This window comes from Dasypus novemcinctus, chromosome X, assembly GCF_030445035.2.
Source record: "Dasypus novemcinctus isolate mDasNov1 chromosome X, mDasNov1.1.hap2, whole genome shotgun sequence".
Classification (NCBI taxonomy): Eukaryota; Metazoa; Chordata; class Mammalia; order Cingulata; family Dasypodidae; genus Dasypus; species Dasypus novemcinctus.
Window position 1 is genome coordinate 119378503 of NC_080704.1, and position 72089 is coordinate 119450591.

At 39.8% G+C, this 72089-nt stretch overlaps 1 pseudogene; it reads right to left on the minus strand.

Moving 5' to 3' along the window:
* Positions 1-48117: 48117 nt before the first annotated feature.
* Positions 48118-48468, minus strand: LOC101411455 (protein yippee-like 1 pseudogene; annotated as a pseudogene).
* Between the last annotated feature and the right edge of the window lie 23621 nt (positions 48469-72089).

Here is a 72089-nt window from a genome sequence, read left to right on the forward strand (position 1 = left end):
TCTTGCTTAGAAATTCTCTCAGTTTCTGTTTATCAGTGAATATTCTAATCTCACCCTCATTTTTGAAAGACAGTCTTGCTGGATATAAGATTCTTGGCTGGAAGTTTTTCCCTTGTAGTATCTTAAATATATCAGACCACCGTCTTCTTGCCTCCATGGTTTCTGGTGAGAAATGAGTACTTAATTTTATTGGACATCCCTTATATTTTATGCATTGATTTTCTCTTGCTGCTTTCAGAATTCTCTCTTTGTCTTTGGCCTTTGGCATTCTGATGAGTATGTGTCTTGGAGTTGTTTGGATTTTTTCAGATGGGAGTATGTTGTGCTTCTTGGACAGGGATATCTATATCCTTCAGTAGGGTTGGGAAATTTTCTACCATTATTTCTTTAAATATTCCTTCCACCTCTTTTACCTTCTCTTCTCCTTCTGGGACTCCCTTGAAATGTGTGTTTGCATGTCTTCTACTGTCATTTAGTTCCCTGAGACCTTGTTCAATGTTTTCCATTCTTTTCTTCCTCTGTTCTTTTGTATGTTCACTTTCAAAGGTCATTTCTACAAGCTCACCAATCCTTTCTTCTGCCTCCTCAAATCTGCTATTATATGATTCCAATGGTTTGTAAATTTCATTGATTGCACCTTTCATTCCCATAAGGTCTTCTATTTTTCTATGTATGCTTTCAAATTCTTTGTGCTCATCAAATGTCTTCTTAATATACTTAATCTCTTTAGCCATCTCTTTGAATTTATTAAGGCAATTTGTTTGAACATCTATAATTAGTTGTCTCAACTCCTTTATGTCATCTGGAGGCTTATCTTGTTCCTTTAACTGGGCCATAGTTTCCTGTTTCTTGGTGTGGACTGTAATTTTTTTTGGTGTCTTTGCAACTGGCTTCATAGAGTATTTATTTATATTTTTCTTCTTTATTTTCTTTTATATGTTACATTAAAAAAATATAAGGTCCCCATATACCCCCCACCCCACCCATGCCACCCCTCCCACATCAACAAACTCTTCCATCATTGTGGCACATCCACTGCACCCAACCAATACATTCTGGAGAACTGCTGCTGCACATGGACAGGGGTCCACATTGTAGTCCACAGTCTCCCCCAGTCCACTCAGTGGGCCACTACAGGACACACAATGTCCAGCATCTGTCCCTGCAGCACCACCTAGGACAACTGCAAATCCCCACACCATATCTCTTCTTCCCTCTCTCGACCATCAGCAGCCACCGTGGCCACCATCTCAACATCACTACTACAATTTCTTCCCTTACTAATCACAATATTTCCCCAGCAGAACACCAGTAAGTCCACTCTAATCCATACTCTACTCCTCCATATTGTGGAACTGGGATGGCTATGTCCAGTCCCCCTCTACATCAAGAGGGGGCTTAGATTCCACATGGATGATGGATGCAATTCTCCTGCTTGCAATTCTAGGCACTCTTGGCTCTCTGGTGTGGTGCTTGACCTTCTTCACCTCCCTGTCAGCTGGCCAGGGTAAGTCCAAGAAACCAGACGGTACGAGTTGCAAGTTTACTGAGGCCCATGGCCTGGTCATCACATGAACTGTTCAGAGATTCAGGTCTCCTGAGTATACACCAACCCAAATGCCAACCACAGGTCTGATAAAAGTAACAGAAGAGACATGTGTGGAAAGGTCATATGAGTCCAACTCCATCACACTCAGGAACACAAACTCGAAAGTAGGGCCAAATGACATGGCCCTGAACTCCAGAGCCATCTGCCTTGACCATAGAACCTGTGGGTCTCTGCAGCCCTCAGGAGAACCAGCACCTGGGTTTCCATCTACCTTGGCTGTCTCTGGTATTCTGCTGAGGCATGCGTAAGCATCACCCCCTGATGACTTCCTGACTCTTTTTTGGAGACTCATGGCCATATAAACTCATTTGTCCTTTCCATTTCCCCCTTTTATCGAAGGCCAAAGTGCAGTTTTTAACACCTGATATTACATGTAGGCTGAGATATTCTGCTGGTCTGAGTTGACCTCTTTGTTCATGGTCTTTCTGTAGTTTCTGTAGTTTCTGTTGCTTGGTAATAATCCCTCAGAGTCAGGGAGACTCATCCCCAGGAGTCATGTCCCTAAAGTATTTATTCTGGGTGCAGTTTTTCTCTTTAGTTTAGGGCTTCCTATTGCTTCTCCCCTGCCAAGCATGTAGTTGGTGCTGTAAGCTGTGGAGGCTCAAGCTGTCCTCATTGCACCAGGGACCAATGAAGCTTCTTCCACATTTCTCCTTGGGTAAGGACAGAGTCACAGCTGTGTGGAATAATCCAAGTGCAATCCTAGACTGTAGTTGCCCAGAAAGACTGATGAAGCTTCAGGCCTCTTTCTCCCCTTCTTGGGTCAGAAATGGAGCTGCAGATGTGGGCAACAATCTATGCGATGTGGGTCCAAGATGACCACAGTTGCCCTGGTAGACTTCTGATTTTCAGTCTATGTGGGCCAAAGTTACCTGCAGTTACCTTTATAGGCTGGTGCAGGGCTCCTCAGCTTCCTCCCTGCTAGAGGTGCCTGAAGACTAGTCTAGGGCTGCAGGCTGATCTGTGTGAAAGAAACTGGTTCCTGCTGACACTGAGAGTTTCAGTCAGCCTGGCTTCCCCTTAAGCTTGGGGCAGAGTCAGAATGGTGGCTACTGGCCTCTTTCTGACTTGGGCTGGTTCACACCCCCCTGTTCGCAGGGTTATCTCTTAGCCAGCCAAGTCTCCCAATCAGTAGCCAAAATTGGCAGCCAACCATCTCCTCCTCCCCTGGTTCTGGGAAATGGACTTTCCAATTCCCATCACAGAACAGCTCCTGGGGCGGCTCATACCCCCAGAGTAGGAGGATAACTGGCCTCCGGGGCTTGGCTGGTAATTCCCAGAGAGGCTGGAGGTGGCACTGGGGCCTAGGCTAGACATGCAATATGATCTGTGTGGGAAGAAGCTGGTCTCCTCCAGCATGGGGGATTTTCAGTCCACCCCGCTTCCCCTTATGCCAGGCGTGGAGTTATGATGGCAGTTCCTGGCCTCTTTCTGACTTGGACATGCTCAAGCTTCAGCTGATTTCAAGATAATACTGTATCCCACTGAATTTCCTCATCAATAGCTGAAATTGGTGCCCAACCGTCTCTTCCTCCCCCATTTTGGCGAAGTGGAGCTTTCAATTCCAGCCATGAAACAGCTCCCGAGGCTGCTTGTGTCTCCAGTGGAGGATGGGCACTGGCCTCTGGGCCATGGAGCACTCTACTTACGAGTCTTCTCTGCAGATGGCAGTCTCCTCCTTCCACTCCTTCAAAGACATGGCATGATGCTCTTCTGCTCTCCTGGAGCCCCCAAACAGGTCCTTCAGTTAGCTCCAGAGAGCTCTGGGTGTTTGCTAACTGCCCTGTAGCAGGAGCTGACTCTAGGACCTCCTTACTCTGCTGCCATCTTGCTGTTTGTCCTTGTGAGGTTTTTGAGGACTAATTCAACCCTGCTATTTGTGATTGATCTGTTGGGTTCATCAGTTTCTTCTTTAATCAGTGTAGGTTGCTTGTGTGTTTCTAGGAATTTGTCCATTTCATCTAAGTTATCCATCTTTTGTCACACACTTTCTCAAATTTTCCCTTATGGTACATTTTTATTTCTGTGGGGTCGGTGGTGCTATCCCCTTCCTTGTTTCTTATTTTATGTATTTACGTCTTCTCTCTCTTTTTTTATGTTAGTCTATCTAAGGTTTGTCAGTTATATTAATCTTCACAAAGAACCTTGGTTTTGTTAATATTTTCTAGTGCTTTCTTATTTTCAATTTCATTGAGCTCTGTTCTAATATTTGTTATGTCCTTCTTTCTACTTGCTTTGGCATCAGTTTGTTCTAATTCCTTCAGTATGCAGTTAGGTCTTTGGGTTTAGCTCTTTCTTCTTTTTTCATGTAGGCTTTTATGGCTGTGGATTTCCCTCTCAGCACTGCTTTTCCTTCATCTATTGGTTTTGATACATTGTATGGTCATTTTCATTTGGTTCAAGGTAGTTACTGATTTTTTTTGCAATTTCTCTCTTGACCTACTGATTATATAAGAGTGTGCTGTTTAACTTCCATATGTTTGTGTCTAATCTGGTTCTCTGTCCTTTAATGATTTCCAGCTTTATTTCATTGTAGTCAGAGAAATTCCTTTGTATAATATCAGTCTTTCTGAATTTGTTATGTGTTGTTTTGTGTCCTAGTATATGGTTTATCCTGGGAATGATCCATATGTGGTCAAGTAGAATGTATATCCCACTGTATTTGGGTGCAATGTTCTGTGTATTTCTATTAGGTACAGATCCTGTAATGTATTATTCAAGTTCTCTGTTTCTGTATTGATCCTCTGTTGAGATGTTCTGTATAATGGTGATAATGGTGTATTAAATTTCCCCATTATAATTGTAGAGATATCTATTTCTCAACTTAATTTTTATAATGGTTGCCTCATATATTTTGAGGCAACCTTATGATTGTTTCCTCTCCTTGATAGATTACCACTTTTAGTAATATTTAGTGTCCTTTTTTTGTCTCTTACAGTAGTTTTGGATTTAGAGTTTATTTTATCTGATATTATAGCTACTCCTACTCTTTATTGATTACTGTTTGCATGTAAAATTATTTTCCAGGCATTCACTTTCAGCCTCCTTGTGTCCCTGGGCCCAAAGTGAGTTTCTTGTAGTCAACCTATAGATGGGTCATATTTCCTTATCCATTCTGCCAATCTGAGTCTCTTGATTTGAGAGTTTAATCCATTAACATTTATTGTTATTACTGCTAAGGAATTATTTACATTAGCCATATTTTCTTTATTCTTATGAATGCCATATGTTGTTTTACTTTCTCTTTTTATCTATTTAATCATTCTTAACAATTATTTTCTTTCCTATTCTCTCCTCCAACCCTCTCTTTCCTGTTTTTTCCTTTCACCCTGCAGAACTCCATTTAGTATTTCTTGAAGGGCACGTTTCTTGTTTACATACTCTCTTAATTTCTGTTTCTCTGTGAATATTTTCAACTCTGCCTCATTTTTGAATGCCAACTTTGCTGCATACAGAAATCTTGGCTGACAGGTTTTTTTTTTCCTTTTAGCACTTTATTGACGTCATACTGCTGCCTTCTTGCCTACATGTTTTTAGATGAGATATCAGCACTTAATCATATCAAGCTTCCCTTTTAATGGATCTATTTTCTCTTGCTGCTTTTAGTATTCTCTCTTTGTCTTGAGTATTGGATAATTTGGCAAGTAAATATCTTGGGGTTAGCCTGTTAGGAGTTATACTATTTGGGCTATGCTGTGCTTCCTGGACATATACCTCTGTGTCCCTCAAAAGAGTTGGGAAATTTTCAGCTGCTATTTCTTCCAACACACTTTCTGCCCCCTTTTTCATTTCTTCTCCCTCTGGGATGCCTATAGTGAGTATGTTTGTGCATTTCATGCTGTCATTTAAATCTCTAATTCCTTGCTGGATTTTTTCTATCTTTTTTTCTATCTGCTCTACTGTCTGATTTCAGATGTACTGTGTTCCACATCACTGATTCTTTCCTCTACCTGTTCAAATCTGCTGTTATGTGCTTTGAGTGTATTTTTGATTTCTTGCATTGTGCTATTCATCACCATCATATCTGTTATCTTTTAAAGTATGTTTGCAATTTTTTCAGTATGTTCTCCCAATGTCTTCTTAATATCCTTAATCTTTTCCTTCACTTCATTCAGTTTATTCATGATATTAATTTGAGCATCTCTGATTAGTTGTTCCATATTCTGCATCTCTTCCTGATCTTAGTTTGTTCATTACACTGGGCCATTTCTTCCTGTTTCTTAGTATGGCTCATAAATTTTTGTTGGTGCTTAGGGATCTGTTTATCTTGATGGGCTTACTTTAGTTGATTAGCTTCTCTTTCTATCCTAGGATTTCATTTTGTTGTTCTTTGTGTGTAGTAAGGTTTTACTTTGACAATTCATTCCTCTTTTTCTATTTCCTCATGGCTGTCTGTGTTCCCTTGAAAAAATATTAGGACCAGAGAAAAGGAAAGAGATAAGAAGAGAAAAAAATAATAATAGTAGTAAAAATAAAAAAGGTAGAAGAGGAATCATAAAAGACCTAGGAAAATAAATAATTAACATGAGTAAAAATTCATGAGTTCAAAGGAATAAAAATTAAAAAGTGGAAAAGAAAAAATGAAATAAGAAACCAAATAGCTAAAAATTAGAATAAAATAAAAGTCCTGAATGATGATCAGAGTGGAAAAGAAAAAAGAAAACTAAAGTTAAATAAAGAAAGAGAGAAATAAAGGCAACAAAAAATTGAGGACCAAACAAAAAAGAGTTGAAATGGAAGAAAAACAACAGAAAACAGAGAGTAGAAAAATGAAGGAAAGAAAAGATGTAAGTCAGTAGAGAAAATTGGTAAAAGAAAAAAAAAGGTTAAAAGGAAAGGGAAACACAACAAACAAGACACTAAATAGCAACAATTAAAAAGAAACAACCAAGGAAAAGCAAACTTCCCTTTTAGTCCCCTAAGGAGCTTCTCAGACTGCTGGCGTTCATCAATCTGTTACCCTGCTGCCTGCCATCTGCAGGTGATGTACTGTGTTTTAGCTGGTAAAATAAGGGGGGTGGGGGAAAGAACCTCAAATAAATAAAATATAATAGATCCAAGAAGACCTAAAACAAAAACATGTCTATATGTTCCCTCTCATATTGTATCATCTGGGTACCTGATAACTCAGTGGATCACTCTCTAGATCACTTCTTTAAGGAGGCCTGGGAATCAAATCAGGGAACTTGCATATAGAAGGTGGGAATTCCTCCATGAGTTAAACTGACTCCACAGGTTAATTAGGCTTCAGAAAGCATATCTTGCTTTATTCACTCCATTTGCCTCAGGCAGGTTAGACTTCTAACGATTTGTCACAGCCCTGCACTGTGTCTCTAATCTAGTTCCTCTTTCTCCCAGGGAGGCTGGGTGTGAAAGCCTGCCTGAGCAGATCCCTCCTCCCTTCTGACTCTCAGGTAGGTGTACTATTTGAGAGCCAAAGGGGTTTCAGCTGGCCAAACTCACGGAAAAGAAAGCACTCACCACCTTCTTTCAGACCCTTCTTCCTCACAGGGAATGCTCCCTCCCACTCTCTTGGTAGCAGCAAGGCAGGGTTTCCACTGAGGCTACTTGCTTTGAGGGCAGGTTACATATGCCATTTCTAGCCACAAGGGTGAGCAACTCATGGTTTTCTTTTGGCTTCTTTATCTTTCCAGTTCCCTCCTGGATGACATGGAGCACTTTCCTGTTCTATTCACATCTAGAAAAGCTCCCTTGGATAGGTCCTTGCCCTTTCTCCATTCTTTTTTGTGAGAGAGTTGGTCTCTGCCTATCTACTTTGACTCCATTTTCCCAGAAGTCCTCAGAATTCTCTTTTAGTCTTTGGCATGTGTCATTCTGATTAATAAGTGTCTCAAGTTGGTCTATTTGCATTTATTCAGATGGGAGTACATTGTGCTTCTTGGATATAGATATCTACATTCTTCAATAGGGTTGGGAAATTTTCTACCATTTTTTTCTTAAAATACTCTTTCTTTCCCTTTTCCCTTCTCTTCCCCTTCTTAGGCACCCATAATATGTACATTTGCACATCTCACTGTCATTTCCCTGAGACCCTGTTCCATTCTTTTTTTTCTCTATATATTTATTTTTTAATGTTACATTAAAGAAATATCAGAGGTTCCCATATACCCCAACCCACCTCACCTCACTCCTCTCACATCAACAACCTCTTTCATTATTGTGGCACATTCATTGCGTTTGGTGAATACATTTTGGAACACTGCTGCACCACATGGATAATGGTTTACATTGTAGTTTACACTCTCCCTCAGTCCACCCAGTGGGCCATGGCAGGAAATACAATGTCCAGCATCTGTCCCTGCAGTACCACCCAGGATGACTCCAAGTCCTGAAATTGCCCCCACATCATCTCTTCTTTCCTGTTCTTTTGTATGTCACTTTCAGAAGCTATACCTTCAAGTTCACAGATCCTTTCTTCTGCCTCTTCAAGTCTTCTGTTACATGCCTCAGTGTAATTTTTTTAAGATCATTTTTAAGATTTATTTATTTATTTTTAAATTTTTATTTCTCCTCCCCACCCCAGTTGCCTGTTCTCTGTGTCTATTTGCTGTGTGTTCTTTGTCCTCTTCTGTTGTTGTCAGCAGCACAGGAATCAGTGTTTTCTTTTTATTGCGTCATCTTGTTGTGTCAACTCTCCACGTGTGCAGCACCATTCTTGGATAGGCTGAACTTTCTTTCACACTTGGAAGCTCTCCTTACAGGATGCACTCCTTGCTCATGGGGCTCCCCTATGCGGCGACATCCCTGAGTGGACCAGCACTCCTTGCACGCATCAGCACTGCACATGGGCCAGCTCCACATGGGTCAAGGAGGCCCAGGGTTTGAGCCGCGTACCTCCCATGTGGTAGATGAATGCCCCAACCACTAGGCCAAGTCCGCTTCCCCATTATTGGGTTCTTCATTCCCATAAGATCTGCTATTTTTCTATTTATGATTTCACGTTCTTTTTTTTTTCTCACCCTGTTCTTAATATCTTTAATCTCTTTAGCCATCTCATTGAAATTATTAAGGAGAATATTTTGACCATCTACGATTAGTTGTCTAAACTTCTTTATGCCATCGGGAGGCTTATTTTGTTCCTTTGACTGGGCCATGACTTCTTCTTTCTTGGTATGGAGAGTAGTATTTTGTTGGTATCTTGGCTTCTGGCTTACTGGATGTATTTATTCTGGGCACAGTTTCTCTCTTTAGTTTAGGAATTTCTTGCCATTTCTCCCTTGCAGGTTGTTTAATAGGAGCCAAGGATGTAGTTGGTATTGTACACTTTGGAGGCTGAAATTGCTCACATTGCCCCAGGGACTGATCATGCTTCTCCCTCCATTCTCTTCTGCCAGGGGTATGGACAGAGCTGCATGCTTGTGTAATAATTCAAGTCATGCAGGCCAAGACTCTCTGTAGTTGCCTAGAGAGACTGATGAATCTTCATGCCCCTTTCTTCCCTGCCTGAGGCAGGGTTGGAGCTGCAAGTGTCAGTAAAAGTATATGCCATGTGTGTCCAAAATCACCACAGCTGCCCAAGTAGACTGATGTAAAACTGGCTCTTCTCATCCCCTGCCAGGCTAGGGGATGGGCTCTCTGGAGTGCCCAACAATCCAATATGTGTGGAGTGAATGCACCTGCAGTTACCCTGAGAGGCTAAGGGAGTACTGTCACTTCTGATTTTTAGGGGGTGGATATGGAACCACCAGTGCCCAACTGTTTAGTCTATATAGGCTGTAAGTATCTTCTGTTGCCTGGAGAGGCTGAGGAATCACCAGAGCCCTCCTATCCTATTTTTGGTGGGGGTGAATGCACTGGTGCCTAACAGTTCTGTCCCTGTAGGCTGAAAGTACCTGCCATTGACAAGATAGACTGAGGAAACACCAGTCCCCTCCTATCCTATGAAAGGGAGGGCAGGGATGGAAATGGAATTGAAGGCATGCAACAAACCCATTTGTGCAGGCCAAAAATGACTGCTGTTGTCCTGAGAGTCTGAGGAAACATTGTTTCTCTCCTCTCCTATTGGAATATGGGAATGGAGCTACAGGTGTCCATGCATCCAGTCTGAATAGGCAGAAAATACCTGCATTTTCCCAGAGAGACTGAAGAAACATCAGCCCCTACTTATCCTATGGGGGTGGAGGAGTGGAGATAAACAAAGGCACTCAACAAACCAGTTTGGGCAGACTGAAAGTGCCTACAGTTGCCCAGAGAGGCTGAGAAAACACAGCTCCTCTCCTATCCTATTGTGGTGCAGTGATGGAGCCCTAGATGTCTGACTATTCAGTCTGTGCTGGCCTAAGTGCCTGCAGTTACCCAAAGAGTACGATTACTGAAGAGGCTGGTGCAGGTTCTGCCAGGTTCCTCCCTGCTGGAAGTGGTACTGGGGCCTAGGCTAGGGCTGTCATTTGATCTGGGTGGAAAGAAGCTGCTCCATACTGTTACTGTGATTTTCATTCAGGCCCACTTCTCCCATGCTGGGGTTGGTGTTAAAATGGCAGCTACGGGCCTCTTTCTGACTTAGAGTGGCTCAGATTTAAGCTGTTCCTAGAATTATATGTCATCCAGCAAAATGCCCCAATCATTAGATGAAGTCAGTGGCCAACAGTCTTTTTTCCCCCATTTTTGTGAACTGGGCTTACTAACTCCAGCCATGGAATAGCTCTCTAGGCAGCTTGCGCTGCCAGTGGAGGATGGGCATTAGCCTCCATAGCACAGAATGCTCTATTCATGCAACTTCACTGCAAATGGGTAGTCTTCTCCTTCCATTCTTTCAGAGGTGTTTCAGGACAATATTCTGGTGTCCTAAGCCCCTCGAATATGTGCTTTAGATAGCTCTGGGAGATTATTAACTGCCCTGTAGGAGGAGCTGACTCTTGGGGATCCTTACTCAGCCATCATCTTACCCTACCCCAGCCCTTTTATTTCATTATCTAGCCTAATTGTTCTAGCTAGAATTTCTAGCACAATATTGAATAACATTCATGACAGTGAGCATCCTTGTGTTGTTCCTGATCTCATTGGGAAAGCTTTCACTCTTTCAGGTTGGCGAACTGTAAGTTTTTCATGTTTGAACTTTACCATATAGAGGAAGTTTTCTTCTGTTCCTATATTTTAGGATTTTTTTTTTTGTCAAGAAAGGGTGATGTATTTTGTCAAATGTCTTTCTGCATCAATTGAAAGGATCATGTGATTTTTCTTCAATTTATTAATGTGGTAAATTACACTAATTGATTTTCTTGTCTTGAACCATACTTTCATACCTGGGATAAAATCCAGCTGATCATGGGTTTTAATGTGTTTTTGGATCGGGTTTGCAAGTATTTTATTGAGGATTTTATCGAGGATATTTGTACTTATATTCATTAAAGTAATTGGTCTGTTATTTTCTTTTTTCACAGTATCTTTATCTGGTTTTGGTATTATGGTGACCTTTGCTCCATAAAATGAGTTTGGTAGCATTCTTTCCTGTTCAATTTTTTGGAAGAGCTTGAACAAGATTAGATCATATTTGAATGATTTGTAGAATTCACCTTTGAAGTCATTTGGCCTGGGCTTTCCACCTTTGGGAGGATTTGATGACTGTTTCAATCTCCTCATTTATTATTGGTTTGTTGAGGTCTTTTATTTCTTTTAGGATCAGTGTAGGTGGTTCATGTGTTTCTAGGAACTTGTCCTCCTGATCTACATTGTCTAGTTTTTGGCATACAGTTGTTCATAGTATCCCCTTATGTTCTTTATTATTTCTGTGGGGTCAATGGTAATGCCCCCCTCTCATTTCTGACTTTATTTATTTTTGTCTTCTCTCTGTTTTTATTTGTCAATCTAGGTAATGTTTTGTCAATTTTGTTGATATTCTTAAATAACCAACTTTTGATTTTGTTGATTGTTTCTATGGCTTATTTGTTCTCAATTTCATTTATTTCTGCTCTGATCTTTACTATTTATTTCCATCAACTTTGCTGTTCATTTTCCAGCTCCCTCAGGTGTGTGGTTTGATCTTCAGTTTTGGCTCTTTCTTCTTTCTTAATGTAAGTATTGAAGACTATAAATTTCCTTCTCAACACTGTTTTTGCAGTGTCCCATAGATTGTGATATGTTGTGGCCTCATTTTCATTTGTCTCAAACTATTTGCTGGATTTTCTTGTATTTTATTTTTTAACCCACTGATTATTTAAGTGTGTGTTGTTTAATCTCCATATATTAATGAATTTTCCCATTTTTATTGGTTATTGATTTCCAGCTTCATTGCATTATGATCAGAGAAAAGGTTTTGTATAATTTTAATCTTTTTACATTTATTGAGTCTTGTCTGGTGACCCAATATATGGTGTATCTTGGAGAAGGATCCATGAGTGCTTGAAAAGAATTTGTATCCTGCTGTTCTATGGTGCTAGATACCTGTTAGATCTAGTTCATTTATTATGTTACTGAAGCTTTCTGTTTCTTTACCTATCCTCTGTCCAGATGTTTTATCCAAATGGAGAGTGGTTTATTGAAGTCTCCATCTATTATTGTGGAGACCTCTATTTCTCCCTTCATTTTTGCCAGTGTGTGCTTCATGTATCTTGGGGCACTCAAGTTAGGGGCATAAATATTTAGTGTAGTTATTTTTTTCTTGGTCAATTGCCCCTTTTATTAATATATAATGACCTTCTGCATCCCTTATAGCAGTTTTGCATTTAAAATCTATTTTATCCAATGTTAGTATCACTACTCTAGCTTGTTTCTTTTTTTTTTTTTTTGTTACAATTTACATGGAGTATCTTTTTCCAACCTTTCATTTTTAACCTGGTTGTGTCCTTATGTCTCAGGTTAGACTCTTGTAGATATCATATAGATGGCTCAAATTTATTTATTTTTATCCATTCTATCAGACTATGTCTTTTGATCAGGGACTTCAAGCCATTAACATCCAATGTTATTACTATAAATGCATTACTTACTTCATCCATTTTGTCCTTTGGCTTTCTGTTGTCATATTGTACTATTGTCTGTCTTTTTACCCTTTAATTTATCCTTCCTAATAATCTTCATTTCTACAATCCTCTCCAAGTCTCTCACTCTTGATTTTTCATTTCAGGCTGTAGGACTCCATTTAGTAACTCTTGTAATTCTGGTCTTTTGGTAATATATTCTATCAATTTTTGTTTGTCTGTGAAGATTTTTAACTCATCCTCATTTCTCAAGGACAGTTTTGCCAGATACAGTATTCTTGGTGGGCAGCTTTTCTCTTTCAGTACCTTAAATACATCATACAACTTTCTTTTTGTTCCATGGTTTCTGATCAGAGGTCAGCATTAATCTTATCAAAGTTCCCTTATATTTTTTTAAAAAATTATCTTTATTTAAAGTTAATAGAACATGCAAAATGTTATATTAGAAAACATAAGAGGTTCCCATATACCCTACTCCCCATCCCACACCATCATTATTTAATTGTATTTTTTGGAAGATATACAGATAACAAAAAAGGTTACATTAAAACATATAAGAGGTTCCCATATACTCCCCACCCTCTCACCCCACTGCTCCCACAATGACAACCTCTTTCATCATTGTGGCACATTCATTGCATTTGGTGACTATATTTTGGAGCACTGCTGCACCACATGGATAATAGTTTACATTGTACTTTACACTCTCCCCCAGTATATTCGATGGGTTATGGCAGGAAATATAATGTCCAGCATCTGTCCCTGCAATATCATTCAGGACAACTCCAAGTCCCAAAAATGTCCCTACATCACATCTCTTCTTCCCTCTCCCTGCCCTCAGCAACTACTGTGGCCACTTTCTCCACATCAATGCTACAATTTCTTCCATTACTAGTCACAATATTCTATAGTAGAATATTAGTAAGTCCACTATAATCCATACTTTATTACTCCATCCTTTGGACCCTGGGATGGTGATGTCCACTCCACCTCTATATGGAGAGGGGGCTTAGATTCCACATGGATGATGGATGCAATTTTCCAGCTTGTGTTTGTAGGCACTCTCAGTTCCCTGGTGTAGTGGTTGACCCTCTTCACCTCCCTCTTAGCTGACCTGGGTAAGTCCAACGAACCAGAGAGTAGGAGTTGCAACTCTGCTGAGGCTCAGGGACCAGCTGGCACATAAAGTTCCCTTATATTTGATGCTTTGCTTTCTTGCTGCTTTCAGAATCCTCTCTTTATTTCTGATATTTGTCATTCTCAATAATAGGTTCTTTGGGGTAGGTTTATTCAGATTGACTCCGTTTCGTGTGTGTTGCCCTTCTTGAACATTGATATTTATGTCTTTCATAAGAATTGGTAAGTTTTCAGTCATTATTTCCTCACATGTTCTTTCTGCCCCTTTTTCAATCTCTTCTCCTCCTGGGACACTGATAATATGGATGTTTGAGTTTCACATTGTCTTTCAATTCCCTGAGACTCTTTTCCACTTTTTCCCATTCTCATCTCTTTCTCTTCTCTTGTCTTTTCCAGTTGAGATGTTCTGCCTTAAAAATCACTAATTCTGTCTTCAAGCAATTCAAATCTGTGCTTATGTGGCTTTAATGCATTTTTATTCTCATCCATCAATTCTTTCATTCCCATAAACTCTGTTACATTACTTTGCAGGCTTTTTAATTTTTCTTTACATTCACCCAGTGTCTTAATATCCTTTATTTTTCTAGTCATATTTTCTTTTAATTCTTTTAATTGATTTTGGAGAGTTGTGTGATTATTATTGATTAATTTTCTTAATTCCTGTATCTCTTCAGGATTTTTGGTTTGTTCCTTTGGCTGGTCCATTTATTCCTGTTTCCTAGTATGGCTTGTAATTTTTTTGCTGATGTCTAGGCATCAGAATATATTGGTGAATTTGCTCTGATGGTCAATTTCTCTCTCTGGCTTATTGTTATTTTTTCACATCTCTTCTTTGATATTTGGTTCAATGTATTCTAAGTCTTTAATATTGCCCAGCTTAAATTATCAAAAATTGGACCTGGGACTCACTAATGGGGCATAGACTTTCTCTGAGGAAATAGGGTGCAGAAAAACCAAATCCATTTTGTCTGTGCTATTTCCAGACTGGCCAGCCAATAGCCCTCACTGGCACACTTTTACAACAATGTGTTTCAATCTAGGCTTTCCTTGTGTTTTGGTCTGGCCAGAGTCAAGATTTAAAGCAGGTTCTGCTGGCTGAATTCACTGAAGAAAAGCCCCCCCACTTCCCCTCCATTTTCTCTTGTAGCAACAGATAGATAGGAAGATGTCTGTTTCCCTCTCAGTCAGCTTCAGTGACCCAGGGGTTTTATGCCAGCTTAATATGTTAGGGGTGGGGGATGGGAGCCCTTTCCTGCCACTAAGGAGGTTTGCTAACTTATGTTTGTCGTTTCAGGTTCTTTGTTTCACTGTCCTTCACCCTCTTGGAAATTGTGTAGCACTGTCCTGGTCTGCTGACTCCCAAAGCAGGTCCCTCAATTAGCTTTGGACGCTTTCTCAATTGTTTTTGTGAGAGAGTTTAGCCCTGCCTGCTTATTCTGATGCCATTTCCTCAGAACTCTCTTCAATTATATTTCAACACACTTTTTGTTTTGAGATATTTTTAATTTACAGAAAATTTGCCAAAATGGTACAAAAAGTTCCTGTATACACTTCTCTCAAATTCCCCTTATATTAACATTATATATAATCATGGTATATTTCTCACAGTTAAGAACTGTTGAATATTACTATTAATTAAATTCCAGACTTCAATGGTTATTTTTTGTTGTTGTTGTTGGTGGTGGTCATATTTTTACAGTTTAGTCCTTTAGTTTATTATATTGTGAAGTAGCCACTATTATTTTATGGGAAACAATTGTGAGGCTTTCATGGTTAAGAAAAACTTGTTGTTTTCTTAGGTCTTTCTAGGTATGCAAAGAAATCACATTTAAATACAGATTTTTTTTTATTTTTTATTTTTTTAAATAAAAATTATTTTTTTTTCAGAGATACTTTTCCATTATCACTTTGCACAGTGGATATGGTCATTTACAATAGCATTATAAGATACTATTTTAATATCCTAGAGACCACTGCAACAATTTCTGGCATTTGAAAATATACTTTTGAATTAAGAATGTTAGATGTGTTTGAATGCCTTTTCTGCATTTGATTTATTTCTTTAAATTGTATCTATTTATTTATTTTGTCTTTATTTTTTAATACTACATTAAAAAATATGAGGTCTCCATATACCCCCACCCCCCTCACCCCACTCCTACCCCCATAGCAACAATCTCCTCCATCATCATGAGACATTCATTGCATTTGGTGAATACATCTCTGAGCACCGCTGCACTTCATTGTCAATGGTTCACATCATAGCCCACACTCTCCCACGTTCCATCCAGTGGGCCATGGGAGGATATACAGTGTCCAGTAACTGTCCCTGCAGCACCACCCAGGACAACTCCAAGTCCCAAAAACACCTCCACATCTCATCTCCTCCTCCAATTCCCCACACCCAGCAGCCACCATGGCCACTTTCTCCATACCAATGCCACATTTTCTTCGATTACTAATCACAATAGTTCATGAATAGAATTTCAGTAAGTCCACTCTAATCCATATTCTATTCCTCCATCCTGTGGACCTTGGAATGGTTGTGTCCACTCCACATCTATATCAAGATGGGGGTTAGATTCCACATGGATGCTGGATGCACTCCTCCTGCTTTCAGTTGTAGGCACTCTTGGCTCCATGGTGTGGTGGTTGACCTTCTTCAACTCCATGTTAGCTGAGTGGGGTAAGTCCAATAAACCAGAGTGTAGGAGCTGCAAGTCTTTTGAGGCTTAAGCCCTGGCTATCATATGGTCAGTCCAGAGATTCAGATTCCCTGGGTAGATATTAAACCCCAGCACCAACTACAGTTCTGGTACAAGTAACAGGAGAGGCTTGTGAGAAAAGATCACATCTGAGTCCAGCTCCATCACGCAGAAACACAAACTCCAAAGACGGGCCAACTGACATGGCACTGAAATCCATCTGCCATGACCATAGAACCTGTGGGTCTCTGTATAGATTACTTTACATGCCTGCTTTTTGTGTTTTTTTTTCTTTCTTTTTTGAGAGTATGAGATTTTGATCACTCTAAAATAAAAATAGGTCATCTTATAATTTCTTTGCAACTTACTTTTTATTTTTTTATATTTTTAAATTTTTTGTCTTTATTTATTTTTTTAATGTTACATTAAAAAAATATGAAGTCCCCATATATCCCCCACTCCCTTACCCCACTCCTCCCCCCATAACAACAACCTCCTCAATCATCATGAGACATTCATTGCATTTGGTTAATACATCTCTGAGCACTGCTGCACCTCATGGTCAATGGTCCACATCATAGCCCACTTTTTATTTTTTTGGATAATGAGAAAGCTTCTTGATCTTTTTTTATTTTTTATGCAGTTTATTTTTTCTTCTTCTTTATTTTCTTTTAAATGTTACATTAAAAAATATGAGGGGGAAAGCGGACTTTGCCCAATGAATAGGTTGTCCACCTACCACATTGGAGGTCCGTGGTTCAAACCCCAGGCCTCCTTGACCCATGTGGAGCTGGCTCATGCACAGTGCTGATGCGTGCAAGGAGTGTCCTGTCATGACAGGGTGTCCCCTGTATAGGGGAGCCCCACACACGAACAGTGCACCCCATAAGGAGAGCCACCCAGTGTGAAATAGAGTACAGCCTGCCCAAAAATGGCGCCACACACACGGAGAGCTGACAAAACAAGATGACACAACAAAAAGAAACACAGATTCCCGGTTGCCGCTGATAAGGATAGAAGCGGTCACAGAAGAACACACAGTGAATGCACACAGAGAGCAGACAACTTGGGGGGGGGGGGAGAGAAATTAAAAAAATGAGGTCCCCATATACCCCCACATCCCTCACCCTTCTCCTCCCACATCAACAACCTCTTCCATTATCATGACACATTCACTGCAGCTGGTGAATACATTTTGGAGCACTGCTGCACCACATGGACAGTGGTCTACATTGTAGTTTACACTCTCCCCCAGTCTACCCAGTGGGCCATGGCAGGACACACAATGTCCAGCATCTGTCCCTGCAGCACCACCCAGGAAAACTCCAAGTCCTGAAAATGCCCCCACATCATATCTGTTCTTCCCTCTCCCTACTCTCAGCAGCTACCATGGCCAGTTTCTCCACATCAATACTACAATTTCTTCCCTTACTAATCACAATAGTTCCACAGCAGAACACCAGTAAGTCCACTCTAATCCATACTCTATTCATCCATTCTGTTGGCCCTGGGATGTTTATGTCCAGTCCCCATCTACATCAAATGAGGGCTTAGATTCCACATGAATGATGGATGCAATTCTCCTGCTTGCTGTTGTAGGCACTCTTGGCTCTCTGGTATGGTGGTTGACCTTCTTCATCTCTCTGTTAACTGGCCAGGTTAAGTCCAAGAAACCAGATGGTAGGAGCTGCAAGTCTGCTGAGGCTCAGGGCTTGGTTGTCACATGGATAGAGCAGAGATTCAGGTCTCCTGAGTATACACCAATCCCAATGCCAACCACAGATCTGATAAAAGTAACAGAAGAGGCATGTGTAGAAAGGTCATATCTGAGTACAACTCCATCATACTCAGGAACACAACCACCAAAGTAGGGCCAACTGACATGACACTGAACCCCAGAGTCATCTGCCATAACCATAGAACCTGTGGGTCTCTGTAACTCTCAGGAGAAGCAATACCTGGGTTTTTATCTACTTTGGCTGTCTCTGGTACCCTGCTGAGGTGTGCGTGTTATCCCTTTGATGACCTCCTGACTCTTTTTTGGAGACTCATAGCCCTATAACGATACACCACATGCTAGGCCACAGAAAACGTCTAAGTGAATTCAGAAAGATTGTAATCATAGCGGCTTCATTTGGATTTCATAAGTTTTTCCACTAATATCCTTTTTCCATTTCAGTATCTTGTCTAGGATATGGCATTGCATTTAGGAAATTATATTTTAAGTAGGGAAAACCAATGAATTAGAGAGACATTTACTAGAGGACCCTTAATGCCTAAAGAAAATTACTAGATTTTGCAGATTCTTTATGAGTTTCTGAGGGAATGAGAGAAGGGCAAGTAAGGTAGTGGGAGGCTGGGAAGAAGATTATCTTTTAATTTAAAAAGACTTTTTAAAGATTCAATGCCTTTTGTATAAAGAATGTTTTCTTTTCATGATGAACACTATGATGGACACATTCAGGAAAATGTGAAAAGTAGTCACAACATAAGGAGGTGCTGTGGTTTAGTGGAATAAGTTTGAGATCCACAGTAAAAAAACTGGGTTCTAGTCTTGTGTCTTTCATTAGATATCTGTGTGACCTTCAAGTATTCATCAAACAACTCTCTGCCTCAATTTTCTCATGCATAAAATGGGAACAGAGTCTTACTTAATTTATCCATTTCAAGAAGTTGTTTTGTTGAATAAATGGGGTAATGTATATGGAGAGTCTTTTGAGGTCAACAGCACAAGGAGCTAATCATATTAAAATTTACTTATTAATAAAAATCAGAATGTTATCATGTTAATCAAAGTGGGCTGATTCTCCATCAATAACTACCTTCAAAGTATAAGTGTGTCAATCTTAGTTTCATTCACAATGTCTCTAGCATGTTAGTGTTTATTGTGGCTTTATTGACAAATTAATTGTGATTTATTTATGCTCAGACTTTTCCATTTCCAAAAGTGAAGCATCAGACAAAAAAAAAAAAAAAAAGCAAATTTGAGCTATGTCTGATTGTCACCCAAGGACCTGGTTAAGAAGGGAAACATTAAATCAACTAGATGTTTTGACTGTGAAACAAAGCAAATAATTCTAAGTGTTTTTTCACTGAATTGATTAGATCTAGTTGTTTGGACATCCTAAGGGCAGTCTCAGAAGAACTTTTATAATACTTTTAATATTTGTATACCAGTTGGATACTAAGACATCAAGAAGCCTAGGCCACTAAGACTCATCACTGAAAACTGATTCAACCCCTCTTCCATTCCCAACACATGTTTTTTTGTCAGATACATTTCAATATAATTGAAAATATTCTAAATATAGGACAATATTTGATCTTTCCTCTAACTTTTTTGGTCTTCTCTCCTTTCCTGAAATGTTGAAGGTCTAATTCATTTTTATCAGCTCCTGCAGAAGCATAAATAAAAATGCTGATCATATGATTCTCACCAAATGCCTAGACCTTGATGCCCTTGCAATGTGTGTTTGATACCTGTTACAGTCCATAAGTCCAAAAAAATTCTACTGATGAGCCCAGGTATGTGTTAATATCAACCTGACTCAAATTTGAATTCCTTCATATATTCAATAAATATTTATCTAGCATCTAATAGTTATTAAAGGTTAGAGTTACTCAAAACCTAAACAAATGCCTATGTGCTTGAATGAGGGTAATTAAAATAATAATTACAATAATATTTGCCAAGCACTAAGCTAATTGTGCTTTTTCTCTTTTACTCCTCACAACAAACTTGTGATGCAGGGTGCTATTGTTATCCCCATTTTACAGATGAGGCTTAAAGGGTTAAGTAATAATTCATTCAAGTCATACAATGTGGAAGCTAAGACTTGATTCTAGGTCATGACAAAAGTTCCTGAATTGCTAACTACTTCACATATGAGCTCAAAGAATACCTAGTTGAAGTTAAGACAGGAATTTACTCAAACTGGGTTCTAAATTAGAGCCTGTGATGGTGAATTTTTATGTCAACATGGCTAGGTTATAGTACCTAGTTAATAATCAGACTCTAGTGTAGATGTTGCTGTGAAGGTATTTTGTAGATGTTATTAGCATCCAGAGTCAGTTGAGATTAGGTAGGGATGATTAACCTCCATAATGTGGGCAGGACTCATCCAATCAATTGAAGGCCTTAAGAGCTAAAATTCAGGTTTTCCAGAGATGAAATTCTGCTTCAAATCGACAGCATCAACTCTTGTCTGTTTCCAGCCTGCCAAACCACCGTACAGATTTCAGTCTTGCCAACCCCAAAAACTGTGTGAGCCAATTCCTTAAAATTAATCTCTTAATATGTATATGCATATATGTATATAATATGAAATCTGTGTGGTGGTCTGGCGAGTTAGGCAGTGCCAGAGCAAGATATGTTGGTCTATGAATATCAAGGTCCAGATTTTAGTTTTAACTCTGGATGAGATGGTGAACTGTTGTAGAATTTTGAGCAGAGGATTCTGTTTTAATAGGATTGCATTGGTTTCTGGGTTGAGAGTAGACTTAATGAGGACCAGGACAGAAGCAAGAATATCAGTTAGAAGACTATTGTAATAATTCATGCAAGATATATAACAGTGACTTGTGTCAGGGTATCAGAATTGGACATAGTGAAAATTTGTCAGATTCTGAACAGATTTTAAAGGTAGAGTTGATACAATTTTCAGCTGGATCCAATGTAAGATATGACTCCAAGATTTTGGATCTTAACAAAAGGAATAAAGGAGTTGTTATTTGCTGAGATGAAAAAGGCTATGGCAAATTCAGGTTTGATAGATCAGGAACAGAGTTTTGGACATGTTCAATTTAAATTCCAAATTGACATCTAAGTTGAACTGTCAAGTAGGTAATTGGAGTCATCGCTGTGTTGATGGTATATAAAATTAAGAACCTGGATGAGATTTTCTAAGTAATGAGTACAGATAGAGAAGAGATAAAGATAGAGCGATAAGATAAAAATAGAGAGGAGGAGAAGACTAAGCCCTGAGCACTCCAAAATTTAGAGGTCAAAAAGTGAAGAAAAGTCAACAAAGGAAAATGAAAAAGAGCAGCCACAGAGGTAAGAGGGAAAAGATGTGTGTGCAGCATCCTAGAAGCTGAGTGAAAAAAGTATTTCAAGGAGGGGAAAGTGATAAGCTATGAAAAAGTGTGCTGATAGGTCAAAAAATGAATACAAAAATTAATTTATTTAACAATAAAGTTTAAGAAGCATGGTGGATACCAATGTCTTATTAGAGTGAGTTCAAGAGAATAAGTGTGAATCATAATACAGACAATCTTTTTTTCAGGTGTTTTACTATGAAAAGGGAAAATAAAACTTAAATTCATAGCTGGAAGGAAAAGTGGAGTTAAGAAGAGGGTTTTCATTTAAAGGTGGGAGAAATAGCATGCTTTTATGCTTTTGGGAAAGATCCAGTATAGAAAGATTTCCTAGTTTCTCCGTTTATCAGCTGTTACTAGTTTGTGACAATTGTATTGAATCATGCACAGTAGTTTTCAAAGTTTTCTGCACATTAGAATTATCTGGGGGAGATTTCCTTTAAAAAAAACAACCAATGCCACAACCAATTAAATCAGAATCTCTAGGGTTGAGACCCAAGCATCAATGTGTGTGTGTTTGTGTAAAATTAAGTGCCTATAATTGATCAGGTCTTCTGCTGGAAGATTCAGGGAGCATTAGTAAAGCCATGTGACTATATCTAGCTTCTCTTCCCACCAACCAGATGCTTTGGGTTAAGGCACTGTCCTGTTCAATTGCATAGGAGATAAGGTAATATGCCATTATCAGTCATTAATATCTTAGAGGAAATAATGTTCCCTTGCTAGAGTAACAGCTACCTTAATATAAGACCTGACAGGTATGGGAAATGACACATTATTTTTGCTTGGGGGAAGAGAGAACAATTCTGCATTTCTCATTCCTTGGATTCCATACCATGATTGTGGTTTCTATTTTTGAGTCAGAAGTGCCCAGCAGGCTACCTTTTATGCCCTTTGCCTTTTACTTGTCATTGCAAGCAGAACTTTGCATACATGGCAGAGCACCAGTCCATGCCTACTCAGACTACAATGCCTTCTCAGGGTTTACTGTAGGAGGCTCAGGTTTGAGGCTTATGCCCTTTCCCCTTTGCCTCAGGAAAGGTGACTGCATAAGTAGGTGCGCATACCTATAGTGTCCCCTATGGAAGGTTGGACTGGTCCAGGTGCTATGGAATCAAGGAAGAGGGAGCCATTATTTTTGACAGGAAGACTTCCCTCACATATTAATTCAAGAAATAATCAATAAGCACCTATCAGTTATCAAGTAATATTCTAGATATATGAAATATATCAGTGAACAAAACATGCAAAATTTCCTACCTTTGTGGAGCTATTATAATAATTGAGGAAAAAATAAAATAATAAATAGAATAACTATGGTAGATTTAATTAATGTCTCTGAATTTCCCCCCTTCCTTTATCTACTTGTTTTGTCATGTGACTCTGAAGTCCTTCCTACTTGATACAGAGTATATTTCCTTAGCCTATTAATATTGGTTTGGCCATGTGACTTAGTTAAGTCAATGGGATATTAGGGGAAGTGATGTGGACAAAGGCTTGTAATGTGCTATGTTGTTGGGGTGGCTTTCTTGTGCTTCTGCTATCAGACTGAGAAATATAGTTCACAGGTAACCTGATGGAAGATGAGAAACATATGGAGGAGAATTAAGCCTAGGTCAAGCTTAGATCAGCCTACCCTTAGCTGAACCACAGAAATGTAAGTGAGGATAAATGATTGTTGTTTTAAGACATTAATATTTGGAATGTTTTGTTAACACAGAATTTTTTAGGCAATATTTGACTGATAAAATAAATAAGCCATATGTATATATGCATATATGTATATGAATATGAATATAGGTATATGCATGTTAGAAGATGCTAAATGTTGTAGAAAAATTAAAAGTAGAAGTGTAAGAGAGATCAAAAGTGCTGAGAGCAAGAGGTGGTTTGTAATATTAAATAGGGTAATCAGTACAAGTAGGAATGAGTTGAATAATAAAATATGAGTTGAAATAAATAGTGAAAGATAAGATCTAGGGTGGGAACCAAATCAACTGTACCATACAGGCCATTGAAAAGACTTTGAATTAAGACTTTGAATTCGAATTAAGATGGTAGACACTGGAGGGTTTTAAAAAGAGGAGTAATATGATCAGCTTATATTTTAAGACTACTACTTATGCTGAGAATAAACTATCAGGAACTGTACAGAGGTAATATTTGACCTGGGTCTTGAAGGATGATAGAAATGCCAATGTTTTCATACTTTGAAAGCACTGCATACTGTTGTTTTATAACAAAAATAAAAATTAATAGTAATAATAATAGTCAATATTTATTAAGCTCTTATTATAATCCAAGCATTGAGCCTCCCTCTCTCTTATTCTTTCACTATCCTCTATCTCAGGAATGGCTTTTTCCTCCTTGTCTCTAGACATACACACACACACACACGCACACACAAACACACACAAACTCTTAATCTTTCTTCCAAGATATTTGGTATGTGTTCAAGATTTTCACCTGACTTATGGTGACTGAGATAATATTTTTAAAGACCAGACATTTTATATTGAACAGTTTAAAGTAAAAACCATGGTAAGTATGGACAACCACCACACCAAGGAAACAAGAGAATCTACAACTGCAAGCAAGAAAGTCCCATTCATCAGCCACATGGAATTGAAGCCTCCTCTCAATTAGCGGTGGAGTGGGCATTACCATCCCAGAATCCTCAGGCCTGGGGAATAAAGCATGGACTAGAGTAGACTTATTGGTATTCTACTATAGATTTATTTATTTATTTTTAAAGATTTATTTATTTATTTAATTCCCCGGTTGTCTGTTCTCTGTGTCCATTTGCTGTGTCTTGTTTCTTTGTCCACTTCTGTTGTCGTCAGCGCAACGGGAAATGTGAGTGGCGCCATTCCTGGGCAGGCTGCACTTTCTTTCGCACTGGGCGGCTCTCCTTATGGGTGCACTCCTTGTGCGTGGGGCTCCCCTACGCGGGGGGACACCGCTGCGTGGCGTGGCACTCCTTGCGAGCATCAGCACTGCGCATGGGCCAGCTCCACATGGGTCAAGGAGGCCCGGGGATTGAACCGCGGACCTCCCATGTGGTAACCACTGGGCCAAGTCCGTTTCCCTCTACTATAGATTTATTGAGATTCTAGCAATGGAAGAAATTATTTCATTGATTTGGAGACTGTGAACACTGGAAGTGCTGAAGTCAGGAAGAGGGAAAAAGAGATGTAATATGGAGGCATTTTCAGGATTTGGAATTGTGCTGAATGACATTGCAACAACAGATACAGGCCATTATATATCCTGCCATAACCTACAGAATTGAGTGGAAGAGAGTGTAAACTACAATGCAAACTATAATCCATGCTTAGTAGTAATGATCCAAAATGTGCTCATCAATTTCCATGAATGTGCCACACTAATGAAAGAAGTTGTCAATAGGGGGGAAAATGGGAGGTGTGGGGAATGGGGCATATGGGAATCCCTTCTATTTTTTACTCTAACATTTTATGTAATCTAAGTATCTTTTAAAAATAAATAATATATTTATATATTAAAAAACATTCTAAGTAGCTATGAAATGATTTTTTCTTGGGTACCAAGAATTTTCTTACCTTTGTAAAAGGTTCAGCATCCTTTTAGCACCTACTTAGTGGCAGGCATTTTTAAGTGATTCTTGTATGCTTTCATATTTAGTTCTTGTTATTACCCCAAAAGTTAGCTACTATGATCTTCATTTTATAGATGAAGAAAAAGCCTCAGAAGAAAGACAAGTGAATTTACAGTGATCTCATATTAACTATGAGGCTGGTATTTATATTTGATCTCAGGTATGTCTGTTTCCAAAGTCCAAGATTTCCACTTGATTTGAAGTATCATCCCTCTAGCATCACTCCTGTCTGGCAGGTAATCAGCCAGAACTGAATACCTGCAACATATTTGCCACTGGTTTAATTACAGTAGGTGACCAAATATAGAGGATACCTCAGCGTAAGGTCAGTGCAGTTGAATGAAAGTCTGCTATCTAATCAGTGAAAGGAGCTCTCCCAGATAATTGTATTTATAGCCATCAGCAACCAGGCAACCATGGTTTCAGGCATTTTCTTCTGTGTTTGGTCTTCCTTTCAGTTGAAATCTGAAGTATAATTTTTTAGAATTATGAGCTTATTCCATGTTCTTATTTCAAGGAAGAGTTATATCATTATCTGCCTTTGGTAATGCCTAAATTCAGTTCAGCCAACCTCAATCATGGCTGCTGGAAGGGGAGAGAAAAGAGACAGCCAGGGGTTAAACAATTATCCAATCCCATGAAAGAAAAAGGAACACTTCTCTACCCTCTGTTCTTGATCAATAAGTGTTTGAGAAATAATAAGTCTTATCTGGTGCAACAGAGTTGAAAGGATAGTGTGTGTATACGTGCGTGTGTGTTGGGGGTGGGGTATTGGTGTATTGAATTAGAGGAAACCCAAAGTCAGAAGTGGAGTATTTTTTCCTAAGATTTACTTATTTATTTTCCTCCCACCCTGCTGGTTTTTTTTTTTTTTTCTGTCTGTGTCCATTTGCTGTGCAATCTTCTGCATCTATTTCTCTTTTTTGTCTTCTCTTCTCATCTTTCTCCTCTAGGATTCAGAGGGATCAATCCTGGGGACCTCTGATATGGGGTGAGATTCCCTGTCAATTTCACCACCTCAGTTCCTGGTCTCTGCTGCACTTTGTTTTGATTCTCCCTTTCATCTGTCTTTTGTTGTGTCATCATCTTGCTACATGACTCACTTGTGTGGGCACTGGATCACTTGTGTGGGCACTGGATCACTGCACAGGTACTAGTTGACCACACAGACACTCACGTGTGAACTTGGCTCACCATACAGGCACTTGGGTGGGCACTGGCTCACCTTGTGGGCACTGGCTTACTATGCGGGCATGCTTTCTCTTCTTTTCCACCAGGAGGTCCCAGGGAACGAACCTGGGTCCTCCCATATAGTAGGTGGAGGTCTTATCACTTAAGCCACATCCACTCCCTAGAAGTGGAGTACTGAGGGAAAGTAAACAAGCCATCTGATAAACAAGAGAAAATATACATCAGGATACAGGTCAAAGGAAACACAGAAAGTGAGAACTGGAGAACAAGGGAAACACACTTGGCAAAACTGAATCAAATTCAAGGGCAAAATGAGGTTTCATTCTTCTCTTTCTTAAAAATCTCTTGTCTTGAGAGTTCCAGTCATCAAAATGGTGAATAGATGAGTTGAAGAAGGTCAACCACCACACCATGGAGCCAAGAGTGCCTACAACTGAAAGCAGGAGGATGGCATCCAGCATCCATGTGGAATCTAAGCCCCCTATTGATATAGATGTGGAGTGGACACAACCAATCCAAGGTCCACAGGATGGAGGAATAGAATATGGATTAGAGTGGACTTACTGATATTCTATTCATGAACTATTGTGATTAGTAATCGAAGAAAATGTGGCATTGATGTGGAGAAAGTGGCCATGGTGGCTGCTAGGTGTGGGGAACGGGAGGAAGAGACGAGATGTGGAGGTGTTTTCAGGACTTGGAGCTGTCCTGGGTGATGCTGCAGGGAAAATTACTGGACATTGCATGTCCTCCCATGGCCCACTGGATGGAACATGGGACAGTGTGGGCTATGATGTGGACCATTGAGAATGAGGTGCAATGATGCTCAGAGATGTATTCACCAAATGCAATGAATGTCTCATGATGATGGAGGAGAATGTTGTTATGGGGGGAGGTGTGGGGTGAGGGGGGTAGTGGTATATGGGGACCTCATTTTTTTTAATGTAATATTAAAAAACGAATAAAGAAAAAAAATAAAATAAAAACCTGAAACTTAAAAAAAAATTGGAGTTACTTCCAGGCTCTGTACCTCCACAGAAGTTTAAACAATGAACAACAATTGACAGAACCACCATTCCCAAAGTTATACAGAAAATGGTGTTGCAGTAACAGGGCAAGCACTGAATCAAGAAAAAGTCACCTTAAAAATGGTAGGATTGGGAAATGGCTGTGGCTCAAGTGATTGGGCTCCCATTAACATATGGGTAAATGGGTTTGAATTTTGGGGCCTCCTGGTGAGGACAAGGTGACCTGTACCACTGCAGAGAACTGACAGCCTGTTAGCTGCTGTGACCACACTGCCAACAATGGGGGGAGGGAGAGAAATAAATAAAAGTAAAATGAATTTTTTAAAAAAGGGTAGGATCTTGTGGCACCGTGGCTGGCTCTACTTCATCCCCTTACAGGTTAAGTGCAGAACTAGCTCACATTCCCAATGTGGGTCCCTAGTTCTGGTTCTGGAGGGAGCAGAGTGGCCCTCTTGTAAATAATGTGATCATATTTGTCTGGGCCAATCAGACTGGTGGCACCTGAAGGACTGAACCAGGATGCTTGTCACAGGCTTGCCATCCCAGAACTTGCCCTGCATGTAGAAGGTGGCTTACAGAGCTCTCTGATAGAATGCTGTAGGAGAACAAATTGCTGCTGCCTGAGGCAAAGGTTTTCTGCCTTTGGGGCATATAGTGCAGAGCCTAAGGCCATGAGGAAACAGTTTCTTAGGGAAGAGGAAATGATCAGATCCCAGTTAATAGTGTAAAACTTAGTGCCAAACATGCATGCCCAGGACAAAACACATGGGCAGAAAAAACAAGGTATAACACAATGCTTGTACCATGGGCTATTCTATAAACTTATTGTTCAGGCAGTTAAATTTTGAAGTAGAACACTTGCATGGGTCAATCTGGAAAACCTGAAAAAGATGTGTATATTTTCTTTCTTTCTTTTTTTTTTTTGTTGGCTCCTGGGATTCAAGGAAATACCTGACTAGTTGGATACAACCGAAAGGAATATACTTCAGTGTCTAAATTAAAGAGATAACTCATGAAAATATAACAAGTGTCCAGGTTGCACAAAATGATTACAAAATAAACAAAGAAACAAGAAATAATTGTGTTTGCAAAAGATCATGGTAAAAAATTAGAAATCATCAATGAGGGAGAATAGTGCTTGAACATCACAAAGACTTTATGTAAATGGCTCTTAATATGTTCAGAGAACTAAAGGGAAAAGGGACAAAGAACTAAAAGAAATCAGAAAAATGATAGATTAACACAAAGATAATGTCAATAAAGCAACAGAAATCATAAAGGAACCAAACAGAACTGAATATCACTTTAGCAGAAATAAATTTCTCTAATGGGGTTCAACAGCAGATTGGAACTGGTAGAGGAATTAGTGAACTTGAAGATAAGAGAGTTGAAATTATTCAGTCTGAGGAACAGAAGAAAAAAGAATGAAGAAAAGTGAAAAAATCCTGATAGACATGTGGGACACAATCAAACATATTAATGCAAACATTATGAGAGTCCCAGAAGGAGAAGAAACTGAGAAAGGTACAGAAAGAATATTTGAAGGTATAATGGCTGAAAACTTCCCAAATATAATGAAAGACATGAATATACACATCCTGGGAGCTCAACAAATGCCATATAGGATAAGCTGAAATTGGCCCACATGAATACATACAATAAAAAAAAATCATTCAATGCCAGAAATAGAGAATTCTGACAAGTATAAGAGAGAAGAAATTTGTCACATACAAGGGAGCCTCTATGAGATTGGGTGCTGATTTCTCAGAGAAACCATAGAAGCAAGATGGCAGTAAGCTGACACATATAAAGTGCTGAATGGAAAAAAAATTGGCAATCAAGAACTCTAAATCCAGTAACGGATCCCACAGTGATGCAAAACACAATGAAAAAATTTTCATTTTATTTATTTACTTATTTATTGCTTTTTTGTGTTCATTTGCACTTCTTAATTATTTTATTTTATTATTATTTTATTTGTTTATTTTCGGCTTTGTTTTTGGCAAGGATTTGGATTGCAGAAAGTTCACAATTATGAGAGGGGAGGATCACTAGTTCAGGATGTCAGTGATGGGAGGATGTGTGAGTAGGGGTGGACCTGGGGCAAGCCTGTATGGTTATGGCTATGTTCAAGTGATCATGGGGCAATGACTTTGTGGGTGGAGACCCACACAATAACCTAAAGAACGTTGAATTCCCATCCTGGTAAGTTCTGCTTTGTTCTCTAATAGAGCAGCAAGAATGCCCTGAGTACATGGGCAGTGCCTAATGAAGGAGGAGAGACCATTACACCAGGCCTTTGATATTCATGGTTGTACTTATGCATCTTTTCTAGTGAAATTTAAACTTAGCCCAGTATTATATACTGCCTAAGTTACCTCCTGAATGCCTCTTTGTTGCTCGAATGTGGCTGGCCTCTTTCTAAGCCAAACTCAGCATATAAATGCGCTACCTTACCCCAGTGTGGGACATGACTCCTGGAGATGGGCATCCCTGGCAATGAGGTATTGTTACAAAGCACCAACCAGTGATGAATCTGGAAAAAGACCTTGAAAAGGGGGAAACATTAAATAAAAATGAGTTTTCATGGCTAAGAGAATTCAAAATGAGTCGGGAGGTTTTCCAGAGGTTATGCTTATGTGTGTCTCAGTAGAATCTCATTGACTGCCACAATAAACATTGCCACAAATGGTGGGGCTCCTGAGGGCTCTAAAGACATCTAGACACTTTAGGTAGGGCAGACAATCTCAGGAATTTAGCACCCTGTCAGAGGGCCATACTTTGGAATATGTGTTCCTCAATGTAACAGAATTAGACTCATTTATCTTATTTATTTATTTATTTATTATATTCAATTTTAAAATGTATTTTATTTTATTTTTTCTTCTTTATTTTCTTTTAAATGTTACATTAAAAAAATATGGCATCCCCATATAGCAGCCACCCCCCCTACCCCACTCCTCCCACATCAACATCCTCTTCCATCATTATGGCACATTCACTGCACCTGGTGAATACATTTTGGAGCACTGCTGTACCACATGGACAGTGGTCTACATTGTAGTCTACACTCTCCCAAGTCCACTCAGTGGGTCATGGCAGGACACATGATCTCCAACATCTGTCCCTGTAGCACCACCCAGGACAACTCCAAGTCCTGAAAATGCCTCCACATCATATCTCTTCTTCCCTCTCCCTACACTCAGCAGCTAATGTGGCCACTTTCTCCACATCAATATTACAATTTCTTCCCTTACTAATCACAATAGTTCCACAACAGAACACCGGTAAGCCTACTCTAATCCATACTCTATTCATCCATCCTATGGACCCTGGAATGGTTATGTCCAGTCCCCCTCTACATTAAGAAGGGGCTTAGATTCCACATGGATGATGGATGCAATTCTCCTGCTTGCAATTGTAGGCACTCTTGGCTCCCTGGTGTGGGGGTTGAATTTCTTCACCTCCCTGTTAGGTGGCTAGGGTCAATCCGATAAACTGGAGGGTAGGAGTTGCAAGTCTGCTGAGGCTCAGGGCCTGGCAGTCACATGGACAGTCCAGAGATTCAAGTCTCCTGAGTATACACCAACCCAAATACCAACTATAGGTCCAGTAAAAGTAACAGAAGAAGCATGTGTAGAAAGGTTATATCTGAGTACAACTTCATCACAATCAGGAACACAAACCCCAAAGTAGGGCCAACTGACATGACCCTGAACTCCAGAGCCATTTGACATAACCATAGAAACTGTAGGTCTCTGTAGTCCTCAGGAGAACCAGTACCTCGGTTTCTATTTACTTTGGCTGTCTCTGGGAACTTGCTGATGCATGTGTAAGCATTACCTCTCTGATGACCTGCTGACTCTCTTTTGGAGACTCATAGCCATATAAACTCATTTGTCCTTTCCATTTCCCCCTTTTATCCAAAGTCAAAAAGCAGTATTTAACACCTATTATTACATGTAGGCTGAGATATTCTGCTAGTCTGAGTTGACCTTTTTATTCAAGGACTTTTTCTAGTTACATCATCAGCTGGTCCTTGGTAGTAATCCCTCAGCATCAGGGAGGCTCATCCCCGGGGGGTCGTGTCAAATGCTGGGGAGAAGATAATACATTTACATGCTTGGTTTGTCTTGGAGAGTGGCCACATTTGAGCAACATGGAGGCTCTCAGGAGGTAATTCTTAGGCCCACTGCAGCTCTAGGCCTAGTTCATGTTTCAGGCACACAGGTTCATAATCTGAGCCATCCATATCAAGGGCTCATTGTTGGACTATCCATCTTTACTGGTCTTTGCCATTGCACTTGGGGGATTGTTGCTGTTCCACTGGGGAATGTGATAGAGATTCCCTGGCTAGGAACTCCGTACTCTCTCAGTTGTCATTTTTAATGGAAACCACAATGAAAATTTCCAAACATTTTTATGTACCTCCTATCATATGCCTCCTATCAATAACACCCCACACCAGTGTTACTCCCCTGCCATCACTGAACCTCTCTGCAGTCCAAAACTTCTTTAAAAAGGAAGCCTAATATATTGCCAGGTCCCATTAATAGTAAAATGGAAAATAGTGATGGGTTTAAAGGTTAGATATAGAATACATAGTAATTTAGAAAAATTAAATGAAGGAAAAATAATTTGGGCTACGAAAATATGAAAAAAATGAAAAATCTTCATGTTTGACATTTTGCCTTTCATCACTGATATAGGTGTTGCCCTGTATGTACAGTGGCAAGACAATTTTTTTCATTTCTTCCTCAGTGTCTCCATCTCTTTTTTTCTAATTAAGTTTGTCTTCACATAAGTTTTAGATCACTGTAATTCACATATACAATATATGGTACTCCCACATATCCAACATCAAACCCTTTGTCCCTTCCCCAGCAATGATATTTTTACATGTTCATATAATATTTGCTGCAGCTGATGTACAGATACTGAAACAATAGCTTTCAAACATGGTTCCATTTGGGTTTACATTATGGTTTATATTTTAGTCTGTACAATTTTCTAAGTTTTTAGTTATCCTCTGATTTACATTATGGTTTACATTTTAGCCTATAAATGTTATACATTTTTGATATAATTTAACATGTCCTATATCCATCATTGCATGATCTTGTGGAACACGTCCATTGCCCCACAGTTACACTGATTTCATCTATTCAACACCTCTTTCCCCCTCCCCTCAGGGCCCAGCGTGATAATCAATCTTCATTACTTGAAGGACCATATTCAGCGATATTTGCAACAATGTTGAGGGCTTGACATACTCAACTGCCCTAACCCATTGGGAGCCACCAATTCTCTTGAGAGATACAATTCCTTCTATTAGAGAACATCAGTTCTCCCCACAATGTGGGTACACCTTCACTCTCACTGAATGGGTCTCCACACAATGATATAATCCACTATGATAAAATTAGCACATCTACACTCTCTGGACGCTTACCCTGTGTCAGATGGACCCCCTTAAGCATCTTAAAGAGGTAATATTTCATATTATATTTTCTAAATAATTTTGTCTACATTATAATTTTAACCACATTCCTGACAATCTCCAATGTTCGAATGTTCCTCCCACATTCCCCCCACCTTATTGGGCCAACTGACCTGTCCCCCCATCCCTAGGCCCCCTCAAGTCCACAAAACCCCACCCAATGTTACCCTGTGTCCCCATTTTATCCCTTCCCTGTACAAATACTTACCTCCAGCTTATCATAGATTTCACCCATGTAGATGTCAGCTAACAACCTTCCTCTATCATCCAACTTACTTTAAGCTTATCATCCAGTCTTTAGCTCTCTGAAACAGTTTGGTTTACTTATTTCATATCAGAGAGTTCATGTAGTATTTATCCTTCAATGCCTGGCTTGCTTCACTCAACATAAGGTTCTCAAGATTCACCCATGTTAACACATGGATTTGTACTGTATTTGTTCTTAGAGCTGTGTAGTATTACATTGTATGTATATACCACATTTTATTTATCCATTCATCTGTTGATGGGCATTTGGGTTGATTCCAACTTTTGGCACTAGTGAATAGTGCTGCTATGAACATTGGTGTGCAAATATCAGTTTTTGTCCTTGTATTTAGTTTTACTGGGTATATATCCAGCAGTGGAATTGCTGGGTCATATGGCAAATCTATAGCTAGTTTTTTTTAAGAAACCGCCAAGCTGTCCTCAGAATGGCTGGATCCTTCTGCATTCGCACTAGCAGTGAATGAGTGTTCCCATTCTTCCACATCCTCTCTAGCACTTGTAGTCTTCTGATTTTTTTATATCTGCCTGTCTTATCGGAGTAAGATGGCATCTCATTGTTTTAATTTGCATTTCCCTCATAGCTAGTGATTTTCAGCATTTTTTCATGTGTTTTGAGCCATTTTTATATCTTCTTTGGAGAAGTGTCTGTTCAAATCATTTTCCCATTTTTTAAAAGGGCTGTTTGTCTTTTTATTTTTGAGATTTAGGAGTTCTTTAAATATGCAAAATCTCCTATCAGATATATGACTACCAAATATTTTCTCTGATTGTGTAGGCTCTCTTTCCCTTTCTTTTCAAACTCCTTTTGGGTGTAGAAGGATTTAATTTTGAGGAAATCCCATTTATCTACTTGTTCATTTGCTGCTCCTGCTTTTGGTGTGAAGTTCATGAAACTGTTTCTTATTACAAGGTCCTATTACAAGGTACATTGCTTTCCAAGGTCTTTATGGTCTTGGCTCTTATATTTAAGTCTTTGGTCCATTGTGAGTTATTTTTGTGTAAGGTGTGAGATGGTAATCCTCTTTCATTCTTTTACATGTGGATATCCAATTCTCCAGGCACCATTTTTTGAAGAGGCCATTCTCTCCCTATTGAGAGGGTTTGGTGGTTTTGTTGAATTCCATATGGCTGTATATTTGAGGATCTATATCAGAACTCTCAATTCAGTTCCATTGGTCATCGTATCTATCCTTTTACCAATACCATGCCGTTTTACCTACTGTAGCTTTGTAGCAATTTTTGAAGTCACGTAGTGTGATTCCTCCAATTTCATTATTCTTTTTCAATATATTTTTGGTTATTCGGGGCCTCTTTCTTTCCAAATAAATTTCATCGTTAGTTTCTCTAGTTCATTAAAGAATGCTGTGTTGATTTTTATTGGGATTGCGTTGAACCTGTAGATCAGTTTTTTGTAGGGTAGACGTCTTAATAATATTTAGTCTTCCTATCCATGAACAGGGAATATTCTTCCATTTATTTAGGGCTTCTTTGATTTCCTTGAACAGTGTTGTGAAGTTTTCTGTGAATAAGTCTTTTACATTTTCAGTTAAATTTATTCCTACGCATTTGATTTTTTTATTTGCTATTGTGAATTGTATTTTAGTCCTGATTTCTTCCTCAGATTGCTCATTATTGATGTACAGAAAAGCTATTTATTTTTGCACATTGATCTTGTAACCTGTGACTTTACTGAACTCATATAACTTATAGAATCTTTGTGGTAGACTTCTCAGTTTTCTATGTATAGGGTCATATCATCTGCAAACAGTGAAATTTTGACTTCTTCCTTTCCAATTTGGATGCCTTTTATGTCTGGTTCTTGCCTCAGTACTCAAGCAAGTACTTCTAAGACTCTTTTAAGTAGAAGGGGTGATAGTGGGCATCCTTGTCTTGTTCTTCATCTTAGAGGGAAAGATTTTAGGAATTCACCGTTGTAAATGATGTTAGCTGTGGGTTTTTCATATACACTCTTTATGATGTTCAGAAAGTTACCTTCTATTCTGACCTTTTGCAATGTTTTTATCAAGAAAGTGTGCTGTATTTTTTCAAATGCTTTTCTGCACCTGTAGATATGATCATGTGATTTTTTCCCTTCAATCTGTTTATATGGTGTATTAAATTAATGGATTTTGTTATCTAGAAACATCCTTGCCTACTAAGAATGAATCCGACTTGGTAATGGTGTATAATTTTTTAATGTGTTGTTGAATATGATCAGCAAGTATTTTGTTGAGGATTTTAATGTCTAAGGTCATTAGAGTGACTGGTCTGTAATTTTCCTTTCCTGTGGTGTCTTTGTTTGGCTTTGGTATTAGGATAATGTTGGCAACATACAATGAGTTAGGCACTGTTCCTTCTGTTTCCATTTTTTGGAAGCATTTAACCAAGATTTGTGTTAGTTCTTTTTGGGATGTTTGGTAGAATTCAACTGTGAAGCCATCTGGCCCAGGGCTCTTTTTTGTTGGGAGGTTTTTAATGACTGATTCTATCTTTTCATTTGTGATTGATTTGTTGAGATCATCAGTTTCTTCTTTTGTCAATGTAGACTACTTATTTGTTTCTAGGAATTTGTCCATTTCCTCTAAATTGTCCTTCTTATTGGAATTTAGTTTTTCAAAGTATACTCTTATGACAGTATTTATTTCTGTGAGGTCAGGGGTGATAGCTCCTTTCTCATATCTTATCTTATTTTTTTTGTATTTGCATCATCTATCTTTTTTCTTTTTTAGTCTAGCTAAGAGTTTGTCAATTTTATTGATCTTCTCAAAGAACCAGCTTTTGGTTTTATTTTTTATAGTGCTTTCTTACATTCTATTTCATTTAGTTCTGCTGTGATATTTGTTCTTTCTTTCTTTCTTCTTCTATTGGATTTAGTTTGTTGTTTTTTCACTAAATCCTCCAAATGTGTAGTTAGTTCTTCAATTTTAACTCCTTCTTCTTTTTTGATGTATGAATTTATGGCTATAAATTTCCCTCTCAAAACAGCTTTTGCTGCATTCCATAAGATTGGATGTTTTCATTTTCCTTAGTTTCAATGTAGTTATTACTTTTTTTGAGATTTCCTCCTTGACCCACTCTTTTTCTAAGAGTGTGTTGTTTAACTTCCAAATCTTGGTGCCAAATCTGTGTCTCTGGCCTTTGCAGATTTCCAGCTTCATTCCATTATGTTCAGAGAAATTCTTTTGTATGATTTCGATCTTTCTGAATTCATTGAGACTTTTTCTGTTACCTAGCATGTGGTCTTTCTTGGAAAATGATCCATGAGCACTTGAGAAGAACGTATATCCTGCTGTATTTAGGTGTAATATTCTGTATATGTCTATTAAGTCCAGCTCCTCTAATATATTGTTCAAAGTCTTTGTTTCTTTATTGATTCCCTTTTGAGATGTTCTGTCCAAAGTTGACAGTGGTGTATTAAAGTCCCCCACTATAATTGTGCAAGCATCTATTCCTTCACTTAGTTTTTCCAGTGTTTCCCTCACATATTTGGAGGTACCCTTGTTAGGAGCATAAATGTTTATGATTGTTCTTTCTTCTTGAAAGATTATGACTTTCACTAATATGTAGTGTCCATCTTTCTCACAAATGTTTTGCATTTAAAGTCTATTTTGTCTGATATTAATATATCTACTCCTGCCCTTTTTTGGTTATTGTTTGCTTGTAAGATTGTTTTCCCACTCTTCACTTTCAACCTCCTTGAATCCCTGGGTCTAAGATGTGTTTCTTGTAGACAGCATATAGATGGGTCATATTTCCTTATCCATTCTTCCATTCTGAGTCTCTTGACAGGAGATTTTAATCCTTTGACATTCAGTGTTACTACTTTCAAGGAATTACTTATATTAGCCTTATTTTCTTTGGATTTGTGTTTGTTATATTTCGTTTGACTTTTTCCTGTTTTTTTTTCCCATTTAGTTGCTCTTACACTCTTCTCCAACTCTGTTTCTCTTGTTTTTTTGTTTTTTCTTTCTTCCTATAGATCTCCCTTTAGTATTTATTGAAGGGCAGGATTCTTTTTGGCATACTCTCTTAGTTTTTGTTTATCTGGGAATATTTTGAACTCTCCATCACTTTTCAATGCTAACTTTGCTGGATAGAGTATTCTTGTTTGGAAATATTTTTTCTTTAAATACCCTAACTATGTCATAGCACTATCTTCTTGCCTCCATGGATTCAGATGAGAAATCAGCACTTAATCTTATGGAGCCTCCTTTGAATGTGATAGTTCTCTTTTCTCTTGCTGCTTGTAGTATTTTCTTTTTTTCTTTTGCATTGGATAATTTTACAAGTATATGTCTTGGGGTAGACCTGTTGGGATTTATGCTGTTTGGGGAGTGTTCTGTTTCCTGGACATGGACATCCTTCTCCCTCAATAGATTTGGGAAGTTTTCAACCTTTATTTCCTCCAACACCCTTTCTGCCTGCTTTCCCTTCTCTTCTACTTCAGGGATGCCTATAATGCTTATTTTTGCACATTTCACATTGTCATTCAGGTCCCTAAGTCCCTGCTGTATTTTTTTCTATCTTTTTATTGATCAGTTCTACAATGTTTGATTTCATATGTACTGTCTTCCACATCACTAATTCTCTCCTCTTCCTCTTCTAGTCTGCTGTTATTTGCTGAGTGTATTTTTGATTTCTTGAATTGTGCTGTTCATCACCATCTTATCCATTATCTTTTTGCATATGATTGCGATTTCTGTATTCTCTCCATGTGTTTTCTTTATATTCTTAATCTATCCCTTCACTTCATCAAATTGGTCCCTAATATTTGTTTTGAGAGCTTTAATTACTTGTTCGATGTTCTGCTCCTCTTCCTGGTTTTTAGTTTGTTCATTGGATGGGACATGTTTTCCTGATTATTGCTTTGGTTTGTAGTTTTTTGTTGCTGTCTGGTCATCATTTTACCTTGATGGGTTTAATCAGTTGCTTAGCATCTTTGTCTAGTTTGGGGTTTAATTAGTTTTTGTTTTTGCATGCATGTTAATTCTTCTCTTTTTCACTTTGTTCTCCTTATTCTATTTCCTGGTGGTTGTCTAAGTTCACTTGGAGGAAAATAGTAGGGCCAGAGAGAGTAAAGGAGTAAGAAAAGAAAAATTATAATAGTAGTATTGATAATAAATGTTAACAGAGGAAACATTTGCGATCTAGGAGAATGGATATTAGAGTCATGTAAGCTGTGTAGAGTTATAACAGTAAGAAAATTGGAGTACCTATAATGAGACAGTAAAGTGAATATGCAGAGGAATATAGTGTGAATTAAAAGGCCAGTGTGGTCAGGAGAGAGGGAAAGAGAAAAGAAATGACAATAGTATAAAGAGTGAATATAAGACGGGAAACAGAACAAAGGTATTAGAAATAAAAAGTCAGAAAAATAGGGGAGCAAACAAAGAGAGGTGTAATGTAAGAGAAACAATCAATGATGGAAAATATAAAGATGTAGAGGAAAGGGGATACTGTTGGTGGCGAAAATCAGTACACACAGAAAAGAGGAAATGGACGATGAGGAAATATAGCATATGTGAATCACTCTCTGAAGCACCAAATATAAAAAGAATAAAAAAGAAGGGAAAGAAAGAAAGAAAAGAAAAAAGGATAAAAGGGAGGGGTAAGAAAGCAAGAAAAAGAGAAAAAGAAGAAAAGAAAAAAGAAAGAAAAAAGGGCCTTGGGGGAATAAAGAGGAAGGAAAACCATGAAGACAAACCAGCAAAATACCAGATGAAGTTTCAAGCAAGTAATTATCTTTGCAGTTAAATAAAATTCTTAGGAATTTGACATTCCCCCTTTCTCCCTTCCTCATTTTCCTCTCTTCCAGGAAGCAGGAAAGCTGCATGAGAGGTCTGGTAGGAGATTCAAGTGGGTCCTTGTTGAACCAGCTCTGCACAGAAAACAATGACTCTTAATTTCCTGAGAGAGAGCACCCACACCTCACCAGGAACCTCATGTATGCTATTGGAAGCTTCCAAAGCACCTCCTACAGTCCCTCTCCTTTAGGTGTGCTATGAAAGGACCAGTTGGTTTTCTGGCTCCACCTTCTCCCAGACCAAGTTTCCTATCCCTGGGTATTCAGGTGAATTGGGCTTTCTCAGTAGACTTGCCAGTCCTTTCTTCCCAGGCTCTTCCCAAGCCAGCTGGCATGCTCCTCCAAGTGCAAAACAAACAAACAACAACAATAAAAACAAAATGGGAGGGGACCAGAAAATTGAACCCTTACCCACCCGACTCCCCTGCTGCCCCTCCCACTCACGGAGTCAGTCCAAAACTGGAGGGCTAGGGCAATCCTGGAACTCTGGGAGTGCTGGACTCAGGAAAGGGACTTCCAGGACACTGCAGTCTCAGGGTATGTAGGTCTGTGGAATGTGGGCTACGGGTGATTAGGGGACACGGGCCTGAGGATCATGTATCTGGGGATCATGGGGCCCAGGAACGTTGCCACACAACCAACAGTTCTCAGGGAACACTGCAGGTGCCAGCCCTAGGGGGAAGGGTCCAGCCTCCCCAGATCTTCTGACCTCTGTGCTTGTAACACACAATTCTACCTTTAGCAAGCACTACTTTTGTCACTGTCTTTCCAAATCGGCATCCATACATCTCCTGCCTTGCAAGCACCTGAAACAGCCGGCTCTGGTAAGAATCCAAACCCACTCACTAGACTCATTTATAATTTCCCTACACATGGCTCTTCTGCCCCTTTTATTTGAGCCTACAATTAGCACTATACTTGATAAATATGTGTCTCAGAGACTTAAATCTTTAGTCTGTTTATATGCTGGCTGAGCCCTGAATCTCAGCAAAGTTGCAATACCTACTCATCAGTTCATTGGACTCACCCAGGACAACTAACAAAAGGATGATGATGAACAATGGCCATCCCAGGTAGTGGAGAGTGTCTGCAACTGCAAGCAATACATTTCCATCCATCTTCCCCATGGGATCTGGGCCCTCTATTATTCTAGCAATGGAAGTACTTGTATCCCTGATATAAAGGCAGTGACCACTGGAGGTTCTAAAGGGAGGGAGAGGGACGAATAGGTGCAACATGAGGGCATTTTTTTGACATTGGAATTGTTTCGTATTACTTTGCAGTGATGGATATAGGCCATTATACATTTTGTCAAAACCTATAAAATTGTGCTGCACAAAGTGTAAACTATAGCCCTTGGTTAATACAATGTTTCAATATGTGTTCATCTATTGTAACAAATGTACCACATTAATGAAAGATGTTGTTAACATGGGAAAGTGTGTGTGTGGGGAGAATGTGTTATATATGGGAATCCCCTATATTTCTGATGTAACATTTATGCAATCAAAAGCTTCTTAAAAATTTTTCAAAAGAATTTTAATTCCAAAAAAAATTTGTCTTTCAAAAATTAGGGAGACTAAGAAATTCCCAGACAAACACAAGCTGTGGGAGCTTTTCACCACTAGACCAAGCCTATAAGAAATGCTAAAAGGAGTTCTTTAGGTGAAGGGAAAGTACACTAGACAATAGATTGAAGCCACATGATATGACGTGGGTAAATATAATAACAGTACTATTGTAGTTTTGATTTGTAACCCCACTTATTACTTCCTACAAGATCTAAAGTGGAAATTCATAAAAATAATGATAAATCAATGGTTTGGGATGCTGGAAAGTTCTTGTAATGAATGGTGCCTAGGGTAGCACAACATTGTGTGATTAATCCTACTCTATGCTGTGTTTGAGAGTAGTTGAAATAGGAAAGTTCTTCTTTCATGTATGTTTCCACAATTAAAGAGAGAGAGAAGTTGATGGATCTGTGTATCGTGGTGAGGGGTATGTTAGAATTCTCTGTACAGGGCTTGTATTATTTTTGCTAGTGTCCAGTAAGTTTGAAATTATTTAGAAATTAAAAGTATTTTTTTAAAAAAATCCCTTGCTTCTTTCTTTTTAGAAAACCAAACCATGACATTATCATTTTACCTGAACTTTCTCTTCATCAAAATGAATTATACATTTGATTATACTAATCTAAATTTTCAGCATCAATATGCAAATAATCAACCTTTTAAAATAATTTCATGGAACAATCCTAATCCCTCTAACATTACCATTCACAAATATGAAGATAAAGTTCACATACCCAAGAATGTCTAATGTATAATATTCACCAAAGTCAATGTATTGTCACATGTATTGATTATTACCTATTCAGCACTATTCGAGGCTCACAACAACCTTGTGATGCGGGTGGTATAGTCCCATTGTATAGATAAGTAAACAACCTCAGAAATATGAGCCAACTTTTCCAAGATTACCCATCTAGTTAGTAATATAGCTGGGATTTATACTACAGATGTTTAGCTTCAGAATTCATATTCTTAAAAATTATACTATATTACCTCCCATTTCATAGGTTAAAGGATATAGGCAGATGAAATGCAGAGAGGGGTAGGCTGAAGACTGAGCAAGAAGTAACATGAGATCCATTAAATACTGATAACTAAGAAAATAAGGTACAACTACTAAAAATAATAACTATTTATTGACCACTTACTATATTCCATGCACTCTACTCAGCCTTTTATATGCATTATATTATTGAATATTCATAAAAATGCAGTGAAAGAATTTCTACTTCAGGCCATGATGGAGTAACTGGGGCTTTACTTGCCTTCTTGATATAAATAATTAAGAAACTGGACAAAATGGATGAAAAATCTTTCAGACACTGAACAAACAGGTCAGGGTTTCAATTACTGAGAGAAGTGAAATGAGAAAGGTAAAACCTATGATCAACTCAATTTTCTCCCTGGAGACACTTTTCAAACTGTAGTATAAGAAAGAATAATTAAAGCAGAGCTTCTTGGTCTCAGTGAGTATGGAAAAGAGAAAATGATATTCAGGGAAGATGGAATTTGGGGGGAGGGGTGCAGATTACTGGACAAGAGGGAGCTACATACAAAAAACTTGAGAAATACACAATGTATTTGCTGAATTATATAAGATTCACATAGACAGGACAAAATGACATGAAGCAGGGAAAAAACTACCAGGGAAATATAAGTTAATTAATTCTCAGAATTCACAGACCTCTTGTTTTGACCAGCCAGAGTGGATAAAAACTCATTGAACAATGGTGAAAATCAGTAGAGATCACAAAGGATGACTCCTTATTAGTAGTAATAAATATAGAATTAGAGTAAAGGTTACTCTAGATGCACCCTAACAAAGCTTCTATTTTTCAAAAAGCCTTGTAAAGATGAAGGTGATCCAACAGTACCATAACTGTATAAAAACAAAATTCTTTTACATATGGATATATAGTTCTCCAGGCACCATTTGTTGAATAGGCCGTTCTCTCCCAGTTGAGAGTGTTTGGTGGCTTTATCAAATATTGTATGACTATATATATGAGGATCTATATCAGAACTCTCAATTTGGTTCCATTGGTCTGTGTGTCTCTCCTTATGCCAATACCATGCTGTTTTCACTACTGTAGCTTTGTAGTATGTTTCGAAGTCAGTTAGTGTGATTCCTCCAATTTCATTTTTCTTTTTCAATATGTCTTTGACTATTAGGGGCCTCTTTCCTTTCCAAATAAATTTCATAGCTAGTTTTTCTAGTTCCTTAAAGAAGGCTGTGTTGATTTTTATTGGGATTGCATTGAATATGTAGATCAGTTTTGGTAGGATAGACATCTTAGTAATATGTAGTCTTCCTATCCATGAACAGGGGATATTCTTCCATTTATTTAGGTCTTCTTTGATTTCCTTGAAGAACGTTGTGTAGTTCTCTGTGTACAAGTTTTTTACATCTTTAGTTAAATTTATTCCTATGTATTTGATATTTTATATACTATTATAAAAGGTATTTGTTTCTTGATTTTTTCCTGAGCTTGCTCATTATTGGTGTAGAGAAATGCTACTGATTATCAGAGGGGTTGCCCTTATGCACACCTGAGCAGAGTCCCAGAGACAGAAAAAGTACATACAACCCCAGGTATTGGTTCTTCTGAGGGCTACAGAGGCCCACAGGTTCTATGGTCATGGCAGATGAAGTTCAGGGCCATGTCAATTGGCCCTACTTTGGAGTTTGTGTTTCTGTGTGATGGAGCTGGACTCAGATGTTATCTTTGTCCACAAGCCTCTCCTGTTACTTTTACCAGAGCTGTAGTTGGTGCTAGGGTTTAATGTATACCCAGGGGACCTGAATCTCGGGACTGACCATGTGTTAGCCAGGCCCTGAGCCTCAACAGACTTCAGCTCCTATGCTCTGGTTATTGGACTTACACCACTCAGCTAACATGGAGGTGAAGAAGGTCAACCACCACACCAGGGAGCCAAGAGTGCCTACAACTGAAAGCAGGAGAATTGCATCTGGCATCCATGCGGAATCTAAGGCCCCTCTTGATGCACATGTGGAGTGGACACAACCATGCTAAAGTCCACAGGATGGAGGAATAGAGTATGGATTAGAGTGGACTTACTGATATTCTATTCATGAACTATTGTGATTAATAATCAAAGAAAATGTGGCATTGGTGTAGAGAAAGTGGTCATGGTGGCTGCTCGGGGTAGGGAATGGGAGAAAGGGATGTGATGTGGGGGCATTTTCAGGGGTTGGAGTTGTCTTGGGTGGTGCTGCAGGGACAGTTACCGGATATTTTATGTCCTCCCATGGCCCACTGGGTGGACTGTGGGAGAGTGTGGGCTATGGTGTGGACCATTGACCATGAGGTGCAGCGGTGCTCAGAGATGTATTCACCAAATGCAATGAATGTCTCATGATGATGGAGGAGGTTGTTGTTATGGGGAGAGGAGTGGGATGAGCGGGGTGGGGAGTATATGGGGACCTCATATTTTAAAATGTAACATCAAAAAAATAAAGTAAAAAAATAAAAAATAAAAAAAAACAAAATTCTACACTCTTTAAAGAGAGACAATGAAATTCAGCTCTCAACTGCAGAAATTTATCAATGCCCAGCATTTAATTAAAAATATTAATTATGTCAGAAAGGAGGAAACAGTGCCTTTTTATCAGGAGAAAAGTTGATGGATTTCTGAGGAAGACAGTGCAGTAACGATTTGTAGGACTCAGTCTTTCCACCCAAATAGCCATTACACAGGCAGTAACTGTATGAGGCAAATACTTTGAAACTCCAGAGGCCAGAAGTACTCTACATGGAATATATAGAAGATCAGGAGTAAAAGGTTGATAAATTACAGTAATGAACTCTAAATTGCTTTTTACAATTTGAATGGGGGGCATTTGGCACAGGCTGCACCTGGGGCAGGCTTCTAGGGAGTGTGTGAGTGCTTATCTTGTCACAGTGTGTTATATCAGTGGGTAGAGACACATACAATGAGCAGGAAGGTGTTGTGCCCCCATCCTGCAGAGGTCTGATGTTCTCAAACAGAGGGGAGGGTATCTCTGAGCACCAAGTGTGACTCCTAATGGGGGAGGACAGACTAGTGTGTCAAGTCCTCAGCATTGTTGCAAGTATTTCTGAAACTTGTCCTTGAAGCTGTGAAGCCTGGTTGTCACCGTGGGCCCCAAGAGGAGGGTGAGGGAGGAATAGAATAGCTGGAAGAGGGGATAATTGGGGGGCAATGGAAGTGTTCTGGATGATTAGGTAATGTTGGATACAGGCCATGTTAAATTTCACCAAAAATGTATAATAGCGTACGGTCTAAAATGTAAACAATAATGTAAACTACTGTCTATGGTTAGTAGCTATGTTTTAATATATGCACATTAGTTGTAGCAAATGTAACATCCACATGTAAAAAGATCATTGATGAGGAAGGGGTAAAAGGGGGAGGATGTTGGATATATGGGAGTCCCCTATATTCTGTTTATGACTTTACTCTGACCTAAAACTTCCATTTTTTTTTTCATCTTGGAAAGCTTTATTTTAAACTTCATACAGAGAGGATCAGAGGACAGTGAAGCTGAGTGAGGCCAGAGCGCAGGCACTTCACAGTACTGGGGTGAGCTTTGGGCCATCCAGAGGCTGGAATTCCCAGCCAGCCTTCCCCAGCAGGGCAGGCCTGTCCGCTCAGTGGGGAGCCCTGGGCACTTCACACCTGGCACCTCGCCACCGTCGACAGCAGCAACAAAAGCTGCTGCCAGAGCCTTGGACAAGTACGTGTTTACATTTCTATGCTATATTTCAGAGATGAAATCATAGTTTTCTAGATATTGAAACACTTGGATTTTATAACTACCTGATGAGGCCATCAGATAAATTAAAGAACTTTTGAAAAAATTCTCACTTCTGATCCTTTCTAATACTTGACAGATGCCATCAAGAGTAAAGAGTGTTAAGGTAGAAAAATACCATATATATGTATATTTGTATATATATTTATAAAATGCCAACAGAACTAAACTAGAATACACTCTGCCGGAATATTGTCCTAAGTTGTTTAAGTTAAATGTTTAAGTTAAAGATACCTTCTACTGTTCAAGGAAAAAATGTTTTAAATAACTTAATAGGACTGGATGATACTTGTTTAGGGGTTTAAGAGGTTGGAACATTCCAGCACACCTGCCCCAGCACACTGGTGGTGGTGGTGGAACAACACGTCCCTGAAGCCAGCTCCTGGTCAGTTCATTTGGTTTAAAAAGGAGCTCGTATTTGCAGAAGACCAATGGATAAACTGATGAAAGTATCCATTACAAAAACAAATACAAAATAAGTCATAAGATCACTAGTAAAAAAGTTTATATGCCACAACAAAAGACAAGAAACCAAAGTGCTCAAAGTGAAGGAGCAGTAAACTCACCCAGAACATAGACAAACTTTTTAACTTTTGCATATATGAAAAGTGGTCATTTTAGGAGATTCTTTTCAGTCCGTGAAACATCTTGTTGAGAAGAGGTCAGTAGCCAGGCTACCTCCCCTGCAGCACTGGGGTCTGGACACGGCCCACCCAAACTTCCACCTCCATTCCCGTGGCACATCCAGTTGCAGTACTGAGGCTGAGCTCCCTCTTGGAAAAGGGAATCAAGAATAGAAGTGAAATGCCAGTATAAGGTACGTTTTCACTTATTTGGTACTCATCCCTTGATCTAGGAAAAGGTCTTTGTGTTTCAGTCCCTTCAAAGTTTTATAGAATGCACCAAAGTCCCATAAGTTTGCTGCTTCCTGTGCCATTTCATCTTCAGGGTTCAAACCTTGGCAGCAAGATGAGTATGTTGTTGGGTGTATCTGCTCTAAAAAGCCTTAAGGCTGGATGCTATCTTTAGAAACAGGGAATGCGCTGGAACAGCCTGTTCTGCAGGAGGAAACCAGCAGAGAGAGAGACCACCACCAAGCCTTGGAGGCTTACAGAGTGGGACAGAGACTGCCTCCCTTTTGCAGGCTGGAGGTTTGCCTTAGAAGGCCTCCGGCCACAGCCTTCAACCAGACCGGGCTGCTCCTGCCAGGCTGTGGGCTCGGGGAGAAGTGTACCCAGTGAGGGAGGTGGAAAGCCCCCTGGGGTTTGTGGTCCCTCCCATGTTCCAAGGCCACGAGTGTTCTGTCTGGGTCAGGAGAGGGTCTGACATGGGGAAGGGGATGTGAAACTGGGCAAGAATTGTTACCCTTACTGTGCCCAGCCAGGAGCACTGTGCCCCTAAGCTAGCCCCTGCTCTGACAGCCCTATTTCAGAGGCATCCCGTGAGACCTAGGCATGCTGCACTCTCTCCCTGCCCCTTTGCACACCTGTGGTTACAGCACACTTGAAAGCCACCCGGACACCTGGAGCCGCGGGTCAGTCTCAGCAGTGAGTCAGGTCAGAAAACTGAAAACTAACTCATCCAGGAATGCTCTTGGGCACCCATTTTCTGCAAACTGGCGCAAATCCTCATGTGATGCCCACTTCCTACAGAGGCATGGGTGGACACGGCAGAAACAGAACTTTGGGATTAGACAAATACCTTCTGTCTCAGTCTGTGTCACCAAACTGGGCAGGGGAGAGAGTGGCTCACCCAGCAAACCAAACATCTTCATGTACAAAGTTTAAGCTAATCTTGCAATTTTAACCTTTTCTGGAAAAGTCTGGGGGAGAAAACCTGGCAAATCTCAAGTTTTGAAGATTTTCCTATTGGTTCTGGCCTCTTTCATATGCAAAAATAATTCTTTTTCTTCACATACCTCCAGAGTAGAAATGAAATCCGGGTTTTACTCTGTCCAGTGCATTGAACTGTAACTACATGGAACTAGCACAGCCATTTACCAACATGTGAATTACTGTCACCATTGCAAAGGAAGCCCCCAAATTCCAGAGTCCTGCAAAGACCAGGCACCTTTAAGAACGGGTGCCTCTGCCGCCTTGGGAATGCAGTCTTCTGCACAGCTAGTTCACCTGCATTTTGGTAGAGAATCTACTGGCTTAAATCAGATGTTTCCACAAGACACGTTTCTTTAACTGTAGCTCATCTAAAAAGTTACCAGGGATGTCCTCTGTGTTCAAACAAGGTTTTAAAAAAAATGCCCTTGATGTATAAGTTAATTGACTTTCCAGAAAATTCTTAAATCAGCACTACTGCCCCCTAACAGTTCATCTGCAAGAAGAACACATTTGTCCTTTTGCATTGGAAAAAAAAAGGATTATGAGATCTTCACTCTAAAAAGGGAGGGACGATGTGCTGTTCTAGAGAGACCCCGTCCCGACAGTCTTCGGAGATTCTGTTGACTTTTCTCCTGAATTTGAGAAAGCACAGCAAAATTGTACATTAAAAGCAAAGGCTGAAAGAAGATATTAACTAGACAGAGAAGTCATCAGTTGGTTAATTCTTTCTCTAAAACTCTAAGTTAGAAAAAGGTCATCGGGAAACTTCAGGAACAACCGTGTACATGAAGAAGTCACAGATCAAGAGGGGGCGCCTTACCCGAGGAAGCGGGCTGAGGGCCTGCGGTGTCGAGCGCCCCTGCATGGCTGGTCTGTGAGGTTAAAGTTCAAGAAATAGCGTCATCCGGGATGCTCCTAGGTCTCCATTATGTTTACAGTCTCTCTCACAAAACGGTATGCAACATCTGACAGAAAGTTCTCACCCTACTCCCAACCATTGTCTTTGATCATGTGGGCAAACTCAATAATAAATTTTCCTTCCTTATATTTCTGACTGCTCTCAAAGGCATGTTCATATTTCCAACCAAGAGTGGTTTTGCAGTTTTCACAGTAGATGTCTGAGACAGCGTGTAAACCTGTGAGGAGGACCCTCTCCTCTGCTGGGCCACAGCCCACGTTCACCACAGAATTGAAGAGGTAGGCTCGTCCCTGACTTCCCTGAAAGGACTTGGAGATCAGCTCGTCGTGGTTGGCCAGGTGCGCCCTGCAGTGGATGCAGCTGTAGGTGCGGTAACAGTGTGGCAGGTAGGCTTGAAACGTCTTGGACTTTGTCATCTTTACCGTCTCTGCTGGGCGCTCCTCACTCGGCTCAGGGCTGGCGCTGGAAGAACCGCGGCTCGACTGGACCCTTGGACAAGGGAGGCACTGGAAGACGCAGGCCAGAGCCGCCGCTGTCCAGGGGACGTGGGGCGCCGTCCACACCGCAGGGAGGGGGGGAAAACGTCACAGCGCCGGACCCGCCGCTCGCCTGGCCCGCAGTGCCCATGCGCCCGCTCCTCTGCGCAGCTCTCAGCCGCCCGGGCACCGCCCAGAACGCGCACGACCGTTGACGCCTCCGTGGGCGCGCGCCTCCTAAAACTTCCTTGAAGACACAATTTAAAAAAAGTAAGACACTGAGGAAGAAATGGAAGAGATTGCCACTGTGCATACAGGACAACATCCATTACAGGAATGAAAGGCAAAATATCAGTTTTTTTAAAAAAATTATAATATTTTTTCATTTTTTAATACAATTCTTTTACTTTTTCTAAATTGTTATGTATTTTACTTCTAAGGTTTAAACCTATCGTTACAATTTCATTTTCCTATTGAATTTGACAATATATCAGGCTTCATTTTTGAAGAAGTTTTAGAACACAGAGGGGTTCAACTATGGCAGGGGAGGAGCATTTGTGTGGGGTGTCATTGATGGGGGATGCATGGGACAGAGTTCACCTGGGCATGCAAATAAGATGTGTAGATATGTTCAGATATTCATTGCATATTGACATAGGAGGTAAGGATTCACACGACAACTGAGGGAATGCTGAATTCCCATTCTGGGGAGCTCAGTCATATTCCCCAGTGGAACAGCAACAATCCCCCAAGTGCAGGGGCAACGACCAGTGAAGAAGGATGTTTCAATGTCGGTTCCTTCATACTGAGGTCTGTGCTTATGAGTCTGTTGCACCTGAAGTTTCAACTTGTCCTAGTGTTGCAGGGTGTCTAAGAGTTATCTCTTAAAAGTACCCATGTTGCTCAAATGTGGCCACTCTCTAAGCAAAACTCAGCATATAAATGAATTACCTTCCCTCTCAGTGTGGAACATGACTCCCAGGGATGAGATTCTCTGGCGCTGAGGGATTAATACCAAGTACTGGCTGGTGATGCAATGGGAAAAAGACCTTGAATAAAAGGGGAAATGGTAAATAAAAATGAGTTTATATGGCTAAGAGGCCTCAAAATGAGTTGAGAGGTCATCAGAGGGGTTGTGCTTATGCACATTTCAGCAGGATCTCAGAGACAGCCAAAGTAGATACAACCCCAAATAGTGGTGTGCCTGAGGGCTGTGAAGGCATCTATGGCTTGACAGATGACTCTGGAGTTCAGTGCCTTGACAGTGGGCCCTAGTTTGGAATTTGTGCTCCTGAGTGTGATGGAGTTGGACTCAGATGTGACCTCTCTACACATGTCTTTTCTGTCATTTTCACTGAACCTGTGGTGTTGGTTTATGCTCAGGAGACTTGGATCTCTGGACTGACTGTGTGCCAGCTGGGTCCCGAGCCTCAGTAGAGTTGCAGCACCTAATCTCCAGTTCGTTGGACTTGCCCATGTTGGCTAACAGGGAGGTGGAGATGGTCAACCGACACACCAGGGAACTGATGTTCTCCTTCAAACAGGAGAATCACATCCATCTGCCATGTGGGATCAAAACCCCCTCTCTAAACCCCCTCTCGATTTAGAGGAGTGGGCATTGCCTTCCCAGGATCCTCAGGATGGAGTAATAAATTATGAATTAAAGTGAACTTACTGTTTTTCTACTATAGAATTATTGTGACTCTTGCAATGGAAGAGACTGTATCACTGATGTGGAGACAGTGGCCATGGTAGTTGCTGAGGTCAGGGAGAGGGAAGAAGAGGTGTGATGTAGGGGCATTTTCAGGACTTGGAGTTGTCCTGAATAATATTTCAGTGACACAGGCAGGATATATGATATCCAATGAATGGACTGGGAGAGAGTGTAAACTACAATGTAAACTATAATCCATGCTGTGTAGCAGTACTCCAAAATGTATTCATCAAATGCAATAAATGTGCCACTGTGATGAAAGAGGTTGTTGATGTGGGAGGAGTGGGGATGTGGGGTGTGGGGTATATGGGAACATCTTAACATTTTTTTAATGTAACATTTTTTTGTGATCTATGTATCTTTTAAAAAAGACAATTAAAATAAATTATAAAGCTGTTACAAGGTGAAAAGAAGGTCACTATATACTGATAAAGAGGTCAATTAAGCAAGAAGACATAAGAATCATAAATATATTTGTACCTAACAGAAGAACTCTGATATATATGAAGAAAATATCGACAGATTTGAAAGGAGAAATAGATGGTTCAACATTAATACTAGAAAGAATATACCACTTTTAGTAACAGATCACCTAGACAGAAAATCAGTAATGAAACAGAAAATTTATATGATACTCTAAGCCAAATTACTTAAAAGACATGTATAGAACACTTTACCCAATAGTAGCATAATATACATCCTTATCTAGTGCAAACAGATCATTCTTCAGGGAGACCATATATTATGCCACATAACAAATCTCAATAAATTTAAAAATAGTGAAATCATAAAATGTGTCTTCTCCTAACACAATGCAATGAAACTAGTAATCAAAAACAGAAGGAGAACTGGAAAATTGACAAATATGTAGATATTAAACCATACAGTTTTTTCATTTAAAATTTTATTGATATAAATCACTCATACATAAACATACATAAACAGTAAATGTATAGTAAAAGGTGTGAACTTACAAAACAAACTTGCTTAATATCATACAGAGGCCTCATACATGACCCTACCACCAGTACCTTTCATTGTTGTGAAACATTTTTAAAAAATGATGAAAGAGCATGCTCAAAATATTACTACTAACCAAAGTATATTATATTTGGTTTATTTCCCTCCCAACTCACCCTATTATTATTTTTTAATATATTTTTTATTACAAAAGTTTTGAACTTACAAAGCAATCACGCTCATGTGCAGAATTCCCATATAACACCCCTGCATCAGCACACCAAATCGTGGTGGAACATTTGTTACATATGGTGAGATAATATCATCAGCCTATTACCACTATCCATGGTCCATAGCTTATATTTGGCACACTTTTTCCAGACTCCTCCATTATTAACACAGTATATCTTTGGCATAGTTGCACAAATATTACAGTATTGCTGTTAATCACAGGCAACAGGTCACTCTAGTATTTTTCCCATTCTTCTTCACTTTCCCACCACCCTGCAATGTGACATACATACTCTAGCTCACAAAAGACACTCTTGCATCTGTACCATCAACCACAATTCTTATCCACCTCTTGGTTTACTGTATTATTCAGTCCCTAGATTATTCTCTAGCTTTCTTTCAATTGATATATACACCCTTAGACTACCCTTTCCAACCACATTCCCATTTATAAACCAGCTGTTATTCAATATAATGTGTTACCACTAACTCTATACATTTCTACACTTTTGCAGTAAAGTTAATAAAACTTTGTACATACACTAAGCATCAGTAGTCCATCTCAGCCCTCCTCTTATCTCCTTTAAGTGTACACCAAGTACTACCAGGTTGGAAGATGTTTTCCAACATTTTCTTCTGGAAGCTTTATGGTTCTTGTTTTTATATTTATGTCTTTGATCCATTTTGAATTAATATTTGTGTAAGGTGTGAGACAGGGGTCCTCTTTCATTCATTTACTATGGATAGACAGTTCTCCCAGCACCATTTGTTGAATGGACTGTTCTGTCTGAGCTGGGTGTTTTTGAGGGGTTTGTCAAAAATCACTTGACTATAGATTTGAGGGTCTATTTCTGAACCATCAGTTTGGTTCCAGTGGTCTGTGTGTCTGTCTTTATGCCTGTGCCCTGCTGTTTTTACCACTGTAGCTAGGTAATATGATTTAAAATTCAGAAATGAGAGTCCTCCAATTTCATTTTTTCCTTTTTAAAATGTTTTTGGCTATTTGGGACTCCTTACTCTTCCAAATAAATGGATAATTGTGTTTTCAATATGTTTTTTAAATGCTGGTGGAATTTTTATTGAGATTGCACTGAATCTGTATATCAATTTTGGTAGAAATGACATCTTAATGATATTTACTCTTCCAATTCATGAGCATGGAATGTTCTTCAATTATTAGGTCTTTTTAAATTTCTTTTAACAAGGCATTGTAGTTTTCTGAGTACAAGTGCTTTACATCCTTGGTTAAGTTTATTCTGAAATATTTGATTCTTTTAGTCGCTATTGTAAATGGAATTGTTTCCTGACTTCTTCCTCAGATTGTGCATTGCGTGTGTCTTTTAAAATCTATTGCACCTGATACAAGTTTAGCTACTTGGCTATTTTTTTTGTTATTGCATGCATGGAATAACTTTTTTCCAGCCTTTCACTTTCAATCTATTAGTACCCTTGGGTTTAAGGTGTGTCTCTTGCAGACAGTATATAGTTGGCTCATATTTTCTAATCCATTCTGCCAGTCTATGTCTTTTGATTGGGAAGTTTAATCCACTAACATTCAATGTTATTACTGTAAAGGCAGTTCTTGCTTCACTGATTTTGACCTTTGGTTTTTATCTGTCATATTTTATTTTCACTCTTTTGAGACTTTTAGTTATTTTTACTGATATAATTTTCATTTCTAGGTTCTCTTCCAAGCCTCTGTCTCATTGTTTCTTTCCAGACTGTAGCACACACTTTAGTATTTCCTGCAAGGTCAGTCTTTTTGTTATAAACTCTCTCAGTTTCTGTTTATCTGTGAATAGTCTAAACTCACCATTATTTTTGAAACACAATCTTGCTGGGTATAAGATTGTGAACTGGCAGTTTTCCTCTTGCAATATCTTAAATATATCATGCCATTGTTTTCTTGCCTCCATGGTTTCTGATGAGAAATCAGAACTTAATATTATTGGGTATTCCTTATATGTTTTGTATTGCTTTTCTCTTGCTGCTCTCAGAAGTTTACAAGATAATTGCCAGGTTTGTTAAAACATTATCACAGTTCAGTACAGTTGGTGGCGTGGTAATGAGATGGAAGCTTAAAGTTGTATGAGGATTAACTTCTTTTCATCCCATCATTGTACACTGTTTACCTAGAAATTCATTTGTTAATAACTTCAAAATTCTAAAATCGAAGAACTTTTGTGGATGAACACAACTACCAGGTGAAATGGCCACTTTCTTTGCCCACCCCCATACCTTTCGGATAGTTGTGTACATTTTATTTTATTTATTTATTTATTTATTTATTTTTTATTGACTTTGTAATAATATTACATTAAAAAAATATATATATGAGGTCCCATTGAACCCTACCACCCCCACCCCACCTCTCCCCCCCCCCCAGCAACACTCCCTCCCATCATCATGGTACATCCATTGCATTTGGCAAGTACATCTCTGGGCACCCCCGCACTCCATGGTCAACGGTCCACACCATGGCCCACACTCTCCCCCATTCCATCCAGTGGGCCCTGTGAGGATTTACAATGTCCGGTGATTGCCCCTGAAGCACCATCCAGGGCAGCTCCATGTCCCAAAGACGCCTCCACCTCTCATCTCTTCCTGCCTTTCCCCATACCCATCAGCCATCATGTCCACTTTTCTCAATCCAATGCCACCTTTTCTATGTGGACATTGGATTGGTTGTGTCCATTGCACCTCTATGTCAAGAGGAGGCTCAGATTCCACATGGATGCTGGATGCAATCCTCCCACTTTCAGTTGTAATCACTCTAGGCTCCATGGTGTGGTGGTTGTCCTTCTTCAACTCCATCTTAGCTGAGTGTGGTGAGCCCAATAAGTCAGATTGTAGGTGCTGGAGTCTGCTGAGGCTCAGGACCTGGCTATCGCATTGTCAGTCCAGAGATTCAAATCCCCTAAATATATCTTAAACCCCGACACTAACTGCACCTCCAGCACATTAGCATGAAAGTCTTATGAAGAGAGATCCCATCTGAGTCCACATTCGTCACACATAAACACCAGTTCCAAAGAGGGGCCATCTGACCTGGTAGTTAACCCCATCGGCCATGACCATAACTCCCATGGGTCTCTTTAGCCCTCGAAGGAACCAATATCTGGGGGTTGTATCTGCTTTATCTGTCTCTCAGACTCTGCTCAGTTGTGCATAAGGGCAATCCTTCTGACAGCCTCCAGACTCTTTTTTAGAGACTCGTAGCCATATAAACTCATTTCTCCTTTCCATTTCCCCCTTACATTAGGTCAAACAGCATTTTAAAGTCATGTTATTTTATGTAGACAGGAATATTCCGCTGATCCGCGTTGAACCTTCCGTATGAGGTCATTTTCCAGTTGCATCATCAGTTGGTAGTTGATAGTGGTCCCTCGGTGCCAGGGAGGCTCATCCCCGGGTGTCATGTCCCACGCTGGGGGGAAGGCATTGCATTTACATGCTGAGTTTGTCTTCGAGACTGGCCACATTTGAGTACATTTTAATAGTAGACTCTAGAAGTAAAATCCTGCAAACAAATCTTGATTGGCAGGGATGTTATTCCTTAAGATGGAAATGATGTGTTTTGGAGACTCAGTGCCCTTCAAATGACATCATTATGTGGCTACCTAATCTAGAGGCACAAGTGACCCAAGTCTGAATTGAGAGTGGTGGCATGAGAAGAGGGCTGGTCCTTTTAAGGAAATTTCTTTTTAAATTATGAATTATTTCAAATATACTGTTAGAAATTACCATGCAACTTAGAAGCTTGGTATGCTCATGGATTCTGCTGGTCAAGAATTTGTAAATGACACATTGGGGAGAGCCTGTCTCTGATCCATGATGTCTGGGAGCTGGAAACATTTGAAGTCTCTTCCATTCACATGTCTGGTGCCTGGAGTGGGTGGAGGCAACCAAGTTGCCAACCAAAGAGCGCACTTGTGGCCTCTCCATGTCACTGGCTTCTTCACTGCTGATGACTTAAGGGTAGTCAGACTTCTTACATGGTGGCACAAGGTTCCAAGAGTGAGTATTCCCCCAAGAAAAGTAGAAACTGCCTTTTCTGACCTGGCCTCAGAAGTTGTGTAGTGTCCTTTCCACCACACTCTATGGGTTACCCGTGAGCCTGTCTTTATTCAATGGGAGGGGATATCAAACCCATCTATCAACAGCAAAAGTGTCAGAATTTGGGTTTATGTTTTAATATCACCATGCATACAAAATTATAGGGAATAATATAGAAGACATCCAAGTATCCATTACCCAGAATTTTATACATTAACTTTTTTTTTTTGCTAAATTTGCTTCAGATCATTTTTTTAAACAAATGAAATGTCATCTGGAAAGAAAGGATCCCAGTCTTCTGAGTTGCCTGTTCTAGTATCTGCATACTGTTTATCCAGAAATTCTCCTTTATTATAATAACAATAGCTAACATTTATTGAGTGCTTGCTAGGTGCCAGATACTGTACTTTTTTGTACATTCTTCTCAATCACACTATTAAGCAGGTATTGCAATCATCCCCAATTAACAGATGGATAAAAACTTGAAACATTGATTGACAAGTTTCCGAAAGACACAGAAGTAAGGGTTTTATTTAACCCCACAAATATTTACTGAGTACCTACTTTATACCAGACCAGTCCTAGTCCCTTTCCTTATTCATAGAGCTTATAACCTAGTGGAAGTCAGGCCATAACAATAAATATTGTGGACAATACTGTGAAGGAAAGAAATAGACTTAAGTATAAGGGAAGTAAGGAGAGCAGATAATAAAGTCAAGATTAGAACCCAGGCAGCTTAATTCTATAATTTATATGCTTACCCATTGCAGTAGATAGATTCATACCCTTTAGGTTAATTAAAGTTTTGGTTCCTAATAAACTTAGGCCTGAAACACTGACACCCTTTTCTCTAACTGCTAGAGTGCATGTCTAACCCTTTGCCGACATTTAAATTACTTTTACCAGAGTCCATTGCCTCATGCTTATTTATTTTGCATCTTGTCTCAGATTTTTCTGGTATAACTCTTTGGCAGTAAGTGATCTTGGCACAAAGAGGTTCTATAAAGCAGACATGTTTAGACTATCTTGAAATAAAAGTGGGCTCCCCTTGACAATTAACACTGTTGGGCTTATATTTCAACCTCAGAAATCCCCAGGTTCATCCATCCTGTATTAAAAAGACATCCTGTATTAAAAAGACATACATTTTCTTTTATTACTCAGGGAAATAATCATTGAATGATTTTCATGAAAACTCCAAAAGTTGTGAGGGGAAATTAAATGGCACGATTAGATCTTCTGGGACTATTTGACTAGGTTGTGTTGCCTGAGGGCATAGGAAAAAAAAGGTTGATATTTTCACCTATGTTGACACACATATTTGTGAGATTCTCCATTAGGTGGCAGTTTTGGAATACACTGTTATTAGAATCAGATTATGTCCTTCTCTTGCAATTTAATTTTATGCCATTGATATTATGGGTTAATGAGAATGTCAAACGTTTTTATGTCTTTAGAAATAATGACACAGGGAATGATTTGGATGAGCCAACATAGCAAGCAAATGAATTAAAATAAAATCCAGCCACCAGACTCTGTCTTTCAATCCGAGGCCCAGTTCTGCACCTGCCCTTAAGCCTGGTTTCCTGGGGGTTAATGGAAGGAAAAAGCAAAGTCCCCGACTTTTCTCTCCAAATATTGACCAGGCCTAATTTTTTAATACTTTAGAATTTCAGATATACTTCATATACCATAAAATTCACCTATTTAGAGTGTACAGTTTAGTGTTTTTTAGTATATTCACAAGAACATTTTAATCACCTCTAAAAGAAAATCTATATCCATTAGCAAACACTCCCTTTAGCCTCCTCCTCTCAACTCCTGACCACCACCAATCTGCTTACTGCCTCTGGAATTTACCTATTGTAGATATTTCATATAAATGGGACCAGACTTATTTCTGCCTCTTTTTCCCTTTCCTCTTCTCCCTCCATGACAACACGCAAAGCCAGGTTCTTAGATTGCTAGCACAGCCATGGAGGGCAAGTTGAATCTTTCCAGGTTTTCCTTTCTTCTTCTCCCTGGACTGCCATCCCATCCTGCTTTCTTTTATTCTCTCTTCTCTTTATCTAAACCTACCCTTGGTTATCAATCAATGCACAAGCATTTATTGTAACAAAGTACAAATAATTAATTCTATCTAAAACTGAGCACTTAATATGTGTCAAGAAGAGCTGCCTTAATAGCTTTATTTGCATTAACTCTTAATAATCATAAAAACAAAATGAGGTAGGTATTATTATATTAATAAGTATTATTATTCCCAATATTCTGATTAAACAGAGGCAATAGAAAGATTAAGGGACTTATCACACAATTAGTATATGTCAGAGCTGGCATCGGCCTGGTGTTCTTTGCCAAGGGGCAGGGGGTAGGTGTAGCAGGCACATGGTTCCTGACCTCAAGGAGTTGACAGTAGAAATAAATCATACACACATGCAATTTTGCAGCAACAGTAGTTGTAAAACATTAGCATTCCACCGAATCACCTGGAGGCTTGTTAAAACATAAATTGTTACCTCTAGAGATTCTAATTAAATAAGTACTAGATAGGGCTAGAAAAACTGCATTTCTAAACAACTTTCAGGCTGATGTTGGGGAATCAGTTTCATAAAGCATAATTGTCAGAAAGAGCATCTGGAAAAGTACGAGCAAGGAAAAAAACATGGACATTTACATAAAGTATGAACTTCAATGTGATTTCTGTGTTGCAGGGTGAGTTATGGAAGGGTGTCCCGGAAAGGGAAGATGACCTCTACTCCAATGCTTGGCCCTTCATTCTTCTCACAGCTTGGAAAACACTGACATCTGGTGGTAAAATTCAGAGGTGCTCTGCAGTTGCCTGCAGAAGCAAGGACCAACCCACTGAGGTTGCATCACACAGATAAAGATGAATGGTCAAATGAACTTTTCTGAATAAGTCAGGTATATGCCTTGTATTTTCATCATATAGCTCTTCTTAACTGAGGATAATAGAAATTACGGTTTTTCATTTATTAGCCATCACATCCTACTAAAGTAGCTAGTTACTGACAGGGTGGGGATTTTCCGGGACAGGACCTATTTGGACCCACTGTCATGTTCAGTATACCTTATTTTTGCAAGTGGAAAGTATGGTCAGCACTGATCTGCTGTCATGCATTATGCGGTCTCATTGGTTGCAAGAAGCAATTAAGCAATAAGACACCATTAAATTTGATTCAAATGTCATTTCCCTCTATGTGTGTTTGTGTGTGCGTGTGTGTGCATGTGAAACAAACACACCCAAATGTATCCATCAGTGTTTCCATCAGTCATCCTGGGGTCATCTATACTTTTTCATGGAATCCTCAAGGAATTTTGAAAGACATTCCCCTTAGAATCATTCTAAGCCTGTCCTAATATAAATAAATGCATTACAGATATTCTGCCACAAATTCTAGCATATACTAAATCCAGAATATATACTGGATTTAGAGTCAATCATATTTGGGTTCAGAACTCTGGTCTGACACTTTCTACCTGTGTGATATTTGCCAAGTTACTAAATTTCTCTGTACCTCAGTTTTTTTAATCTTCAAATATGAGTGAAAATAACATCCATCTCCTTAGGTTTTGGGCAGGATTAAGTCAGATACACATATAAAGCACTTGACAGTTTCAGGCACTTAGAAAGTGCTTACATTTTAAAGAAATACTGTTCTAAAACTGCTTTACTATCCTGAAATGAAAGAAGAAAACTCATAGATAATATAACCTACCTGATACACACATAATTTTATGTATATGAATATGCATGTATATGCACGTGTACATATTAGAGAGTACTAATTGTAGCATAGAGAAGAAATAAGAGGAAAGTAGTTGCAATAAACTCTAAATTTCCATCTGTAATGGTTCATGCCCCACTATGCTAGAAGACTTCAGGAAGCAGACAGAGGCTTGCACCTATATGTAGAAACATCATGAACACAAATGCTATAAATTCAAACCCATACAGGGGCATTGCATTAGTGCTTCATTTACCATGACTAGTGTTGCTGGTGACATGATCCTCAAAAAATGTCCAACAGCTCTTGGGAGAGTTCTGAAAAAAAAAAAACAAGGTATAATTTCCTGGAATATTCAACATATATTAACTGTGCATTTTGTGTTAATGTCTAAAGCAGAGTTATGTTCTGAGCACAGATAATTATGAATACATTTTTTTAACCAACATAAACAACTGGGTGGCATTCAAATACTATGCAGAATATAAGGCATTCTGCATTGTGTGGGACCGTTCAGCATATTGTGGATGTTTAACATTCCAGACTTTCTGCTGGTGCTAAATGCCATAGTACCCTTCCTAAGGCCCCTACTCCCAAATCATTGTGGAACCAATTGCCCCCATTTATAGTACTCTTATGCAAACAAAAGCACAAAATTAGAGAAGCCCCTGATACAGACACCAAGTTTCAAGGGGGAAATTGTCACAACCTTGATTATCATTAAAGGTCTAGCTTTGAAGAGAAGAACCCAGGGATGGAGGCTCAAAGGCATGTAGAATATGGAGAAGGGTCTTAAAACCTGTAGATTAGATTAAGTCATGAGTCTAGATCAAGCAGGTAAGGAAAGGGGTGAAGTGGGGATGGTAGGTTTTTCAGATACTGAAGATCTTAGAAAGGCTGGGAGTCATTACCAGGTAGGGAGACAAAGCCAAGTTCCAATCCAAAATCAAGGTTCTGGAAAGGCAGCAAATCAGGGACAAGGGATATAGACAACAACCAGAATTTAAAAGGCAGACATAACAAGGAAACAGTTTCTAAATACAGAGAGATTGTTTTCCATATGATTAAAAGCACAACTTGGAACCAACAGATTTGAGTTCAAATCCTGCCTCTACTACTTACTATATGACCTTGGGAAAGTTATTTCATTCCTCAGAGCCTCATGTTCCTCTCATCTGTGAAATGAGAAAACTATATGGCGGTTGTGAGAATTAGACTGGGCAATACATATAAAGTGCTAGGCAAAGAGTATGTGCTCCATGAATGCTAGCTGTTATTATTACTGCCTTCCCTGTCAAACTGTTCTACTTTTTGGTCCCACATCTCAGTGAATGACATCAATGAACACACACTTAGTCACCCAAATCAGAAGCCTGGAGATGATCTTCCTCACTCTTCACAACCCTGCTGATTTTTCTTCTAAAACTTTTCTCCTATTGACTGCCTCTTCTCCACTTTTACCACTGGAGGTTTCAGTTCAGCCCCTAGTTGTTTCTTACCTGTGTTTGGATCCCATCCATGGAGCTTTGGTACCCTTCAGGAGAGGACCAGTTCTTCTGGGACTTTGCTTGAGTAAAGCCATGGTGGTTGGACTGCGATGGGCAGGAAATTTATCTGGCTTGGGTAAAATAAGATGTAACTCAAAGGATAACTATGAACCAGTACTGAAAAGGAAGTCAAAGGCATTATCCATGGAGCTGTGTGGCAGAGCAGACTATAGCATAATGATTATGCCCACAGACTGTGGAGCCAGACTTCCTGGATTCAAATTCTGGTCCTGCCACTTACCAGCTTTCTGACCTTGGGCAAGTCACTTTACTACTTTTGCCTCAGTTTTCTCATCTCTAAAAGGGATTTAATTTTCCCCCTAAGTCACAGAGTTGATAAAAGGATTAAGTAAATTATTATAGGTAACAGGCTTAGAATGGTGCCTGGCACATATTAATCCTGAAAAGTTTTTGTTGAATACTGTAAGGAGGTAGATTGTACATGGGGTTAGACCAAAATCAAGGTGTACTCCTGGAATGGTCTTTCCTGATTAGTGAGTGTGGCCACATGGAACAGAGACAGCCAACTGACTGACAGGCACAAGGCTGGATTGGGCTGGACACTAGACCTGATAACCCTAACCACTACCTTACTCCCAACCACTAGCCATAGGCCTCCTAAGGGCATCAATTTTCAGGTTGGCCTGATAGAAAATATAGCCCCCTCCATTGCACTCTTCATCACAACTGAATTGCTTTCTTTGCTTCCTGGGACTTAGTCGCAGTGGAATAGCAAATGTAGAAAACTTAAGCAGTTCCCCATAGAAATCAGGAATTGCTGGACACAGAGGGATCCTTCCTCCAAGTTAGTGGATTTCTTTCTTGTCTGACTAATTAAGGTGTCCTGGGCATGTAGGTAGAATTCAAGGAACTCTCAAAAATGTTTATATACCAGCATAAATCCTGCTGTGGTAGGTGGAGAGCTAGCTGAACCAAGGACTTGATGGAGTAGGGAAGCAGTAGACAATGAAGCCCATCTACACAGGGTCTTTCAGGATCTGATACATCAGCAGTTTGAAAGGCTGAGGTGTTGTGCAATGTCCATGCCATTATCATACACAGGAACTGTCTAATACAGGTATAAAATTACCGGTGGTTGTGGTCACTATCCTGGCTTTGATGGCCTGAAAGTTTAATTTTGTGCTGCAGCAGTTCATCCAGAAAGTTGGGGATCACCAAAAATGGGATGGATTCCATGTGGTCACTTACACTGCATAGTCCTGGCAGAGTTAAAATTCTAAATTTTTCTTTTTCACAAAGAAAGCTGGATACCTACTGGAGAGGTAGAGGCTCTTAGGAAACCTGGCAGCAATTCATGCCAGAATGGTTGAAGAAGAAACTGCTAGCAAACCCCTGAGCTGTGTTGGCTTCAGATGCCCCAGAAGATAGTAGAAAGTTGGCTCTGTAGTCAAGGAGCAGGGTGAAACTGAGAGTGATTCTGGGTGACATTATGTCTGGCCAGAGCATTTGTATGTCAGATGTGCACTCTTATGTGTACCTCAGTGGTAATTGATTTTATGAATCGTTGTGTGGGGTCAGGCTTGAGCCATGTGAATTGACTGGGATAGTGTCCACAGAGTTGCTCAAAGTCCCCTGGTCTACCATGAGGTGGGGGTTGGTGTCTAGGGGCTCGATTGGAGTCCAGAGCAGGATTTGGCTTGCTTACTCCTTTACGATCGGGTGTGCTGAGCTTCCTTAGAGGCAGGCAGATTAAGCACAAATTTATAGCCCCTAAAAAGCAAGGGCACAGGAGAAGTTCACCTTCCAAGACCTTGCCCCAAAATTTGCTATTAAGAAGTTTGCTTTCAATTTGAATTACCTGTAGGGGAGACACCATAGTCTTTTAAGTGGTTTAAGGCCTTTTTGGGTATTAATTGGGTCTTGCCAGCAAGCTCTGCTGCTTCTGTATAGTGATTATTACAGTAATGAGATACTTTGGCACAGGCCCCCCCTGGTCTTGGGATGATCCAATGGTGCCATCTTGTGGTACATGCTCTGCCGTGGGTAATAAGGGTTTTTATGTTTGTTTTTACAAACTTTTTTGGGAAAGTACCAGGGATTGAACCCAGGACCTTGTACATGGGAAGGAGGTGCTCAACCACTTGAACTACATCTTCTTCCTGGTAATGAGTTTTTAACTGGCTGCAAACTTTTCCAGTTTTCTATTTAAGGAAGTGGGAGGAGTTTGGGCCTCCATGGCAATGGTGGGGAGGTGAGGCCAGGCCTCATGATATGACTGTCGGTCAACACACCACACCTAAATTTCTTTCCTGTTCCGCTTACAGTTTTAGCAGCCAGAACTTCTTTCTTCTGTAGCATGCCCTCCCTCCAAGCCTTCCTAGTATGGACCCTCAGCAAAGATAAACCCATCCCAGTTACTAGGCCAGAGCTGGGGTTCTTGACTTTTTGGTGCCTCAGAGTCCTTTGACAGGCTGGGGAAGTTGACAGAAACACTTCTTAAAATAAAGTTTTAAAATGCATAGGAAGAAAAAGGAAACCAATTTCACTGAAATTCAGTTATTAAATATTAAAAAATGATTTTGTGACATAGTAATATATGTATTCCTTTATTACACATTAAATAACAAGATCTAGTGGCAGGTCTCATTACTGACATAATTTCCAAGAAATGATGAGCAAAAACAGTCTGTTAAGGTATCTGCAGTTGTTTTGATGTGATATGTAACTACCTGTTTCCATTGATATTAGAGACATAGGTACTGTTAATACCACCATGAGTTGTTGCCTATATTCATAATTGAAGGAATCATTACATTGCAGTGAGAGGTTCATAAAGACAAAGATGTGTTATATGCAACCAAGTTCTTAGATCCCTTCTGTGGATGAAGCCCATCTGTGGAGGCCAGGTTAAGAAGCCCTGCCTTAGAGCATCTTTGGGCAAGGGACTGGCAGCTTTGGCAAGCCCTCTCAAGCAGGGTTCTTAGAATGGGGTGACAAGAAAATACACAGGACGCCCTGAAAAGGACCCCACCAGTTAATAAAGCAATCCCACTCTCATTCTTACTCCCCAGTGTTCAGGTTTCTGCACAAAGCGGAAGCAGAGGGGCAGGGGAGTAGTGGTATGGAGAACTGCAGCTTTAGTTTCTCTTTTTCTGGGATCACTTCCTCTTTTCTCCAGAGGGTGGCATAGTGGCAGGGCTGGAGATCCCTTGGCAGCTGCACCCTGAGGCATCAACACCCACAGAAAAGCAGCTGTGGTCTCTCAGTGGCTAATTTAGCTGCTGAAATGAACACCTGCCAAGAGAAATCTGCCTTTTCCTTAACCAAACGGCAGATGAGAAACCTGAGAAGCACAAAGTGGAGGCACCCTGCTTGCCTTCCCACTGCATGGGGAGGGGGCTGAGTGTGGCTTACCTAAGAAGAGGAAAAAGCACCTGCGTTTAGGGTTTTGTCCTGCAAGGCTAGAGCATAATCAGACATTCCTACTGAGAAGCTGGACCACAGAGCCCAGAAGGAGAGCCAAGTCAGATTTCATTGGAAAAAATAAGGTGGAATTCTAGAAAGACTACATCCCAAACCAAAGGTAATTGTTCAGAAGTTTCACAAGAAATATAGATCATGAGATTGAAAGCCAGAAGGCCACAACCTGGCAAAGAAAGGAACAGAGTAGTCTCAAGGTAATTTTCCTGATCAGAGATAGGCAATCATGGCCTGCCATTGCAGGTCATCAAGATGTGAGATATGGGCAGTGCCAGGTGACCTCAAAAGTTGGCATGAGGGAATCTGGGGGTATAAGAAAGCATCAATGGGATGTCAAAGCTGCTGTGACAAGAGATGTTCTGGACAGAGGATAACACGAAATTATGTGTGAATTTAGCAGTTGTGAAGTCTGAGTCCTTTAGGCTCTTATTTATGTGTTACATCTGCCTAAGGAGGCAACATTGCATTGTGGGTAGGCATGCAGGCATGAAAACCACCCTGTCTGGCATTATATCCCTACTTGGTTTTTACCAGCTATGTGGTCTTGGGCAAGTCACACAACCTCTCCGTGCCTCTGCTTCCTGATCTGTAAAATGAGGGATAATAATAATAACCCATCACAACAGGTTGTTATAATAGTTAAATTTAGTTTATGTAAGTATAGTGCTTAGGACAGTTCCAGGCACATGGTATGAATTCAACATATATTAGCTGTTATTATTATATACTGCCAAGAAGTAGTATTGAGTGGTTATAAGTATAGGCTCTGAACTCAGACTGTCTAAATTAGGTCCTAGTTCTGTCATGCATTATATGTGTGACTTTGGGAAAATTACTTATCCTCTCTGAGCTGCAGTTTCCTTATCTTTTAAAGGGAAATAATAATAATACTACAGAATGCCACAAGGTTGTTTGTGAGGATTAAATGAGATAACGTGTAAAGTAACTGGTATATACAAAAGACTCAGTGCTAACTCTAATTTTTTTTGCCAGTTTACACATTTTATTGTATACAATTAATTTACTGCCATCACTTAACTACATGTCCAATGTGTTACCATCATCAAACATTCAATTCCAAAATTTTCTCATTACCTGAAACAGAAACTCTTTATCATTAACCATTAAGCCCAATGTCTTATCTCCCTGCCCTGGTAATAAATTCTAATCTCATTTCTGTTTCTCTGAATTTTCTTGTTTTTATATTTCAAATAAGTACAATGATACACTATTTTTCTTTCGTATCTTCCTTATTTCCTCAGTATAATGTTTAAGGATCATGCATGTAGTAGTGTGCATCGAAACTTCTTTACTTTGTGCGGCTCAGTAAAGGCCCCTTCCATGAATAGCTTTCTCTTTTCTTACTAATTCCCATATTGATCGACACATGGGTGGTTTCAAACTTTTGGCCATTCAGAATGATGCTGAAATGAACACCAATTTACAAGCATCTCTTTGTAGCCCTCTTTTTTTAAAATTTATTTTTATTTATTTATTTTTAATGTTACATTAAAAAAATATGAGGTCCCCATATAGCCCCCACCCCCTCACCCCACTCCTCCCACATCAACAGCCTCTTTAATCATTGTGGCATATTCATTGCATTTGGTGAATACATTTTGGATCACTGCTGCACCACATGGATAGTGGTTTACATTGTAATTTACACTCTCCCCCAGTACACCCAGTGGCTCATGGCAGGACATATGATGTCCAGCAACTGTCCCTGCAGTACCACCCTGGACAACTCCAAGTCCTGAAAGTACCCACAGGTAATATCTCTTCCTCCTCTCCCTACCCTCAGCAGCTACCAGGGCCACGTTCTCCACATTAATGCTACATTTTCTTCCAGTACTAATCACAATAGTTCCAGAATAGAATATCAGTAAGTCCACTCTAAACCATACTCTATTCCTCCATCCTGTGGACCCTGTGATGGTTATGTCCACTCCACCTCTATATCGAGAGTGGGCTTAGATTCCACATGGATGATGGATGCAATTCTCCTGCTTGCAGTTGTAGGCACTCTTGGATCCCTGGTGTGGGGGTTGACCTTCTTTACCTCCCTGTTAGCTGGCTGGAGTAAGTTCATTAAACCAGAAGGTAGGAGTTGCAGGTCTGTTGAGGCTCAGGGCCTGGCTATCACATGGGCAGTCCAGGGATTAAGGTCCCCTGAGCATACACCAAACCCCAGTGCGAACCACAGGTCTGGTAAAAGTAACAGGAGAGGTTTGTGAACAAAGATGACATCTGAGTTCAACTCCATCACACTCAGGAACACAAACTCCAAAGTAGGGCCAACTGACATGGCACTGAACTCCATCTGCCATCACCATAGAACCTGTGGGTCTCTGTAGCCCTCAGAAGAACCAATACGTGTGCTTGTATCTCCTTTGGCTGTCTCTGGGAACTTGCTGAGGCATGCATAAGAGTGACGCCTCTGATGACTTCCCGACTCTTTTTTTGGAGACTCACAGCCATATAAACTCATTTGTCCTTTCCATTTCCCCCTTTTATTCAAGGTTAAACAGCTGTTTTAACACCTGATATTACATGTAGGCTGAGATATTCTGCTGGTCTGAGTTGACCCTTTTATTCAAGGTCATTTTCTAGTTACATCATCAGCTGATACTCGGTAGTAATCCCTCAGCACCAGGGAGGCTCAACCGCAGGATTCATGTTCCATGCTGAGGGGGAATGTAATGCATTTACATGCTGAGTTTGGTTTTGAGACTGGCCACATTTGAGCAACATGGAGGCTCTCAGGAGGTAATTCATAGGAACCCTGCAGCTCTAGGCCTGCTAACTCTAATTATTGACCTGTGAATAGCAAAGAGGTAGATTTGAAGAGTGCCCATCTGAATCAGTATCTGATATAGAAAATAATTGAAAGAATACACAAGATGTTATTGATGATGGTTTCCTTTTCAAGAAATGACTAGGGGAAGGCAGGACAAGATGGCATCCGAGTGAGTGCACCCTCATCATCTCTCATGCAAAAAACCAGCTGAGTGGGGACAGAATGCTGCCTGAGTGGGCAGTTTTGGGAACCTACAAAGCAGGAGGTGTCTGGACATCAATCTGGAGAGACTGTGACAAAGACGGGGCTTGCTCAAGGTAAAACTGTGGGTTTCTGACACTGAAGCCAGAAGCTGTGGGAAGGCAAAAACCTTTCCCCTAAGGCTGAGAGCCACAGCATTCCCTGAACACCGCCGGTCTCACAGTGGCATGCTTGAGCCCCGTGTTCCCCAAAAGCACAATCCCCGAACCTGTGTTCCCTGCAACTCGCGTTCCCTGAATGCCGCATTCCCAGTAATCCACATTCCACAAACCCATGTACCCCAAGCCCACATTCTCCCATGCCCACATTCCCCGAACCCAGCACTCCCTGTACTGCATTCCCCTAGCCCTCCAGTACTGGTATTGGATGAACTATGGGTGTGGGAGCGTTTTGGTGAGGGGTACAGAGGGGTCAGAGGAGCACAGGTACAGTTTTCCAGTCCCCTATTTTTTTGATCTTGGAGGAGCATACCAGCTGGCTTGGGGAGAGTCTAGGAAGAGAGGAGAGGAGAATCTGCTGAGAGAGCCCAATTTACCTAAATGCCTTGGGATAGGGAAACTTGGCCTGGAGGAAACGGAGTCAGAAAATTAACTAACACACTGTAGTACACCTAAGGAAGAGGGACAGTAGGACTTGCTTTGTAGAATTTCAACAGCATATTTAGGGTTCCTGGCAAGGTGTGGGTGCACTATCTCAACAATCTAAGAGTCATTCTTTTTTTTAAAGATTTATTTTATTTATTTCTCTCCTCTCCCCCCCCCCCCATTGTCTGTTCTCTGTGTCCATTTGCTGTGTGTTCTTCTGTGTCTGCTTGCATTCTTGTCATGCAGCACTGGGATCCTGTGTTGCTTTTATTGTTGCATCCTCTTGCTCTGTCAGCTCTTCATGTGTGTTCCTGGGCATGCTGTACTTTTTTTCTTCTTTTTTGCACAGGGTGGTTCTCCCTGTGGGCCACACTCATTGTGCATGGGGCACCTGTACATGGGGCATATCCCTGTGTGGCACAGCACTCCTTGTGTGCAGCAGTACTGTATGTGGGACAGCTCAACAAATGGGTCAGGAGGCCCTGAGTATTGAACCCTGGACCCTCCATATGGTAGGTGGATGTACTATCAGTTGAGCCACAACTGCTTCCCAAGACTCATTATTTTCTGTGGTGAGTTGGTTCACCAGGGTCCCATTTGAATATCTGAGGGGAGGCTTCACACAAACTTTCTGCTGTCGTGGGAGAGAGGAAAGTGAGGAAGGGAGAAAGGGAGACGGTCAGACTCCTAAGCAGTTTATTCAATTGCAAAGAGGATTCCTTGCCTGAGGCCTGTCCAGTCTTTTTGTTGATTTGTTTTATTTTTCCTTCCTCTTTATCCCCTCATAGCCTTCCCCTCTTTTTTTCTTTCTTTCTTCCCCCCCCCCCCTGCCTTTTTATTTTCTTATTTCTATTAGGTGTTGCAGGCAGTGTTTCTTATTTGCAGTACTTCCTCATCCTCAAATTCTTCTTTTCGGTGTGTACTGATTTTGGCTACCAACACTATCCCCCCTTTCCTTTACATCTTTTTCTATCTTCCATTGTCTATCATTTGTCTTCCACTCCACCTTTCTTTAGTTAGTCCACAATTTTTCTGGCTTTTTATTTCTAACACCTCTATTCTGTTTTCTATATTTTATTCACAGTTTATGTTACTGTCCTTTCTTTTCTCTTTCCATCTCTCCTGATCACACTGGCCTTCTAATTCATACTATATTTTTACCCACAATCAGTTTACTATCTCATTGTAGGTACTCCATTTTTTACCATTATAGTTCTACACAGCTTACATGAGTTTAATAACCATTCTCTTAGATTTCACATGGTTCTTCTGCTAACATTTACTATCAATACTACTATTATACTTTATCTTTCCTTACCCCTTTTGCTTTCACTGTCCCTAATATTTTCCTTCAAGGGAAATTAGACAAAAACAAAGAAATAGAATAAGCAGAAGAAAGTGTCAAGGAAGAATTAACATGCACACAAAAACAATGCCCAAATAAACCATGAGACTAGATGGAAAGACAAGCAACTGAATAACCCCATCAAGACAAAATGATGACCAGACAGCAACAACAACAACAACAAAAAACCAAACAATACCAATAATCAGGAAAACATGAACCAATACAATGAACAAACTAAAAACCAGGAAGAGGAACAGAATATCGAACAACTAATCAAAGCTCTCAAAACATGTACCATAGACCAATTTAATGAATGGAAGGAAGAGGTTAATTATATTAAGAAAAAACTTGGAGAACATACAGAAGAAATTGTAATCATATGCAGAAAAATAACACATATGATCGTGATGAACAGCACAATTCAAAAAATCAAATATACACTCCCAGAAAACAACAGCAGATATGAAAAAGCAGAGGAAAGATTAGTGATCTGAAATCAAACAGAGAGTAGAATTGACAGATAAAAAAATAGAAAAAATCCATCAGGGACTTAAAGACCTGAATGACAACACAAAATGCACAAACATAAACATTATAGGCATCCCAGAAGAAGAAGAGAAAGGAAAGGGGAAAGAAAAAATTGGAGCAAATAATGGCTGAAGACTTCCCAAACTTATTGAAGGAGATAGATGTACATGTTGAGGAAGCACAATGCACCCCAATCAGCATAAATCCCAAGAGGTATACTCCAAGACCTATACTTGTCAAATTATCCAATGCTCACAACAAAGATAGAATACTGAAAGTAACAAGAGAAAAGAGAATCATCACATACAAGGGAGGCTACATAAGATTATGTACTGATTTCTCACCTGAAAGCATGGAAGCAAGAAGGCAGCAGTATGACATAGTCAAGGTACTAAAAGAAAAAAATTTCCAACCAAGAATACTCTATCCTAGCAAACCTAGCATTCAAAAATGATGGAGAGTGCAAAATATTCACCAATAAACAGACACTAAGAGAGTATGCCAACAAGAATCCTGCCCTTCAAGAAATACTAAGGGGAGTTCTGTAGGAGGAAAGGAAAAAAAACAGGAGAGACAGAGTTGGAGGAGAGTGTGAGAACAACTACAAAGACAAAAAGGGAGAGGTAGGGCAAGATGGCCTCTGATTGAGTGCACCTCATAATCTCTCCTGCAAAGAAGTGGCTGAGTAGGATTGGAGTCCTGTTTGACCAGGCGGTTTCAGGTGCTTGCAGGGCAGGAGGTGTCTGGACGTTAGTTTGGTGAGGCAGTGACAGAAGAGATTCTTGCAAGAGGTAGAATTTTACATCTCTTACACAGAGGTCAGAAGTTGTGGGTGGGAAACTTCCCCCTATGGCTGGTGACCCAGCTGCGGTGATCACTGAAATCTTTGTTGTGCTCAGGTATTCCCAAAGCCTGAGCGGGCTGTTTCAGGGGCTTGCAGGGCAGGTGTCTGGATGTCGATTTGGTGAGACAGAGACAGAAGAGATTCTTGTGAGAGGTGGAATTTTGGGTTTCTGACATGGAGGTCAGAAGTTGTGGGCAGGGACCACACCCTAGGGCTGGCAGCCTGGCCGCAGAAATCCCTGAAATCTTTGCTGTGCTGCGGTGTTCCCAAACCCCATGTTTACCGGATGCATGGTTCCCAGGTCTGTATCCCCTAAACCCTGGTAGTCCATGCTCCAGAGACTCACACACCTTGAGTCTGCAATATCACGGACTTCCATTCCCAAATCCACCATGCCCTGAGGTCCGTCTGAGGTCTTTGATTACCCTAGCCTTCCGCATTTTCTTTTCTTTGTTTTTTTTTTTTCTCTTTGAGCTTGGAGGAGTGTACCAGCTGACTTGGGGAGAGTCTGGGAAGAAAGGAGAGGTGAATCTGCTGAGAAAGCCCAATTCACCTAAATGCCCTGGGATAGGAAACTTGTTCTGGGAGAAGGTAGAGTCAGAAAATCAATTAGACCTCCCCTAGCACACCTAAGGGAGAGGGACTGTAGGACGTACTATCCAAGCTTCCAATAGCATATTTGGGGTTTCTGGTGAGGTATAGGTGCTCTCACAATGGAAATAAACAGTCATAGTCTTCTGTGTTGAGTTGGCTCAACAAGGACCTACTTGAATCTCCTACCAGACCTCTCAGGCAGCTTTCCTGCCACCCTAGGAGAGAGAGAAGTGAGGAAGGGAGAAAGGGGGAATGTCAGATCCTGAAGCATTTTATTTAACTACAAAGAGGATTCCTAATTTGGAACATTGGTTCTTTTTTTTTTTTTTTTTTTTTTTTTTTGTCGTGGTTCCTACTATTGCATTGTCTCCTGGTCTTTTCTCTCGTTTTATCCTCCAAGGTCCTTTTGCATTTATTTAGCTTTTTTCTCTTTTTCTTTTTCTTGCTTGTTCACCCCTCCCTTTTCTTTGCCCCTCCCTTTTCTCTTCTCTTTTTTCTTTTCTCTATTTTTCTTCCTTTATAATTTTATTTTCTTTATATAATAGTTGCTGCAGGGAGCGTTCACATTTACTGTGTTTCCTCATACTCCATTTCCTCTTTTCTGTGTATATTGATTTTGGCCACCTACACTATTCCCTTTCCTCTACATCTTTCTATCCTCCATCATCTACTGTTTCTCTTACATTCCACCTCCCTTTCCTTGACCCCCATTGTCTGACATTTTATTTCTAATACCTTTGTTCTGTTTTCTGTCTTTTATCTACTTTTGTTATAATTGTCTTTCTTTTCTCTTTCCCTCTCTCATGAAAACACTGGCCTTTTAATTCATACTCAATTCCTCACCATATTCAGTTGACTGTCTCATTATAGGTACTCTACTTACTGCTATAACTCTACACAACTT